We start from the raw sequence: 72,089 nt of genomic DNA on the forward strand, positions 1-72,089 counted from the left end.
GGCATTAACTAAGTTAAATTTACGTGTAGCTAAATTAATACAAAATGTACATATTTAATATCTTTAGATATATATATATACAATATAAAACAGCTTTATTTGTATTGTGATTGTGAGGCACAAATGTCAGCAAATTGGCCAGCTGTGTAAGTTCATAGTCCATTTAAGTCACTCTCGTTCCGGATTACTTTGTTTATTGTTCTTCCATTTGTTGCCGTGACTTTCGCGATTATACGACCATCACTGGACCACGCGGATTGGACCTTGCTTTTTTTCTTAGCACTATTGAGAAGATGGAGATTTGCTTTTGTCAACTGTTCCTGAATTACGATGTTGGAGCCTTTCAGAAGGCGACGATGAGAGATTACGGCATGGCGAGTTCTATACGAGGTAAACTTCACCACAATGGGGCGTGGTCGCTTCATGGCGCGCGCACTATTCTTCCCCGGAGATCCTCTGTTGGGATTACCCAAGCGATGAGAGCGGTCAATGTCCTGCCTGGAGATGTTCAGCCCGATTTGATCGTTTGCGATGCTACAAATGAGGTCATCCGTGCTTTCTTTGTCTTCTTCTTTGACACCGAAGAACTGCAAACAGTTTCTACGTGAATACTGTTCCAGGTCCGCGGTTGATAGACGTAGATTGTTAATTGTTGAGCGTTGATCCTCTACAATGGCAGAAAGGCGAGCTATCTCTTTGGATTGAGATTTGTTTTGTACCTCGACGTCCATCAGTCGCTTCTCCTGTTCATCCAAGCGATTTTGCAATCTCTCGAACAGTTACTCCCTCCGAACGGCTTCCTGAATAGTGACGTGAATCGACGTATGCAGCTCTTTGTTTTCTTTTTGAAGGCGCGAAAACAAGTCATTAATGAGCTTTTCAGTGGCGTCATCAACCCCAGCCGCCGACGTCGCCATATTGGAACTGATGATAATTTACTTTGATGTCAAATATAATGGGTAATTGTTGATAACTTGACATCCAGTTTGTTTCAGATCACAGAAAGTCAAATTTGAGTTAGCGACATATAAGCGGAAGATAATTGAGGTTCATGAACGGGGGGGGGGGGGGGGGGGTCCGTTGATTCCAATATACTGCAATCACGGTTGTGTTTCGTAAGATTCATATAATTGAAGGGGTCGGTGCAATATAGTGCTAACCCACACTTTTGTCAAAATCGAGTTACACGCATTTTCATAATCCTTATCCTTCACTCTAACCTCCGTGAAAATATCATAGTTTAAATCAACCAATAAGATGGTAAAAATGCATGCATTCATGTTTTATTAATGTACAATGTATGGACTGTTCGAACATTCAACAGCGATTATCTCAAAATGACTATTTTGTGGGTTAACACTATATTGCACCGACCCCTTCAATTATAAAGTCATTAACCTCATATCAGTGCTTCATAAACGTATAACGATTTGCCACACTCACAGATGTCACTAACTTGATAAATGTCACATAATGGCAGCAGAAATCTCGGATACAATTATGCTTACTATGAAGGCCAATCCTCGTCCGGTCACTGGTGGCTGACACGCGCTAAGCATACATGGGACTGGGATCGATGATATAGGGTCCACTCAGGTTAGCAAAGTTCACGTTATACCAGGATTTTCACCAAACTGTCACATTTCCAAGTTCATTTTCCACACATTTCTCGTCACAGAAGAGATTTGAACATATTCAATTATAATCCATGTAACGAATCGCCGAACCAAAAGCTGATTTTTGTCGGTAGGCTAGAGCGACTTCATCTTGACTCCTCAGCCTCCTACCGTTTTTCGTTTATCCACGACGCAGTGTGGAGAAGTCACCAGTCGGAGGTTCATTCATTCATTCATTCATTCATTCATTCATTCATTCATGTTTTGTTTTGTTTTCATTTCCAATCAATACACATAGGTAATACACTCCAAATGATTTCATATCTTGGAACATAATAATACATATTGGTTCTTAAAGGACTTGATGGAAATGAAAATTGAGGGGCTGCTTAAAAGCGAACTTGTATTGTGCAGTCCCCTCACTTACGTTACATTACGGTACTACAATACATTTATACATGGCTTACAATATTACGATACATGTACCGTATACAAGCCTATCATTGAAAGTATACAGTTTTCATTTAATCGAATAGGATGGTAACTTGAAAATGTTATCTAATTTCAAAGGTTCAAATGTTACGTAAAATACAACCAAAACTGTCTCTAATTTTCTCTTAAATACAGCAAGGCGAGGTGCATCTTTTAAATCATCACTATTGGTTCCGAAAGCTCGGTTCTGTACAAAAAGTATTCTGGGCGAAGATGATGTAGAGCAAAAGTCAATGAAATTCATCGGATTTTATGGTCCGATACATTATGGAAATTTACATGTCTGCAAAACACATCACTTAATACTTCGCAACTTTTCATGCCATTTTTTTCTAAAATTAAACATCAGTGTCCTAATTGATATGGATTTAACTCTTTAACATATAGATTTTTACTAGTCAAAAGCAATTCGTCTCTGTGGTCACATGAACCTTGTAAGTCATTTTTTTTTGGTTTGCATTTCCATTAAGTAATCAAGGAAAATTATGTACATTGCATTGGCGTAACATATTTGTAATAATGATAAAAAAGAAATGAACAAAATACATGCGATTACGAGTAACATCAAGGCATTTTTTTAAAGGTATATATGCACAATACAAGGATTGGTATACGTGATACAATATACAGTAGAGGGTCCTACTAGAGAGCAAAACATGTACGGTTCGGGACCCTTAGAAAATTCATAAGAGAACGAACAATGACTAAATGAACTACAAACATATAGAAAACAAAATCAAGGAAACAAATGTCAACTGACATAAAATCAAATTAGGAAGAAAAGAAAAAGAAGAAAAAAGGGGAAAACAGAAAGAAGAACACGCGCCATCGTTGACATAAACAGACTGGATTTCATGATGTAAGATTAATGATAAGATAATTGATATTGAGAAGAATAGGGTACATGATATTATATATGTATTCTATATATTCAGAAGAGCGGACATATAAAAAGGAGAGAATAGACACAGTGAAGCAGTACCTCCATTAGGGCGCCAATCAACAACCACGTGACAGGGAGGCGCCACGCTTCAGACTGCATACCCCTAACAAAAAGTCCCGTGGTACTCCCTGTGGTACTTGTCGGTGCCACACACAAACAATGTTACCACAGGAACTGTGTGGTACTGTACCACAGGCTTGTAGGGTACTCCCTGTATAGTCTAGCAGCCAGAAAGGGTCCCCGTGCACCCCCCTTAAAACAAAATTCTACGATATGTTCGGAGATCGTCAGAACCTGTATTTTCCGAATCCGGTTGTCGCCAGCGGAAAAAAAGGTTGCGCGCGCGTCTTATTTGCATATTTCTAAGATGGGCGCCGCCCGTTGCTAGGAGACGGATTATTTTTGAATAACTTTAGTTAGGAATAACAAATTACCATAAAAATGGTATCATTTTGAAGAGAATTAAATTTCCTACAAGCTGATACCCCATTTGATGGGATAGATAGATGTTGTCATGAAATATTAAGGAAGGAATTATGTTTTTTAGCATTTTTCTAAAAAGATAGGGAATTTGGTTATAATGTTCTTTTCCATACATTTAATATGCATTTACAAATAACATTTGAATTTTCCTATAATTATCCCCAAAACATAGCTATTATCATGTGAAAACGGCTTTCCAATACATCAATTCCTTTAAAAGTTACACGACATTAAAGGGGATATGGTTCAATAGGTTTTACAGCAATATTGAAGGGTTACAATGTCTCCGCGCGCAATTGCGTAGGTTCTGTATGTGGGGTTTGTTGTAGATCACTGCTATCTATTGATCAAATCTCATCGAAATCGGCGAAGAAAGAAAGAAAAATTACACTTTCTATTCCTTATATGAAATAAAAATGTTTTTTTTTCTATTCTGTGTTACCAAACTCAATCCATTCAGCTTCCCATATGAACAGTTTCTTGTCTTTTTGGATTCCCTCCAAGAACGTGAAATTAATCACAACTTATCTGATATTAAAAAGTTAAAGAAAAAAAATTACGTGACAGTTTCCTCTTATTGTAAGATTAAAGTGAAAAAAAGAGAAGAATCTTATGCTAAAAGCGCTAAGAAATAAAGAACTTGTTAAATGGCCTTTCAGAGTTTAAAATGAAACATGGCTATCTTATTTTTTCATAACAAAATGAAGGGAAGTATCTGTGTAGTTCATGTCGGCCCATACTGGGTTACATCATAAATTCTTCAGAAATGGTCCCCGTGCACCCCCCCCCCCCCAAAAAAAAAATCTACGATAGGTCAAAGGTCAAAGATCAAGTGAAATACATGCTCTCCTATTCATCCAATTAAACCTAGGTCAAGGAAGGTGACCATTCAACACATTTGTGACAAACATGCCATTATAATATTTTGCCAATTTTGTGAAAATGTAATCACACATTGTCCACATGTACTATAGACCTATTAGGAGAATCATGCATTATGGCGGAGGCATACCAGTCGTCATAGCGACATTTCTAGTTTAATATTACAACGAAGATTACGACTACTATTAGCAGTTGGTAATTAAGTGGTGTACGAAGACTAACTCAAACAATACATCATTATATGAGTGGCTATAATGTACAATTGATAAAAACCCAATAAATCTGTTTTTTTTCCAGGTTATACAGTGCGTATCAAAAAAAGGTAATCCAACTTTGGCGGGCTACTACTTTACAATTGTCAGCTATGGAGAGCTCAATGTTTTAATTCTAATGATATCACAAACCATCGAAAGCTATGCTGCCGGCTGAAAGCAATAACAAATTTACTTATTGTATATTATAGAAAGAATGGCCACGCGAAAGTAACAAGATTAATGCTCTGTTACTGGGAATTTGAAAACAATAATGACATTGTTTCCATTCCTGTTGTGTCGTTGGTTGTTGGCGTGTTTCCTTTCAAAGAGTGAAAGTAGTAGTAGGTTAATAGATGTCGGCGTTAAAGCTTGTACAATATAACAATATTGGTCACAGTTTATTATTCCGAAGGTTCATTTTTTCCCCCAAAGGTTCATTATTCCGGAGATTCGTCATGATATAGATAAACGGGCCCAAATTAGTTATTGCTGAAAGCAATAACAAATTTACTTCTTGTATATTATAGAAAGAAAGGCCACGCGAAAGCAACAAGATTAAATGCCCTGTTACTGGGAATTTGAAAACGATAATGACATTGTTTCCATTCCTGTTGTGTCGTTGGTTGTTGGCGTGTTTCCTTTCAAAGAGTGAAAGTAGTAATATAGTAGGTTAATAGATGTCGGCGTTAAAGCTTGTACAATATAACAATAGTAGTTATAGTTTATTATTCCGAAGGTTCATTTTTCCCCCAAAGGTTCGTTATTCCGGAGGTTCGTCATGATATAGATAAACGGGCCCCAATTTGTTATTGCTGAAAGCAATAACAAATTTACTTCTTGTATATCATAGAAAGAAAGGCCACGCGAAAGCAACAAGATTAAATGCCCTGTTACTGGGAATTTGAAAACGATAATGACATTATTTCCATTCAAAATTCAAAATGGTCACCTTCCTTGACCTAGGCCTAATTGGATGAATAGGAGAGCATGTATTTGGGAATTTTAGGACTTTAACTTGACTTTGGCCCTTTCATAAGTTTATGCATTAAGTAATTTTCAAGGTATGGAGAAAAAGTGCAATTTTTGTATTGAGTAGAAAATTGTTACCATTTTCATCTGGCCTTTGACCCTGAAATTCATAAGAGAATCACTGTCAGGCAGAACATGCATAAATATGTACTAAGTTTCAAGATACCATGAGCCACTTCCGAGACATGGAGGAAGAAGCAAGTTCAGCACTTTCTCTTGATCCTTGATCTTTGACCTTTTTGGCAAAAAAAAAAGAAATTGCCAGAGAATCTCTATTTTGGGTTATACATGCATACACCAAGTTTAAGTCCTGCTGGCATTGCATAAATATGAGGGAAATAGTAAAATTTTGAAGTGTTGCCCTTGACCTTTGACCCCATGAACCCCAAATTCCCTAGATAATCACTTCCAGTCAGTACATGCATAATATATACTATGTTCCATGAAGATCTCTCTCTCTCTAGTCACGTAGCATACAAATATGCAGGTGTGGTTCGGATGAGAGAACGCCATTGTCTGCGGTCAGCGGCAGCTCTGGTAGCCTCTGTAATGCTTGCTCCAGTCACCTGTTTGATGTCATCAAGCCAGCTTGCTGCGGGTCTTCCTCTTTTACGTTTTCCCTCAACCATTCCCTGGATGATTGTTTTCTGCAGGCAGTGATGTCTGGTAGCATGGCCAAAATATGTCAATTTTCTGGCCACAATATCAGCCCGTAGTTTCTTTTCCACTCCAAGCTCCTCTAGCACCCATGTATTTGTTCTTCTTTCTTTCCATGGTATCCTCAGTATCCTACGATAGCACCACGTCTCAAACGAATCCAGTCTCTTCTTGTCTGCTGACTTCATTGTCCAGGATTCTGAGCCATATGATGCCACGGCAAAGGCTGTAGATCTTAGTAGCCGGACCTTGAGGGAGGAAGGGAGTTTACTTTTCCAGAGCTTTGTCATACTTTGTACCACATTCCGGGCCATTGCTAGTCTTCGTTTAATCTCCTGTGAGCAGTCCCCTTTGGTGTTTATGATGGAACCCAGGAACTCGAAGCTTCCCACCTCTTCAATGGCATCACCATCTAGAGAAAAGACACCATCTGCAAAACTCCGTTCTCCATCTACAACCATGGTCTTAGTCTTTCTAGTATGCAGCATTAGCCCCCTCTCTTCACGTGCTATTTTTACTGCTCTGAGTAGATCCATCAATTCTCTTCTGTTGTTGCAAAGCAGGGTGGTGTCATCCGCATACCTGAGATTTGTTACCCGTTGGCCACCTATTGTCACTCCACCAAGGAAATCTCCCAGGGCATCTCTCATAATCCGTTCAGCATAGATGTTGAAAAGCTGGGGCGATAGTATGCATCCCTGTCTGACACCTCTACCAATCTTGAACCATTCTGTGTCACCTCTGCTTGTTCGTACTGTAGACTCTTGATCTTTATATAGCTTGCTAATGAGCTTCACTATATGGCTAGGAAAACCCATTTCTCTCATAGTGTTCCATAATTTTGCATGACAGACACAATCAAAGGCTTTGCTGTAATCTATAAAGCACAGGTAGAGTGGTACAGAGTGTCCTCGGCAATTCTCAATGATGTTTCTGATGTTGAGGATATGGTCTCTCGTGCCTCTTCCTGCTCTAAAACCAGCCTGCTCTTCAGATATCTCATTTTCCATCTGCCGTTTCATTCTGTTGTTGATGATCTTGAGTAGTATTTTGCTGGCATGGCTGATCAAACTAATGGTGCGATGGTTTGAGCACTCCTTTACATTTCCTTTTTTAGGTATCGGGATAAAGACCGCTCTTCCCCAGTCCTCGGGCCATTCTACATTCCTCCAGATTCTGTCACATAGTTTCCACGTGATGTTTATGCCTTCCTCACCAGAGGCTTTCCATAACTCGCCTGGGATATCATCCCAGCCTGGTGATTTCCCGTTCCTAATTTCTCTCATTGCTTGGCGCACTTCCTCCAATAACGGGGGTGGTTCTAACTCTTGTTCCCCTAGGTTGCTGTTGGCAGAGTCTGCCTGGGTCTTCTGCTCGTAGAGCTCCTTGCAGTACTAGGCCCATCTGTTCTTTATGTCTGTGCTCTCTGTTAAGGTGGTACCATTTCTGTCATTGATGACATCTGACCTTGCTGATGGTTTTTGAGTGATTTCTTTGACCAGAGCATACACCCTCTTAGAATCACTCCCTGCTCTTTCTATCTCCTCACATTTTCTCTCAACGAAGGCACGTTGATCAGCTCTAACTGCTTTTGACACTTCTTTGTGTTGTCTTCGCCACTCAGCCATATCCCCTCTCTTCCTCGCATCCTGTCTCTTGTCAGCAAGTCAGTTCTAATGTTGTTCTGGATAACCATGGTTGCTTCTTCTTCTTCTTCTTTGGGATGATCTCCTTAACTGTGCTTAACACTGCTTCTTTCATTCCTTCCCACAGTTCATTGGGAGACAGCTCTTCATCATCAATCTGAAGAAGTGCCTGAAATCTATTGCTCACACTGACAGTGTACTGTTCCGGTATGTTGTCTACATCAAACCTTAATGGTGGTGTCTCTTTCTTCTTTACTTTGAGCTTTAGTTTCAGCTGTGCAACCAGAAGCTGATGGTCACTCCCACAGTCTGCACCTGGTCTTGTCCGAACACTGAGCAGTGAAGAGCGCCATCTTCTTTTAACGAGAATATAGTCAATCCGGTTTCTTACATTGTCCCCGGGGCTCTTCCATGTCCATAGTCTTCGGGGGTGCTGCTGGAAGAAAGTGTTTCCAACAATCAGGTCATTAGCTTGGCAGAAATCTTCCAAACTATCTCCACGTTCATTTCTTTCTCCCAATCCATATTTTCCGACGATCTTAGACTTGGTCACTGATTTGCCAATTTTTGCATTCCAGTCTCCCATTATCACAAGAACATCTTGTTCGGAATCTTGTCAAGAGTATCTTGGAGCTGATCATAAGTCTTCCATGGCTTCATCAGATGCAGTAGATGTTGGCGCATAGACCTGGATGACGGAGATGTTAAATGGGTGACCTTCCAGTCTGAGAGTAATAATTCTTTTGCTTATTGGGCTGAAACCCAAGAAAGACTTAGCCGAGTTTTTGTCCAGGATGAAGCCTACTCCGTGTTCCCTCTTTCCGCCGTCTTTGCCTGAATACACAACTGCGTAGCCATCTTCGGTAGTGAAACGACCTTGGTTGAGCCACCAAGTCTCTGAAATACCAAGCACACTGATATTTTGTTCTCCCATTCGGGTTATGATGATCTCCATCTTGTCAGCATTCATTCCTTGAACATTCCATGTCCCTATAATTCTAGGTTTTCTCAGGTTTGTGCTGCTCCTTTCATGCACAGGATTATCGGCAGTATATTCTGCGTCCTTACAGCTGAGCCTAGTCGGTGCAACACGCTCCTCTTCCCCAGTAGCCATTGACGCATCATCTGGCCTGCGGGTCCCACCATCAGATGCCGGTTTTCCACAATGTTTACGAACTCTCATAAGAACTATCGTGGCCAAGAAAATGCAGTGGGTGGCCGGGTCCTTCTGCATTGCTGGATGGCCATCGTTGACTCTCCAGAGTCGATGCCCTTAAGATAGATCTTGTTTTAGTTCCACCAGGGTGTCCACCCACCCTCCTCACCATTCTCCAGTTGGAGACTGGTGGGTTTGCCGGTTTAGTCGCCGACAATCCGACCCTGAAACAGGTTGTACTGGGCTACAGGGTACCAGTAGCAGATCATCCTGACCTGACATGAAGATACCTTGAACAATATCCAAGATACAGAGAAAAAAAGTAAAATTTTAACATTTTCACTTGACCTTTTCACATTTGACCTTAACCTTATGACCCCAAACTTTTACCAGTGAATTTTAATTGGGTAATACCTGTATACACTAAGTTTCAAGAAAATATCTTTAGGCATTGCAGAGATATGAGGGAAATAGTGAAATTTTAAGCATTTGACCTCGACCTTTTGACTTTTGACCTTGAGCATGTGCACCCAAAAGTTGATAGGCAGAATTTCACCCCCAATACACATACATGCCAAATTTCAAGGTTTTTTTTTTTTTTTTTTTTTTTTTTTTTTGTTACGCTGTCCACAAAATTCATTACGGACGGAGAGAAGGACGGACGGAAGGACGGACAACCCGAAAACATAATGCCTCCGGCACCACTTCTTGGCGGAGGCATACAAAAGAATCTAGATTACATAGGTGAAGTAATCTTGGAAGATATGTAAATATTGATATGTACGGTATTGAAACTGTCGTGTTGATTATCCTTATGGTACGTTACCACTCTCGTGGAATTCACTAAGCTGGGTCCACTTTCTCGATTCGCCCGAAATCGTGGTCTTACTCGCGGACTAATCGTGCTGATCATCAGATAATCAAATCTTGATGTCAGTCAAAGACATTGTGTTGATCGTAGTAATTTTTCGAACAGTCCAATAATTCTTCTACGATCAACACGATTACCACCATAGACCTCAAGATGTGATAAGCCATGATAAGATCACCACGGTCACTCGTAGACTAAGAATCGATTTGTGGTAGATAGTATACATGTATTAGCATATCGAGACTCGCGACAATGGCAACCTAGTGAAAGTGTTTAACGTGCAATGTCAATAATCTTTTGGGTATCGATCATGCACATTTATAGTTACTCTATCTAAAAAGGACCGGCGGACGAGTAGGGCATGGATATCTGAAAACATTGGATGGTGTATTTAACTCATGCATGAGTTGTTATTCCAGCGGAACTTACATGCGCTCTATAAAGTGGATTGCACGTCAGATGCGCCTATAGCAGATACACTTCAAATCATTTTAGCAAATTTATCTAATTATAATAGATGTCTAATTTCTGTGGAAAACATGAAAATATTGTATTCGTTGTGGTTAAACATTACACTCTGAATATGTCTAATGTTTAACACATTAGTCATACACAAACATCCTTGAACACAAACACACACAACACAAAAGTATACAAACCTGCATAAATATAAACGTGATTGATATATATATATATCTATTTGTATATATATATATATATATATATATATATATATTTATTTATATATAGATATAGATATATTAAATATACATGCACACATACATACATACACGCATGCATGGTTAATGTTCCCTCAGACATTTCCCTCATGTTTTATAGATCCATGGTCTACTTAACCATAAAATTTTTTTTTCTCTCTCTCTCATTTTTGTATAATATTGATTATTAGTCACTCCTAACGGATTTAACAACCAAGTTTACGTTGTATTGCATTTAAATCAACCCATGTGATAAAGTTAAGTGCATGAAATCATTTTTTATAAAAAAAAACCAGAATTTGAAAGCGACTGGATTTGACTTGCAACTATTCGTTTTTATCAATGCCATTCCTTGGTATTTGTAATCTATCTATTAGTTTCTTGGCAATGATAAACGTGTGAGCAATATGTTTAAAAACCATCAGGCGAACCACCAAAGAATGAGAACACGTATGTGCGATCTTATCTTAAAAAAATAAATTGATTTCCTGCTAGAGCATGGTGAGAAATATTTCGCTTGTGCGGTATACATGTAACTCTTATTTCGACATCTAAATAAAGCATTCGAGTTTGATGTTCCATGAATGAATTAATGGCGTATTGAATAAATTCACGAAATTCACGACTGAGCTCATTTCCCCTGCATGAATGCCTGTGTGTGATATTGGAGGTGTGAGTATGTGTGTGAAGATGATCAGAAGAATGAGAGTTGATGAAGAGAAGTTTGATTAATATCGATATGTTGGAAACCCCTATCCAGGTAAGCCCGTTTCGGCCGTCATGAAATTACCTCTCGTAAGGCCTTCATTCTATTTGATGAAAAAAGACGTAAACTAAAAGTGAAGCTGAGTAGATCAAAGGTGATAGCGAATAAAAAATTTAATTTGCTTTCATATTCCACAAGATTTAATGATATTTAATCAATAATTTGGATGTAAGAAGTGATAGGGTCTCATACTTGCAATGATTATTATAGTATTACACGCGTTACGCAAGTGCGGCCGTCGACATTACCCTTAAATTTCTGTATAACCGTATTGAACCTTTTCCCTTTAATGTCGTGTAACTTTTAAAGGAATTGGTGTATTGAATAGCCGCTTTCACATAATAATACTTATTTATGGGGTTTAACTTAAGGAAAATTCCGATGTTATTTGTAAACAGAAATTAAATGTATGGAAAAAACATTACTGAAATCTGTATTTCTTGGGAAAAATGTAAAAAAAAAATCCTTCCTTAGTATTTCATAACAACAACTATTTATTACATAAAACGGGGTATCAACTTGTAGGAAATCTAATTCTCTTTAATATGATACCATTTTTATGGTAATTTAATATTCTTAACTAAAGTTATTCAAAAATAATCCGTATCCTAGCAACGGGCGGCGGCCATCTTAGAAGTATGCAAATTAGACTCACGCGCAACCCTTTTTCCGCTGGCGACAAGCAGATTCGCAAAATACAGGTTCTGACGATCTTCGAACACATCGTAGATTTTTTTTTTTTTTTTGGGGGGGGGGGGGGGGTGCACGGGGACCATTTCTGAAGAATAGTAACCCAGTATGGGCCGACATGAACTACACAGATACTTCCCTTCATTTTGTTATGAAAAAATAAGATAGCCATGTTTCATTTTAAACTCTGAAAGGCCATTTAACAAGTTCTTTATTTCTTAGGACTTTTAGCATAAGATTCTTCTTTTTTTTCACTTTAATCTTCCAATAAGAGGAAACTGTCACGTCAAATTTTTTTCTTTAACTTTTTAATATCAGATAAGTTGTGATTTTGGAGGGAATCCAAAAAGACAAGAAACTGTTCATATGGGAAGCTGAATGGATTGAGTTTGGTAACACAGAATAGAAAAAAAATTATTTCATATAAGGAATAGAAAGTGTAATTTTTCTTTCTTTCTTCGCCGATTTCGATGAGATTTGATCAATAGATAGCAGTGATCTACAACAAACCCCAGATACAGAACCTACGCAATTGCGCGCGGAGACATTGTAACCCTTAAAATAATATTGCTGTAAAACCTATTGAACCTTATCCCCTTTAATGTCGTGTAACTTTTAAAGGAATTGATGTATTGGAAAGCCGTTTTCACGTGATAATAGCTATGACTGGGGGATAATTTTAGGAAATTTCAAATGTTATTTGTAAATGCATATTAGATGTATGGAAAAGAACATTATAACCAAATTCCCTATCTTTTTAGAAAAATGCTAAAAAACATAATTCCTTCCTTAATATTTCATGACAACAACTATTTATCCCATCAAATGGGGTATCAGCTTGTAGGAAATTTAATTCTCTTCAAAATGATACCATTTTTATGGTAATTTGTTATTCCTAACTAAAGTTATTCAAAAATAATCCGTCTCCTAGCAACGGGCGGCGACCATCTTAGAAATATGCAAATAAGACGCGCGCGCAACCTTTTTTTCCGCTGGCGACAACCGGATTCGGAAAATACAGGTTCTGACGATCTCCGAACATATCGTAGAATTTTGTTTTAGGGGGGGTGCACGGGGACCCTTTCTGGCTGCTAGACTAGTAGTACTTGTCGGTACCACACAATGTACCACACAAATATATGTTACCACAGGAACTGTGTGGTAGGCCTACTGTATTACAGGCTCGTGTGGTACTTCCTGTGGTACTTGTCGGCATCACACAATGTACCACACAAATATAATTCTGTTACCACAGGAACTGAGTGGTACTGTGTCACAGGCTCATGTGGTACTCCCTGTGGTACTTGTCAGTACCACACATGTACAACACAAACATATGTCAGCACAGACACTGATGTGTGATACAGGACAGTAGGCCTTTAACAGGACAGTACCACAGGACCTGTCCTGTGGTATTTTGGGACATTACCGCAGAAAAAGTACCACAGGACATTGCCGCAGGACAGTACCACATGACATTACCATAGGAAAGTACCACAGGACATAACCACAGGACCAGTACAACATGTCCAGTACCACATGACAGTACCTATACACAGGAACTGTCCTGTGGTATTTTGGGACATTACCACAGGACAGTTCCACAGGACAGTACGATTCCGTGACACACAATCATCACCTGTATATTACACTTGGGTGTAACATATACCATACATATAGCTTTGTTTACACCGCACAACACAGTCATGGGCAATTCAATCCATGGTACAATCACAAAACTGTACATCACACGGAACTCACATTATTCCTACATAGGGTGAAGAGATAGTCACATGTGTACAACAATGAACTTTTAGAATATTGAATAAACGCTTTTAAAATCTTACCTCATCTAGAACTTTTTAAGATTATTTTTCTTCAAATCTGTATCCTACCATCAAACGTTTCACATGCAGGTGAAGGAATGAAAGACAAAATGAACAAAAACAAAAATAAAAAAAACCCCTGAATTAAGCACGGAGAAATGTAGTCCTAATATTTGGCAGACAAACATAATATCATTAAGTCAGCTCACCACACCATTTCAGTACAAAATTAGTCTCAATGTGGTATAAAAAAAGAAGATATCATGACATGCGATATTAGGGGTGACTCATTCAGTGTGAATGAACAACAGCACAGGTATAATAATTAAATGAAATTCATCTTAGCAAGCGATATAATGATTCACAAAGATCTTGGCTTGATCCGATTTCACTTGCAAAAATTGTCATTTTGTCACCTTATTCACTTCTCCATTGATAGCGCTGTAATTCACTTTACAGAGCAATACGAACATCAACTCCACTGCCATTAGGGTTCTGTACTAACCCACATTGCAGCTATCAGGTTTTCGATTGTGTTCACATTGCATTTACAGACCACATCTTCACAGCATTACAGGTGCGTTCATATCATGGTACTTAATTATGTACGTGCGTTATGTTACGCTCTCAGTTGCGTCATCCACAAAGTCATAAATCATGTGTCAAAATCTCTCACTCCCAGTATGATAACCGCCGTGTGTATGTGTGGAACGTTCGTGGATACGGGATTTCAAAGCTGAGCCCTTTTCCAACTCCAAAGTGTCGCGATAAACACGCGTTCAGGGGTTACTAGCGTCCATAGGCTCTTCCAGTAGCGAGGGGCGGGTCAACACAGTCGCTCTGCTGTGAATTCGATTGCCTGGGAGTAAACTCGACCTCGGCGCCAACTACAAATATCATTCAAATACAACATGTACCAGGAGACAACCTATACTAGTTAAAAAAAAGAGAAAAATGTTGCTACAACTTGACCAACTTGAAATCATTACATCAGAGTGAAAATATGGGACTTGCGTCCCTGTCCCAGTTTACGTAAATTTATGTGTTCACACGATGAAATAATGTTGCAGTAAACGTAAATACAACAACACATACATCTATTATGTTATCAAAATTTACCGTCCATTATCAAAAGCTGTACACAACCACAATATGCATTATCACTTGTCTACTGAGACTCTCCATTGAGAGCCGCAACGACCTCATTTGCAGTCCACATAGATTTGTATCTTCAAACGGAACGACAAATTGTGAGAACCAGAACTAAACTTACCGGTGACCAGTGTAAAATAGGCTTAAATGTCACTTCGTCCTGTCTACTGCACAACAAATCCCAGAGGCTATGCAGAGGTGTGGCTCCTGGCCGTCAACGAAAATGTGCTTTAAAACATCATCTATATAAATGGCGTCTGGGTGTGGCGGGTGTCTTTCCTGCCACCGAGCTAGCATATGTGTGCTATCGACGAGGTCTAAATGATATCTGCCGCGAGAGAACTAAAACTCTACAGTATATTACACATTCTGCTAAGACACTCCTTTCTAAGGCATCTTAGGCATTAAAAACAAAGAAGACTTGAAACAACATCTACAGGACACTCCCGGACTGGAACTTTTTTTCTGTGTGTCCCTACTCATACCTAATTATTGACATACAACGTAGTTAAAGTCTCAGTCATCGATGGTACAGTACACATAACATTGTCATCTGGTTTACACCTTGTCTCTCTTTCACTTTCTCTCTCGATGTCTCACTCTCTCTCCCTCTCTCTGCACATAAACATGATGATTGTCTAAAATAATGACCGATCTAACAACATTAACGTAAGATACATGAATTGGATATGAAATGCATTTTTCAATGTGCAGTAACAAATACAATTTTGTAATCAAATATTGATGAGTATTTCCCAAAGCAATTATATACCATAGTTCAGATATAATGGAAATATAAGACTGGAGAAATACCTATCAACTTAATTTCTAACATGATAACCATAGTAGTAAAACTGTAGTGATGATAACAATATGAATGAGTAGAAAGTAACGAAATGCGTCCGACAAACAAGTGTGAGTAAATCTTGTGACAAGGGATCAGAGGAGACTCTGTGACGTTGTTCAGGATCTGCTACCAGTAACGATGTCTCTTCAGTAACTTTCATTCGTTTTGTTAACCCTTTTAGTGACAATGAGTCAACTGTGCATAAATTTTGCACACAAACATATGAACAGGTAAGTTTAAGTGAGGGAATAGAAAGATCGGTTTGTTGAAAAGAGATCGTGGTGCTTTTCTCATTTTCATGAGGAGCCAGCATTTTGACCATATTCTTAATATCAAAGGGCAATTCCAGACCAGATTGTTTGGAAGTTTGAATTGAAAAGAAAGAGTAACGTTTATTAAGTACAATAGTGAAAATCTGATCCAAATCGGACTTAAATGAGAAAAGTCATGACATTTCGAAGTTTTGCAAATTTTCACCGACCAGTAATTGAAGAGGTGTTATGAATACGCAAGTATTATGTGCGTTGATGACGTCATCGCCTGACATCTTGCAATCATCATTTTTCTTTTTTTTAACGCAGTTACGTCCCAGTCTCAAATCCTAATATATCTGTATGATCATTATTTTGAAGTTTTCCGCCAGGAGTAAGAATAAGTTTTACACTTTAAGAGCAGAAAAAAAGAATTGATTCTCGTTAATAGGGTTTTAAACATCATCAAATTGTGAGGTGCTGACATCAGCTCATTCATTTTCGTATTCATATCAACTGTTCCAAAACCGTTTGGAAATTTGGCAAAAATAGCTTCATTTCACAATTTCGTGGCTTCCCCAATTTTCATCCGATTTTGATCAAATTTTCACTGCTGTGCGTATGAAATATCCCTCTTTCTTTTCAGGTAACCTTTAATTGGTTCGAAATTGGTTCAGGCTGGTAGGACTTATTTCGCCCTTTGTCAGGTTTGATCTCAACACAATGCTGTTCATCCTTCTCGAGGTGAGAACAATAATGTCATGTTTAGTTCTGGTGGGAAACTACATCCGCGCGGCAGGTGAATCAATCGGACCTTGAATTATCACGACATGAGAACGGAAATTAATTCTACGATGGAATGCAGTATTCACGTGATAGTTTGATAAACACCAGATCCCCAGATGTGACCTGAATGCATGTAGGCCCACAAATACCTAAAGCAGAAAAGCCATCTGGTGACAGAAGGACTATACTCAGATAAAGCCCAGAAGCTTCATTTGTGAAATTAGAAACCTCCACTTAAACCTCAGTCCCGAGAAAAAGTTTTATTACATATTGAGAGTCAAAAGTTTCGCAGGTGGTGAACATGACATAATTCGTATACGGCTACGTAACCGTGAAATTGGTTATACACTGTCTAGCAAAACAAACGGTAACGGATGTATACTACTGTTAAAATTTCGAATGCCGTTGTAGAAATAAAACAGAAAGAATGGTTAAGATTCTTTATCCATGTGTCTGAATATAAAAAGATTAACCAGATATAAGATGTTTTTTTTTATTGCCTTTGTCTATACATGCAGGTCAGACTGTCTGCTAACACCAGTCCTGTCTAACTACATGTACTCTCTCTACCCCATGTCAATGTCTGGATATGGAGTGTTGTGTTACATTACAGCTAATACAGGACACACGACAAGGCAATTGAGACGCATTCACATCAAAAGCTCAATAAAATCTATACAAATCATTTGAAGAATTCACAGATGTTTTAACCAGAGGACATTTCCGAACTTTTAGGATTAGGATTTAACGGTATTACATATCCTACGTGATATATAAAAGTCTTCAATTATTGTTTCAAGAAAGCAAAAACAAATTACTAAAAACTCTAATTGAAATATCCTTAGAAATCGTTAACTTTGAGGATATCAGGCTAATGCTTATAATGTAAACTTTTTCTTATAGATCATGATGTTTCTTCCATCACACAAAATGAGTTTACCATCAGAGGTGAGGATGAGTCCTGATAACACAACATGCCAGAGTCTATTTCTTGTATCCAATCCCTCACAGAGTGGCAGGGACAATTCTCTTATTCCCGCCTCGCCGTTGTAAGACATACGATCAATGGAACATACATTGCTCTCTGCATAACATACAACATACGGGTCATCGGTCAAAGGATCGATAGCCACATTCCAGATTGTATCACTATGTTTTATCTCCATCTGGTCTCCCTGACGATCGATTACGAACAATGTGGTGTCATCTAAGGAATATGTGAATACGATCTTCCCGCATGTCATAACTCCACGCATCGTGATCATATTCTCATACTTGCATGTGATGACACTTTCGATCTTTCCACTTTTCGAATCGATGACGAAGATAGACGGACCAGCCACACAAGCAAGGAGCTTACCATTCACATCGACGGCAACTTCTACCCTGGCGTAGTCTGTCTGCCTGTCTCTTGGTATGTCCAGGTGTTTGAGGAGTTGCCACTGTCTGTCGTACAGTGAGATGCACTTGCTCAAGACTGGTCCCGAACAGCCTTCCCGCCACTTGCCACAGACTATCGTGTTGTCATCCAGTAGTGTACATGAAGCAATACATGTTCCACTGTCGTTCTGTGCCACTTTCTCCGTCTTTTTGGATCGGATATTTGTCACATATGTTTGGCCGTTGTCCAAAGACCTGTCTGACACAACCACCACCTCCTCGTTGATACATCCAGCTATCACTGGGAATTTTACATCCTCTGGAATTTCAATTGAGTCGCTGAGTTCCCACTTCCCGCCACACCAATCGACTCTTCCCTTGTAACCCTTGCTTTCCTCACTTTTCACAAATCGGACAGTTTTCACTTTGCTTGAGATGCCTTCAGGGTCCTCTTCCTCCTTCCTTTCACTAGCTGACCCAACGGCCTGGTTCAGTGACCTTACGAGATCTTTCCCTCCCTCGATCAGTCGTTTGTTACTGAGGAGCAGTGCGTCAATATCATCCAAAGCTTTTCTCATGGCGAGTTGACTCTCCCTAATTTGATGATGACAATGTTTGTGTTTTCTAGTATACTCATCACGTACATCTGTCAGTGAGATCAATATTTCTGCTTGTCTTTTGACTATTTTCTCTCTATTTGCCCTTGCTTTATTACGGCTCTGTAGCAATCGCTGTTCTTTTTTCTCATTAACTTTAGAAATTTCTTCTTCTGCTTCCTGTTTTATCACGTTTTCTTCTCGCCGCAAGTTGGCATTCTCGCTACGAATTATCTTTTCGAAGAACAATCCTATTTCTCTTTCCACTGACATCAAGTGATTGGTCGCATCAACTTCTTGTTGCTTGGCATGCTGCTCACGGTTTTCTAGTTCAGTCATCTTTTTTGTTGCCATGACAACCATGTCTCTCAGAATAGTCTTTCTCTCAGTGACAATGTCATCCAAGTCGTGTAGGACACATGGCGGTTGGTGACGGACGGTTTGACAGGACTGGCAGATTCCTAGATCATGCGAATCGCAATAGAATTTGATGGCTTCTTCGTGTTTTTGGCAAAACCAGTTTGTGTTGTCCTTTTCAGTCTTGATTGCAAAGTCTTTCTTTTCTACGCATTCATCACATAGCATTTGTTTTTCTTTTACATTGTACATCGCTCCAGATTTTTTTCCACAATCGATACTCTGACATTTCTTGTCCTCCTTGAAGTTTGCTGCCATGGTAACGTCGAAGTGATCCCAGTCGTCCGTAGATTCTAAAGGAAAACCGCAAAAAAAAAAGAAAAAAAAGGGAGAATCTTTTTAGAAACGATATGATTCGTATTTGTAGAGTATGATTATACACTCCAGGTTCACAAAGCAATCATGTGGTCAATTTGGGGCTTTGATTATGTATGATTTCATAGATTATTGTACATGTATGAAATACGAATCAATCAATCAATGATAGACGGTATATAGTATAAGAGTCATGGTCATGAAACACAGAATAACAACAAGAAACAGAAACAGAAACAGAAAGAAAGTCACCAGATGGTGTCAAAAGAAAAAGAGTTGAAAAGACTCACAGAATGAAGATGTTCAATTTTCAAACACCAGTTTTATCATTTGAAATTAACATATGTATGATTTTATCTCCTCTCAATGAGCTTACTCAAATCTGCATTAGGTATCTTTATTCGACAAGAAATTAGATTAAATTGAATACTACATCCTTCGCATCAAATTACTTACAATTTAAATAGATAATATTTGCGAATAATATCAAATCACATTTCATAGTACATGTTTTACTAGTCTGGTTTCCAGAGCCTTTGCCAACTAGTCTCTGCGGCGAGAAAAACACCTTAAACTTTACTAGTTTTCGACGTTGAGGGCGTCAATATCCTGAATCGAGAAATACTAGTAGTACCGGGCGGCGTTTTTTTTTTTTTAAGACGGCACAGATTGGGGCATGGCGCGTGTTAAACCTATGGGAAAAACGTTGGGTTAGGGTTTTTGGTTAGGGTTAGGGTTAGGGTTAGGGTTAGGGTTAGGGTTAGGGTTTGATGGATAGGGTTAGGATTAGGATTAGGGTTAGGTTTAGGGATAGGGTCCCCGATAGATTTTTAGGGTCCCCAATCTGCGCCGTCTAAAAAAAAAAAAAACACGCGTACGGGCAGAGGGCCTGGAAGCCAGATTAATGTTTTACTAGCTTTTGTGTGGAAAGTGTTGACTTTGAAACATGTGACACTTCAAATTCCAATCCTCAATTTTCTTGCCCGATTTTGATGAATGTGACAACCATTGGTTTGTTTCTATCTTTAGAGACTCTGTTTAAAGGAAACCAAAGCCCAAATATTTAATGTAGATTGAGTGAAAACAGCAACACTGCAGTAGAACATAGTGAAAATTTGAGGAAAAACGGTTCAAATTTATGAATTTTTTCAAATTTAGGTGACGTCATTGATGGGTAAAAAGACTCTTGAAATAAATTCATAACGTTATTTTGGATATCAATGTCGAAGAAAATATGAAGAGAATTCTACAAAACTTTAATTGTTCATAAAAACATACATGTACGTATCGTATAACGGTTAGGATAATATACTTTTCCTCGTGGGTTCCTATGCGGTCTGTCTAACAGCTGAAGAAGTAACACACTGTACATTGTAGTACACTCAAACTCAACTCGACAATGTTTGGTGACACGTTCAAGCACATTAAGTACATCATACACTTGCAAATACCACGTTTTCTAATTTTTACTTCTTGAGTACAATCTTTTAAACTCAGACGTATATGCTTCTACCATGTGGGTACTGTAACTACTGCTGTTGAATTATCATTTTGTACTGTTAGTCTCAGTGCTGTAGATAATATTTTGAATTTCCACAGCAACAGAAATAAAACCTGACACTCGAAACAGTATGAGACTCAGAGCGGAACACGCAGACCGACGGTCAGGATCTTTGCGTCAAGCAAGGAAAAGAGGAAAAAATAACAGCCAATGGTAGGACGTCCACGTGATGGGAAGTCACGAGGAATTTAAAGGGACCAATCGATCGATATCAAACTTAAGAGTAAGCTTCACCAAACAAAACAACGAGTATTCGGGAATTCGAACATTACATTTCTACCGCTGTCATTTCTCATTAATTGCAAATACACCTGCTTGCATCTACCCCCCCCCCCACCTTAGTGCAGCACTCTCTATTCAACCCTCTCTGATATTCCCCACCCTATGGGACAGCAACAATGCGCGCATGGCTACATCACTATTGGTTAGTCAAATACCTGAAAAAACAACCAAACTGGACAAATGCTTTAGATCAACGTACATTGCTCTATTATCATGTTAATAAAATGTGTTTCCTGTTTGTTTTAGCCCGGTCTTTATTTGCAGAAAGTCAGAAACTAGTGTATAATAATATAGCTTGACAGAGCTTGGTGTATTTGACATTGTAAGAAGCTGTAACCACAGACATCGTACACAGTTTACTCCGCATGTATTAGGGTGAGCTTGAAATCACTGCCTGAAGACACAGTATCACACAGGTGACGTGCAACAAGACTAATGGATTGATAGAGCCAGTTACACGGATCTTAAAGGACGTATCAAGGGTAATGCTTTGAAATGTGAAGTAAGGTAAATAAATTAAGGCTACATGTGGTATTACCAAGTCTTAAGAATCTCTCCAATTAACGACCTCTGTTCATCCGGTGTACATCATTAGTGTCAATGGAGGCAAGCTCAAAGTCGATGAATGCAGGGCACGTCAAACACCTTACGATGAGTGAGAGCAGCAAACATCGGCAAACCATGTTGATGCATGTCTCCACATCACCGTGATTAGTCGAAAAGAGATCATCTTTCTGATAATAATGCTCAGCAGTTTGATGTTAGGAGAACGATGTTTGACTGTCGCACACATTCAGACCAAATGCCAACAGGAAGGAGAGGTCAGTTTAATGCGGATGTGATTAGGTACAAAGTCCAGGCAACACGCCTTTATTGTGTGTAAGACTTATGAGTAGAGCAATGCCAAGTTTGTCATGGACGTTTTCAACACTTGATAGCTCATCTTGAAGTGAACCACATAAAACAGACACAGTAGGCACATACTGACACATACTCAACGTATTTTTTTCACCATTGTTTTTTACATTATTTTTCACCATATCAACAAAGTCTAACATACAACTCCCAAGCTTTCCATTTATTCAAACAGGAGAGACAAGCACAACCAACATCCATTCAAGCACAAAGCGCAGTTTCCATAGAGATAAAGAAAATAAAGAAATGTTGATAATAGCACAATTATTATTTATACAATAACCAGTATTTACACTTACATTAAAACAGCGTTACAAGAAAGACTCAAATGTCTTACAAAATAGAAAGTGAAATAAACATATCTATTGGACTCGGGTCATGCGTTTCTCTCACCTATAAAATCCTATAAGCTGTTTATACTCTTCCATTTCAGGGGCGCGGATCCACAGGAATTCCGGTAATGGGAGGCGCCTTCACAAATTAAGGGGGGGGGGGCTTTCTTTTTATTTCTGTCGTTTTAACAAAAACACAAAGGAGGCGTGCGCCCGGTAGGCCCCCTCTGGATCCGCCACTGCATTTTCTTCTTTTTTCTTCCTCTCTCATTCTCTCCCCCCCCCCCCCCTCTGTCTATCGCCCTCTTCTTCTCTCCCGCTTTGATCTTGATCTCTCTCCTTCCTCTTTTTTTCTCCCACTCTTTCTTAAAATTCTTTTCGTTTTTCCTGTTTTCTTCTTGTTGGTTCTTTGTTTCTGATTATGAATATATAGCCTATGTATGTGAGAGTGTGTGATGTAAGATGATATCCTGTTTTACCTCCTTCATTAAGTTTGGTGCAGAACGTAGCAAACGTCAAACCGTCACGTGCATCAACAAATGAAAGGATGATTCACGTCTGTTCTCCAGGAAATAGCATACATTATATATATCATTATTGTATTATTCATTTCCTTTTTTCCTTTTTATATCTTTTCTCCAAAAAAAAAACACCCCAGCAAATAAAGAAGGCGCACGCCCGGTGCACCTTCTCTGGATCAGCCACTGATCAAGACAAATAATCGCTTTATCCCTTGTTATCATATATATATATATATATATATATATATATACATATAAATATATATATGTTTGTTTGTGTGTGTGTGTGTGTGTGTGTGTGTATTTACATATACGACACACGTATATCTTACGTGCAAGGGGAAATATTTTACATACATATGAACTGACTAGTATTCACACTTCTGAAGGCCTATAAACAAAAGCATATCGATTTCTTCTTGAAACTCATGCGAAAATGGCCGCATACAGCTTTTCGAGGTTTTGTTGTTGTTGTTGTTGTTTTGTTTTTAACCTTGGGCAAAGGCAAGCATAATTATTATTATGATTCAACACGCAGTGAGTAGGATTTGAAGAGTGATGGGAGGGTTATTATTTTATCCGCCCATCCACATGAAGGAACTTCTTTCCAAGAAATGATCATAGTATACAAAGTTGGTGTAGGGCAACTAAGTCTTGTCAGTCAGTTACAATAAAACAATTCGAAGGAAGAATTTCATCAATTTGATTGATTACACAGTACCTGTTACATGGTATGAAAATTAGAAGTAGAATTGATTGTCGGGTAAAAGCTCCGTGGTATAGTGGACAGGGTGGATAAGATGTCTGTCCGCGGTGGTCATGAAGACATGTGGGTTCGAATCCTGCTCCAGTACATAAATGCCCATGATTTCTATTGTCATGGCTAATACTAAAATACTGATCAATACAGTGCTTATTTACGTCAATGCAGGGCAACGTGTCGATCAGTTGCAATCACATATCTCAACGGAAGTATCTCATCAATTTAAATTCATTGGATTTTCATATCGGATACATATGAAATCTATCATGTCTACAAAATACATCATTAAACATCTTATGCAACTATTTTTCTTCTGAAAATTAAACATAAATTGTCCTATTTAATGTAAATCTAACTCTTTAACCTTTAGAATTTTACTATTTAAAAGCAATTCGTCACTGTGGCCACATGAACCTTGTAGGTGATATAATAATTCGCAAAAATCTTGGCTTGATCCGGTTTCACTTGCAACAATTCAGTTTGTTACCTTACTTACTTCTCTATCGCTAGCGCTGTAATTCACTTTACAGAGCAATACGAACATCGACTCCACTGCCATTAGGGCTCTGTACTAACCGAACTGCTATCAGGTTTCCGATTGCGTTCACATTTCATTTACAGACCACATCTTCACACCATTACAGGCGCTTTCATAATTATATCATCATACATCATTGTGTTCGTGCGTTATGCGTCATTCGGTTAACCTTCTCTCAGTCGCGTCATCCACAAAGTCACAGATCAAGTGTCAAAATTCCTCACTTCCAGTACGCTAACCGTGTCTGTGTGTGGAGGTACGCTCGTGGATGCTGGATTTCAAAGCTGAGATGGAACGCACTCTCCCTGTTCCAACTCAAAAGTGTCGCGAGGAACACGCTTTCAGTGGTCACTGGCGTCCATAGGCTCTCCTAGCGAGGGGCGGGTTGTCGCTCTGCTGTGAATTCGTCTGCCTCGGAGTAAACTCGACCTCGGCGCCATCTACAAATATCATTTGAATACAGCATATACCAATAGACTACCTTCTAGTTAAAAAGAAAAAAAAAATGTTGCTTAGGCGTGACCAACTTAAAATCATGACATCAGATTGAAAAGTTGGGACCTGCGTTATTGTCCCGGTTTACGTAAATTTATATGTTTACACAATGAAATGCTGCAGTAAACGTAAATACAACAACGCATACATCTATTCATCGAAATTTACCGCTTCTTTATCAAAAGCTGTACGCAACCACAATATGCGTTATCACTTGTTTACTGAAACTCTCCATAGAGAGCCGGAATGACCTCATTACAGTTCACATTAATTCGTATCTTCAAACGGAACGACAAATTTGGAGAACCACAACTTAACCTACCGATGACCGGTGTAAAATTATCTCAAATGTCACTTCGTCCTGTCTGCTGCACAAAATTTCCCGAGGTGCGGCTCCTGGCCGTCAACGAATGTGCCTTAAGTTAACCCCACAAAGCCCAAGGGTGGGGGCACATTGTGCCCCCCTACCAGATTTTCATTTGCCACTCCTTCGCCCTTTATCCAATTTCAACCAAATTTGGTGACTTTTCCTAAAATTTTATTGCTAAAATCTTATTGCGAACATCTTGATATATAATTTAGCTATATTTGATATTACTGGTTGCCATGGCAACCATAAACTGACAACCATGTCAGTCAGATTTTGCCCATTTTTCTGTTCCAATTTAAATTCACAATATTATAGTGTATAAAATGGGTGTTTCTTGCCTGAAATTTGCTGAAGAAGCAAATGTGAATTAATTATGGCCATAAATGTTTTTCCTATTATTTCCTTTGTAATTATGTGACAAAGACATAAAACAATAGATATAAAAGAGATAATTGAAAACAACAGTATTTCCCAAAGATTGCCCTTCTATTTTGTGTTATTTTGATTCCTTCACCCAAATTATGCCTTTGATATCATTTGTTTATCATATTATCAATCGGCAAACTTAAGATTCCAATATTATGGAAATATGAAATGTGATAACTATACACATACCTATCCCAAACAATGCATCACAAGTCTCATGATGTATTTCGTTATGTTGTTATGAATAGCGCCCCTTGTGGTGACCTTGAGAAATTTCAACCATATGAAAAGATGAGATTCAACTTGTACATCATTTGTGGCAAATATAAAAATGAGTAATATTTGATAAGACATATTTCATTTCATTTCATTTCAATCTATTTTCATATTTCTCACATATATCACAATATAAAGTAAATTGATACGAAATCTATACAGAACATAATTCAAAATAGAACTTCACCGGAATGTTCAAAAGTTTGTCTTGGTATACACAAGGTCTGTATACATGCGAGTTAAACTGAGATCATAATGCGAAAAATATGATGGGGCCTGCGTAAAAGCAAGCTTGTATAGCCGCAGGTCCCGTGGTAAAATCAGATTAGGGGAAGCATAAGTACATATATTTTTAGACCATACTATAATTGGGGGATCCGATTAAAACGAACAAGATCAAATCAAATGTTGCTATATAAATACAGAATAAAACACTGAAAGGTAACATGTTGCAACTATAACCTACTACAAGTAAGGACATTGAGAGAACAACGACTGAGATTGTAAGGATTTAAGTGGGTGTGGAGGTATAGATGATGACGTAACAGTTTGGCATAAATACATAAATGGAAGGTGGGCTAAAAGAATTTTGTCGTGAATATAAAATATACACACAAGGACAATGGAGCTCAGGTGTCAAATTCCAGCGGGGTCCCAAACCATGCAGGCCGTGTGACCATGGTAACAGACAGCTGCCACGCGCAAGAATTCCAACAATCGAGTGTAACAATAAAAACTTAGAGAGCGCAACAGGCAGACTGATCGAAGAATAATAATGTACATGGTTAGGATCCCGTCGGACTACTACTAGAAGATAAATAAGATAGACAAGGGAGGAAATACTGAGCAACAAGTACTATACAATATGCATGCCGTAGCTGCTCAAAAGATATTGTTTTAATTTTCGTTTGAATGAGGTTAAAGTGGTGCAACTTGTAAGTTCCGTAGGGAGTTCATTCCTGTACTTAGGTCCAGTGAACACGATAGTTTTTTTCGCAAAAATTATATATACTGTAAATATATATACTGCAAACATATATACTGTAAATAAAGAAATTTTACTGAGAAATCAATTTTAGCATATTTCAAATGTATTTCGTTATATTTTGGTAATACAGCGCCCTCTATGGGTGACCTTAAAACATCAAACGTGCGGTCATGTCGAGTATGAGTTGTTCTACCCTTGTGCCCAATATGACGATGATACATTAAACAATAACAAAGTTATATGGGGGCGGGGGCACAATGTGCCTCCGCCCCTTAGACCTGGGAAGGGTCAAAATTGCTTGGGCTTTATAGGGTTAAAACATCATCTCAAATGGCGTCTGGGTTTGGTGGTTGTCTTTCCTGCCACCGAGCTAGCACATGTGTGCTCTCGACGAGGTCTCGATGATATCTGTCACGAGAGAACTGAAACTCTACAATATATCACACACTCTGCGAAGACACTCCTTTCTGAGGCATTTGAGGCATTAAAAACAAAGAACACTTGGAACAACATCTACAGGGTAATCCCGGACTGGAATTTTTTTTTTCTGTGTCTCCCTACTCATAGCTAATTATAAACATACAAAATAGTTAAAGTCTCAGTCATCGATGGCACAGTACACATAGCATTGTCATCTGGTTTACACCTTGTCTTTCTTTCACTTTCTCTCTCGCTGTCTCACTCTTTTTGTTTCTTTCTAACTATCTGTCTCCTTCTTTGTGCACATAAACATGATGCATTGTCTAAATGAATGACCGATATAACAGCATTAACGTAGCATACATGAATGGGATATGAAATGCATTTCCAATGTGACAGTAACAAATACAATTTTGCAATCAAATATCGGTGAGTATTTCATGCCAATCAAGTATTGTATACCTTAGTACAGATATATGGGAAATATAGGCTGTAACAATGGGTGGGGAGAAATACTTCAACTTCATTTTTACCATGAACCACTGGCGTAGCCAGGGGGGGGGGGGGGGCGATGGGGGCGGTCGCCCCCCCCCCTAAGATTTGGACCGGGGATTTGGGAGGCGGAAAAAAAAATGCGTGTATACTGTATGCATGCACATACATTTCACTCAAAGTGTGCACCAGATCGTTGAATTTCAATTCAAAATATGCAAAATCCCACACCCTCCCCTACCCCCTAGCTCGGGTTCAGTCGTGTTCATGATATTCAATGAAAAGAATTGATACAAGAAGTGTATTTGAATTATACCAATTTATAGGCAAATTGTTCAATAATAATCTACACTAAAATATACTGCTACCTTAAACAAGTGGGACTGTTTCACGTCGATAAAACGCGCAAAAACATGCATCAAATTGCACCATTTGCAACATCAAAATGCAAAAAGTTCTCACCGTGGGAGGGGGGACACCCCCCTCCCACACCCTCCCCTACCCCCTCGCTCGCTCCGCTCGCTCGGGTTTAGTCGCGTTCATGATATTCAGTGAAAAGAATTGATACAAGAAGTGTATCTAAATTATACCATTTTATAGGCAAATTGTTCAATAATAATCTACACTAAAATATACTGCAACCTTAAACAAGTGGGACTGTTTCAACTCGTTAAAACACGCAAAAACATGCATCAAATTGCACCACTTGCAACATCAAAATGCAAAAAGTTCTCACCGTGGGAGGGGGGACACCCCCCTCCCACACCCTCCCCTACCCCCTCGCTCGGGTTCAGTCGTGTTCATGATATTCAATGAAAAGAATTGATACAAGAAGTGTATTTGAATTATACCATTTTATAGGCAAATTGTTCAATAATAATCTACACTAAAATATACTGCAACCTTAAACAAGTGGGACTGTTTCACGTCGATAAAACGCGCAAAAACATGCATCAAATTGCACCATTTGCAACATCAAAATGCAAAAAGTTCCTACCGTGGGAGGGGGGACACCCCCCTCCCACACCCTCCCCTCCCCCCTCGCTCGCTCCGCTCGCTCGGGTTCAGTCGTGTTCATGATATTCAATGAAAAGAATTGATACAAGAAGTGTATTTGAATTATACCATTTTATAGGCAAATTGTTCAATAATAATCTACATCAAAATAAACTGCTACCATAAACAAGTGGGACTGTTTCACGTCGATAAAACGCGCAAAATCATGCATCAAACTGCACCATTTGCAACATCAAAATGCAAAAAGTTCTTACTGTGGGAGGGGGGGGGGACACCCCCCTCCCACACCCTCCCCTACCCCCTCGCTCGCTCCGCTCGCTCGGGTTCAGTCGCGTTCATGATATTCAGTAAAAAGAATTAATATAAGAAGTGAATCTAAAATATATACCATTTTATAGGCAAATTGTTCAATAATAATCTACATCAAAATGAACTGCCACCATAAACAAGTGGGACTGTTTCACGTCGATAAAACGCGCAAAAACATACATCAAATTGCAACATTTACAACATCCAAATGAAAAAAGTTCTTACCGTGGGAGGGGGGACACCCCCCTCCCACACCCTCCCCCCCCCTCGCTCGCTCCGCTCGCTCGGGCTCGGTCGCTTCGCTCCCTCGCAGACTAACCGCCCCCCCTAAGATGAAATCCTGGCTACGCCGTTGCCATGAACAAGAATTTCTAATGATGATGATTATCCGCAAAGTAATAAAACTTTAGTGATGATAACATAATGAAAAAGTAACAGATTAAGATGCACAAAATACCGCGTCCGACAAACAAGTGTGAGTAAATCTTGTGAGACGGGATAAGAGGAGACTCTGTGACGTCATCCTAAAAAGTGCAGGACTTCCTATGATGTCTCTTCAGTAACTTTCATTCGTTTTGTTAACCCTTTCACTGCCAATGAGTCAACTGTGCACAAATTTTGCACACCAACCTATGAACAGGTAAGTAATGTGGGATGCAGCGAGTTAAAGGGATCGTATAGTTTTGGTTGAGACCTAATTTCAGGTTTCTAACATTTTTTTTTTTTTTTTTGGGGGGGGGGGGAGAGATAATGAACTATGAAAGAGCATGTAATTCCATAAGGAATTCAACGTTTATTTGATGAAAATTGGTTTCGAAATGTCTGAGATATCTTAAACAGAGCGATTCGAGTGTGGGACCCACCTTTTATTACGATTTCTTTGTTTTACTTTGTTTTTGGATGTTTCAGTCATTGCAAACCTGATTTCCATCAAATAAACTTTGAATTCCTCTTAAAATTGTATGCTCTGTGCTATTTCATAAGTGGTTTCTTGGTATCTCGCAAAAAGTTAAAAAGCCCAATTCTCATCTTCACCAATACTGTACCATCCCGTTAAAATGAGCGAATAGAAAGATTGGTTTGTAGAAGACGGATCATGGTGCTTTTCTCAATTTCATTCGGAGCCAGCATTGTGACCATACTTTGAATATCAGAGAGAAATTCCAGACCCGTTTGTTTGAAAGTTTGCCTTGAAAAGAAAGAGTAACATTTATTAAGCACAATAGTTAAATTTTGATTCAAATCGGAGTAAGATGAGAAAAGTCATTACATTTCGAAGTTCTGCAAATTTTCACTAACCAGTAATTGAACAGCTCATATGAATACGCAAATAATGTGCTTTGATGATGTCATCGCCTCATGGTTTTTTTTTTTTTGTTCAAACGCAATTACGTCCCAGTCTGAAATCCTAATATATCTGTGTGATCATTATTTGAAGTTTTCAGCCAGGAGTGAAAATAATTTTTTATACTTTCAGAGCAGAAAAAAAATTGATTCTCGTTAGGGTTTTAAACACCATCAAATTGTGAGAAGCTGACACCACCATTTCATTTATTTGCGTATTAAAGTCAACTGATCTACAACCGTTCGCAATAATATTTGGCAAATTGTCAAGACCCGAGTCTTGACTGAGCAATGTTGTGTGTAAGCATACCATCCCCTCTAGAAAGAGGCAAAACACTCTGTCCCTCGGATAGGACATAAAATGGAGGTCCCGTGTATGAGAGAGTAACAACTCATGCACGTAAAAGATCCCGCTTCATTCATTCATCGCAAAGAGCAGGGTGTTCAACCCGGTGAAGTGGTCCCACCTCACATCCAAAGGGCTTTTTACACTTGTAAAATTTTGCTTAGCCCCGGACCAACGGTGGGGCTAAGGGGGGGCCTTAGCCCCACCGTTGGTACGGGACTATCCTTAGCCCACTTTCTGTTTACACTCGTTTTTGCCAAAGTGGGCTAGCCCCACCGATAGTACGGTACTATCTGGCCCTGCAAAATAGCAGGGGTTAGCACCGCAATTGCGGTGCTAGCACCGCAATTGCGGTGCCAAGCAAGTGAGTGTAAACAGAACGAAAAAATAATCCTGGGCTAAGCGACGGAGACGAAGTCCGACCCTCACTGACCAATCAGAAACGAGGTAATCGAGTGCTGCCGGTGCGTGCGTGTACGTGTACAGTACACAGCGTAATTATGAATATTCATGTGGTTTGGAAAGTCCGGGGCTAAGAAATACGAGTGTAAAAAGGTCAGTTTTCTCCTTAGCCCCGGACAAGAGATAGTACGGGACTAATTGGCGAGTGTAAAAAGCTGAAAAAATTGGTACGGGACTAACGATAGTCCTGGGTCAGAGAAAGTCCGGGGTTAAGAAACACAAGTGTAAAAAGCCCTCAACTGGACCCCATGGAAGACCAGCTTAACGTACAAATGTAGCTGAATATGGGCTATCCAGCCATCTTCTCAGATGGAAATGAACAAACAAACAAACAAATTAGGGAAAAAAATAGCTAACCTTCACAATTTCGTGACTTCTCCAATTTTCATCCGATTTTGATCAAATTTTCACTGCTGTGCTTATGAAATATCACTCTTTTTTTCAGGTGACTTTTAATTGTTTCAAAATTGGTTCAAGCTGGTAGGACTGGTTTTGCCCTTTGACAGGTTTGATCTCAACACAATACCGTCCAATCTCCTCGAGGTGAGAACAATAATGTCATGGTTAGTTCTGGTGGGAAACCCCATCCGCACGAGCAGGTGAGTCGATCGGACCTTGAAGTATCACGACGTGAAACGGAAAATAATAGACTTAGATGGAATGGAGTATTCACGTGATAATTTGATCAACACAAGATGACTGTTTTGTGACCTGAATACACAAACGCCTAAACAAAAAAAGACATCTGGTGACAAAAGGGATATGCTTAGATAAAGCCTAGATAAGCTTAATTTACTTTAAACCACAGTCCCGGAAAAAAATTTCTTTAAAAATAGAGAGTCAAAAGTTTCGGAGGTGGGGAATATGACGTATTTCATAATACGGTTACTAGCATGTCTAGTAATCGTGAAACTGGTTGTACACTGTCTAGCAATACAAACGGTAACAGTAATTGTATACTATCGTGAGAATTTCGAATGCCATTGGAGAAATGCATCAGAAAGAACGGGTTAATATTCTTTTATTCTTGCTGTCCCGAAATCTGAAAAGATAGAATGACCCAAATCTGAGATATTTTTTGTCTTGCCCTTGTCTTTACATGCAGGTCAGACTGTTCACTGACACCTGTCTTATAGGGACTTGATCTCTACCTCCGTGTCAGTATATGGGGATATGAAGTGTTGGGACACATAACAGGATTACAACGTATTTGGGCCCATGATTCATAAAAGAAGCTAAATGAATCTATATAAATCAACTGAAGAATTTACTTATATGCTTAAAGGCATTATTTACCATTTGCAGATGAAAATGAAACCCATCAGCTTTAGTGCTTCGAGATAGCTCTAAAATGTGAGTTAGGGATAGAACAACCAATGTAAAAATGTTCATCAGCATAATCAATGTTAAATATTCTTAAAATACAAAATGTGAACAAAGGGTATAATTAAATTCTTTCTGGAATGAATCATCTACGGTTAGGTTTATAGAGAAAAATAGTAATATCTCTTTATAATTAATTAGGCTTGATTGCGGTTTATACATATATATATATATATATATATGTGTGTGTGTGTGTGTGTGTGTTATACATATATATATGTTATATATATACACATAATAGTTATATATATATATATGTGTGTGTGTGTGTGTGTGTTTTATATATATATATATATATATATATATATATATATATATAATTATGTTATATATATAGCGACAACTTTTGAGCAAAGAAAATGGGTTTTCATCGGGATTCGAACCCGAGACCTCCGGATTACTAGACCGGTGCTCTACCGACTGAGCTATTGAAAGCCCTAGATCGGTGTTCGTCCCAAACCCTTAATTCTCTTTGCTCGTGTGGTCAGAAAAGCAAAGAGAATTAAGGGTTTGGGACGAACACCGATCTAGGGCTTTCAATAGCTCAGTCGGTAGAGCACCGGTCTAGTAATCCGGAGGTCTCGGGTTCGAATCCGATGAAAACCAATTTTCTTTGCTCAAAAGTTGTCGCTATTTATTATTACAATTGTTTCTGGTCAGTTTTTCCTTCCTTGTTTCAAAGTATGTTATATATATATATATATATGTATATATATGTGTGTGTGTGTGTGTGTGTGTGTGTGTATGGTAGGATGTTTCGTGACGCAAGTGACCAACGCATACATTTATCATGTGATAATTCGAACATTTTTTAAATCACTTCTCCAAATAATAAACAGGACTTTTAATCGAAGGATCTACTACTGAACTTCTAGGAGAGTATTCACATATACTTCAGAATATTCACATATTTTGTGTGACCAATTACTTATTGGCCGAAAGAGCAAAAGCAAATAATACTCCCATTCCTCTTCTTGATTAAGTTTTTTTTCTCCATCCATTCAAAGATCTTCTGAATTTATAAACTTTGAAGATATCAGGCAAATGTTTATAAAGAAAACCTTTTCTTATTGATCATGATGTTTTTTCCATCACACCAAATGAGTTTGCCATCAGAGGTGATAATGAGCCTTGATAATGCAACATGGTCGACTCTTTCATCTGTTTCCAACCCCTCCCATAGTGGCAGGGACAATTCTCTTATTCCCGCCTTACCGTCGTAAGGCATACGATCAATGGAACATAAATTGCTCTCTGCATCGTAGCATACAACATACGAGTCATCGGTCAAAGGATCGATAGCCGCAGTTAAAATTGTATTACTATGTTTTATCTTCGTCTGATCACCATGACGATCCACTACCAAAAATGTGTCATCTAATGGCCCACGACAAGCTATGATCTTCCCGCACGTCATAATTCCACGCATCCTGATCCTATTCTCAGACTTACATGAGATCTCACTTTCAATCTTTCCACTTTTCGAATGGATAGCGTAGATATTAGACTGATCAGCCTCACAAGCAAGGATCATACCATTCACATCGACATCAACGTCTACAATGACATCGTCTGTTGACGTGTCTGTTGGTATGTCCAGGTGCCTAAGGAGTTGCCACTGCCTGTCGTACAGTGAGATGCACTCACTCAAGACTGGTCCCGAACAGCCTCGCCGCCACTTGCCACAGACTATCGTGTTGTCATCCAGTAGTGTACATGAAACGATACGTGTTCCACTGTCGTTCTGTATCACTTTTTCCGTCTTTTTGGTTCGGACATCTGTCACATATGTTTGCAAGTTGTCAACAGACCTGTCTAAAAAAACCACCTCTTCCTCGTTGATACATCCAGCTATCATTGGGAGTTTTACATCCTCTGGAATTTCAATTGAGTCGCTGAGTTCCCACTTTCCGCCACACCAATCGACTCTCCCCTTGCAACCCTTGCCTTCCTTACTTTTCACAAATCGGACAGTTTTCACTTTGCTTGAGATGCCTTCAGGATCCTCCTCCTCCTTCCTATCATCAGCTGACCCAACGGCCTGGTTCAGTGACCTTACGAGGTCTTTCCCTCCCTCGATCAGTCGTTTGTTACTGAGGAGAAGGGTTTCAATGTCACTCAAAACTTTTCTCATTGCGAGTTGACTCTCCCTAATTTGATGGTTGCAATGTTTGAATTTTCTAGTATACTCATTACGTATGTCTGTAAGTGAGATCGATAGTTCCTCTTGTACTTTGGCTACTTTCTCTCTTTGCTTTTGCCTTACTACGGCTCTGTAGCAATCTCTCTTCTTTTTTCTCATTAATTTTAGAAATTTCTTTTTCTGCTTCCCGTTTTATCATGTCTTCCTCGTTTATCATTTCGTCCACTCTCAGTGAACCTTCACTAGATATCCTTCTTTGACAAGAAATTAAATAATACAATACTTTTAAAGTGCATATTTTTCATATGTTTTCATAAAAATCATGGTGTCATATACCGGTGTTTGGCTATCAAGTTTTTAGATTTAACGCATGAGTGAACATTTTCTTGTTTGTCTTTTAAGGCACAAAAGTAAAAATATGCAGAAATTGACATATCGAAATGAATTTGCAAATGACCTTCAAGATAACAATGAGAACAAAATAGACATTCTTTTTAATTAAGGGATTTAAGAATTCATGAGACAAATTCAAGGACGAAATATTATTTCAAAACATCTTAACTTGGAAGGACATTTTACATTTCTACAATTTTTGTTACTTTTGCTTCCTCTCATTAGTCCTTTGAATATGGATTTTACAGAAGATTCTTCATTTTCCTTCATAATTTTTTTCCTTTCTTTATCTTTTGAGGGTTGCAGAGGCATTATAGAGATCATAGGTTGATTTTTGCAAATTAATTTGTATTTCTTATTTGGCTGAATGTGTCATTTGTTACATTGTTGTATGGAAGAGCATATTACGCCTGAATAACAACTTGTCCATGTTTCCAATTTTAATGTTGTGCCTTGAAAGAAAAAAAAAATGATGTGTTCCCTCATGCGTAAAGTTTTCCCTTTTATTGACCTAGTACTAGGCTGATAGCCAATTAAATTACATTTAACATGGTATATAAAAGATTAATATTAGCCGAATAATTTATGAGAAAATAAATTAACTTGAAAAAGTGTTTTCTTTCTTCTCGTTTGCAGAATTTATTAAATATATGCATATAATTATGTATATATATATATATATATATACATATGATTATATATATATATATATATACATATAATTATATATTTAATATATAATTACATATATATATATCCTTCGCATTACATTGTTTACAGGGGAAATAGGTTGTATAAACACTTGCCTATCAAATGAAATCATAATTCGCAATATTATCCGCTTCGAGTAGAAAGTGCCGACATTAATGAGAAGTTCACTTTTATAATAGATTGTGAATTGAGTGAATACTTATAGCAAATCAGTAGAACACATCAATGAAAGTTTAGGGAAAATTGGACAATCCGTTCAAAAGTTATGAAATTTGAAGTTTCTGCACAGTCACTGATGGATGACAAAACTACCCTTATTTATAGATCTGTAAGGAAAATGAAAGACAATTTCACAAAATTGCATTTTCTTTTTGAAAAAGTGAACATTTGCTCTACTTGTCACTGACGTATGTTAAGGGTAATATTATTCCCCTGTCTTTTGAAAGAAGTAATTTAAGTACTTTCGTATTATACGAGAAAAGTGAAAATGAGTTTAATTTCGTTTATATTTATTATAACGTTCTACACATGTGATATCACAAGCTGTAGGTCTGACATTGTCATAAGTGCGAGGTACCATGGCTGTACGTTACATGTTTTGTATACCGGTGTGTACATAATGCGGGCTACGTGGAGTCATGTATGAACGGTTCGGTGTAAAAATGGCAGGGGTAAAAATGGCAGGGGTAAAAATGGCAGGGGTAAAAATGGCAGAGGTAAAAATGGCAGAGGTAAAAATGGCAGGAGTAAAAATGGCAGGGGTAAAAATGGCAGGGGTAAAAATGGCAGAGGTAAAAATGGCAGAGGTAAAAATGGCAGAGGTAAAAATGGCAGAGGTAAAAATGGCAGGGGTAAAAATGGCAGGGGTAAAAATGGCAGGGGTAAAAATGGCAGGGGTAAAATGGCAGGGGTAAAAATGGCAGAGGTAAAAATGGCAGAGGTAAAAATGGCAGAGGTAAAAATGGCAGAGGTAAAAATGGCAGAGGTAAAAATGGCAGGGGTAAAAATGGCAGGGGTAAAAATGGCAGAGGTAAAAATGGCAGGGGCAAAAATGTCAGAGGTAAAAATGTCAGTGGTAAAAACCATGGGATCCATGGGTTAAATTACACCCGGGGGGGGGGGGGGGGAGGTTGAGCAGTCTGGCAATAACCCCTTCCCTGTGTCCAAATATTTTATCAGTTTTATATGTACAATCTTCTTCTGATCAAGTTTGGTCCATATTGGTTCCATGGTCATTGCACCCGTCCGGGGGGGGGGGGGGGGGGGGGGGCTTGGTGACGAACCCGCCCTTGCAGGCTGATGCGCATTTTTGCAATGAGGGTGGCCCCAGTAACTCTGAGGGGTCAAACCTTGTGAGCTATTTAATAAGTGGGGTTTATGACCAACACCTAGCTCCTATCCTAGTACACTGTGATCGGAAACATACTGTTCAGCACAGGTCCTCTGTGTAACCTTTCTGGGATTCCCCGCCTTGTCTGACAACAATCCGCGCATGGCTACTTCACTACAGTACTCTCCGCGTAATTGGGTTTCGCTTAAACGGGTACTCCGTTTAATTGCGTATAGTAATGTCAAAATCAGTTCCAATGCACATTAAAATTACCTGATAATCGGGTTGCCTCTCCGCATAAATGGGTATCGCATTCTCTAATTAGTTTGCAAAGACCAATCATTTGGGGAGTGATTAAACTTGAAAACACATGTACTAGTACCAACTTGCCACACGTAGAGGAACATTACACAATGTAGCTGGCACTCATAGTTGCATAGACAGACAGGAGTTGAACACACTTGCGCTCCTCCCTTGCTCCGCAACAACATTCACAATATGAGAAGTTTGCTACGAAATCAGGCCACACACACCATGCAGCTTGATTATTTTACTCTTCCCCAGTCACTTCTCGAAAAGTAATCCGACGTTCTACGTAACTAATGCACGCAAAGAGACGTGTTCATTTCGGAAAACGCCAAAGTTTCTGAAGATATATTTGTTCATAAGAGTGCAAATCATTGCTCGTGACTGAGCAAGTGTAAGGTACAATGTTCCATGCAAGCACGCGTGTTAAGCATACAGTGTAGGTGCTTGGTACAGTGTACAATGCATGTGCCATACACATTATGTATGTCAATTGTGAATAAGACGTGTTCTTCTGTTAATCGGGTAGTCGGGGAAGAAACGCTCTGCTCGAGCCTACCCATGGCCGATTAGGCGGAGAGTACTGTATTGGGTAGCTAAATATCTGAAAAGATAGCCAAACTATATTGTTCTATTATTATGTTAGTCAATCAATGATATATGTTTCCTATTTGTTTCAGCCTGGCCTTTGCAGAATTTCAGACACTAATATAGTGTAGAGCTTGCATGGCATTGCCAGAATTACATGTACATGCACGTGTGCGTGTTAAAAAACAACAGAAAAGAACCACGCATGGTGGCCAGCTTCAGTGCACCTTGTACAGTATACACATGGAATGGATGTACATGTACATGTATGTACCAAGGAATACGTGCGCTCCATAGACATAGTACACGGGTTGCTCTGTCGTACATACGATTATTGTATACAATTAGTACTGCTGGTGAGCATGTTGAATATTTATAACACATGTGACGTGAAACAAGGCTAAGGGTTTGATCGAGTCAGTGACATGGATATAAAATAATAATAATTGATATGATTTATACAGCGCCAAATCCACTCTGCAGAGTGCTCTAGGCGCGGAAGGAAGAGAAAGTGAAGGAGATAAAGGACATACAAATATCAAGTACATGTAATGAGTAGTGCTTTTAGACTGCTTTTAAAGGAGTCTGATGAAGAACAATTTTTTTACGGCTGAAGGTAAGTTATTCCAAAGGTGGGAGCAGCATGGCCAAAGGCACGTGTGCCCCATATTGTAGTAAATCTTGGAATTATCAGAGAACCGGAGTTGGATGAACGCTACAACCGACGATTAAAAAGGAACTAGATTCTGTTGTATTGAAATATTAAATAAGCTGAATGAAGTTAGACTATTGTGGGTAGAGTGTATTACCTAGTCTCAAAGACCACGCCTATTTACGTCCTTCGTCCGTCTGGTGTATATACCCTTATCAATGCTGGCAGACTCAGAGGCGATGAACGCTGCGCACAACCGATGATTAAACACCAAAACGAGTGAAAACAGCAAACAGCAGCAAACTATGTAGATGCATGTCCACACATCACTGGAATTAATCGAAAAGAGGCAATCCTTCTGAGAGTAAAGTTCAACTTCAACAGTTTGATGTTAGGAGAACGATGTCCGTACACATTCAGACGTAACGACTTACAGGTTGCGGTTGCTGGACCGGGCAATTCAATGCGGATGTGTGCAAATAAATTCAAGTCTATATAGCCAGCTTTCGAAAGTGTTCGTTACCGAGAAATTCCCCACTTCAACGCTCAGACGACTCAAAGCAGACACAATACACATAGACTGACAATTACCCAAGCTATTATTATGTGTGTGGAGTAAAGAACATAATACATCGAGTACAATTTCAGCGTGAGTTAACAGCTTCAGAGCATACTTGGCAACTGTACACAGGTTCACAACAATAATAATTAGGAAAATTCCGTGGAAGACGTTGTTTTAGCAGATTTTCGCCCATATTGCTTTGTCGAGTCAATGGCAGATTTTATTTTGAAGATGTATAAATAAAAATAAAGAAACCTCTTTTATTTTGATTGGTTTAACCTTACTTTAGGAGTCAAGCATGCGCATGGGCTTCTGACTGGATCCTAAGAGACTTAGCAGCCTAGAACATTTTTTTTTCTTTCCATTGTTCTTCCATTTTATCACAATTTCACGACACTTTGAAGAGTTTACTGTATGGGACTACTAAAAGTGAATACATTTCTGTCGAAATGTCCAATTTGACGAAAAATGAATTTTTCAGAAGTATGTATGTGTGTGTACATACATAACCATGTATATCGTACGCGTATGGGTAAAATGAACTGACTGACATTTACACTTCCATAACAAAAGCATATCGATTTCATACTGATTCTCATGCGGCAATGGCCCAATAGCGTCGTGATCCAGCGATGACGGCACCGAATCTCTAAAAATTAGAAGGCTTTCTTTCGATTGGCCGATTTTCCTTAAACTTTAAACTTCTACTAATATCATTTGCTGCTTTCCCTCAATCTACATTTATGTTTGGGCTTTGGTTTCCTTTAACACGGATTGCTAAATATCAGAATGATCACCCTTTGTTGACTGACACGTAGAGTGATTTCCAAATCTACGGGAAACACATTCTAGCACACGTAACTTTTGAGAACTATATTGTAACTACCTATATGAGGAAACTACCATGCCTAAATAAACAGTACGGTCCATGAAAAGTGTTGGGTGTACGGCAAATGCGGTGACTCTTAAAACTTTTCAGAAGCATGAAGTCACGCACACTGTATTGATACGAGCGCTATGTTATGACGTTGCTGCACTGCTGAGCTTACTGTTGTTACAAAATCATCTTCCATAAAGTACCAGTAACTTCTTTTACCAATCACTGGCAACATTCTTATGCACACTGCTATACAAACGGTGACAGCTATACATTAGAATTTCGAATGCCATTTTAGAAATGAAAACGGGACACAGAAAAAAAAATGGTTGATTCCCTTATCCTTGTGTTTCCCGAAGTCTTAAAATTAAAATTATAAAAAAAAATAACACGATGTAAGATGTTTTTATCTTTCCCTTGTCTTTACATGCAGGTCAGACTGTCTGCTCACACTAGTCTAGGTACCCCGTGTCAATGTCGGGATATGGAGTGCTGTGATGCATTACAGCTAATAAAGGACACATGACAAGGGAATTGAGACGCATTCATACCAGAAGCTTATTGAATCTATACAAATCATCTAAAAAATTCACAGATATACTTAAGCGAAGGACATAGATTATTCTGAATTTCTAGGATTAGGCCTAGTACTTTGCGATATTCACATATTTTATGTGTCCAAATGTCATCTATAAATGAAAATCATCAGTTATTGGCCGAGAGCGCAAGAACAAATTATTCTCAAATTCCTCTTTTTCGTGATGAAATTGTCTTTTTTATCCCTTCAATTGAAATATCCTCTGAATTCGTCAACTTTGAGTATATCAGGCTAATGTTTATAATGTAAACTTTTTCTCATAAATCATGATGTTTCTTCCATCACACAAAATGAGTTTGCCATCAGAGGTGAGGATGAGTCCTGATGACACAACATGCCAGAGTCTTTCATTTCTTGTATTCAATCCCTCCCATAGTGGGATGGACAATTCTCTTACTCCCGCCTCGCCGTTGTAAGACATACGATCAATGGAACATATATCGCTCTCTGCATTGTAGCACACGACGTAAGGGTTATCGGTCAAAGGATCGATAGCCGCATACCAGATTGTATCATCATGTTCTATCTCCGTCTGATCTCCATGACGATCGATTACCAACAATGTGTCATCAAATGGCGCACGACGAGCTATGATCTTCCCACACGCCATAACTCCACGCATCCTGATCATATTCCCAGATTTGCACGTGATCACGCTTTCAATCTTTCCACTTTTCGAATCGATAACGTAGATATTAGACTGACCAGCCTCACAAGCAAGGAGCATACCATTAACATCGACTGCAACTTCTACCCTGGCGTAGTCTGTCTGCATGTGTCTTGGTATGTCCAGGTGTCTGAGGAGTTGCCACTGCCTGTTGTACAGTGAGATGCCCTTGCTCAATACTGGTCCCGAACAGCCTCGCCACCGCTTGCCACAGACTATCGTGTTGTCATCCAGTAGTGTACATGAAGCAATAAATGTTTCACTGTCGTTCTGTGCCACTTTTTCCGTCTTTTTGGTTCGGACATTTGTCACATATGTTTGGCCGTTGTCAAAGGACCTGTCTGAAATGACCACCTCCTCCTCGTTGATACATCCAGCTATCATTGGGAATTTAAAATCGTCTGGAATTTCAATTGAGTCGCTGAGTTCCCACTTCCCGCCACACCAATCGACTCTTCCCTTGTAACCCTTGCTTTCCTCACTTTTCACAAATCGGACAGTTTTCACTTTGCTTGAGATGCCTTCAGGGTTCTCCTCCTCCTTCCTCTCATCACCTGACCCAACGACCTGGTTCAGTGCCCTTATGAGATCTTTCCCTCCCTCGATCAGTCGTTTGTTACTGAGGAGCAGTGCGTCAATATCATCCAAAGCTTTTCTCATGGCGAGTTGACTCTCCCTAATTTGATGATGACAATGTTTGTGTTTTCTAGTATACTCATCACGTACATCTGTCAGTGAGATCAATATTTCTTCTTGTCTTTTGACTATTTTCTCTCTATTTGCCCTTGCTTTATTACGGCTCTGTAGCAATCGCTGTTCTTTTTTCTCATTAACTTTAGAAATTTCTTCTTCTGCTTCCTGTTTTATCACGTTTTCTTCTCGCCGCAAGTTGGCATCCTCGCTACGAATTATCTTTTCGAAGAACAATCCTATTTCTCTTTCCACTGACATCAAGTGATTGGTCGCATCAACTTCTTGTTGCTTGGCATGCTGCTCACGGTTTTCTAATTCAGTCATCTTTTTTGTTGCCATGACAACCATGTCTCTCAGAATAGTCTTTCTCTCAGTGACAATGTCATCCAAGTCGTGTAGGACACATGGCTGTCCGTGTCGGACGGTTGCACAGGCGTGGCAGATTCCAAGATCATGCGAATCGCAATAGAATTTGATGGCTTTTGCGTGTTTTTGGCAAAACCAGTTTGTGTTGTCCTTTTCAGTCTTGATTGCAAAGTCTTTCTTTTCTACGCATTCATCACATAGCATTTGTTTTTCTTTTACATTGTACATCGCTCCAGATTTTTTTCCACAATCGATACTCTGACATTTCTTGTCCTCCTTGAAGTTTGCTGCCATGGTAACGTCGAAGTGATCCCAGTCGTCCGTAGATTCTAAAGGAAAACCGCAAAAAAAAAGAAAAGAAAAAAAGGGGAGAATCTTTTTAGAAACGATATGATTCGTATTTGTAGAGTATGATTATACACTCCAGGTTCACAAAACAATCATGTGGTCAATTTGGGGCTTTGATTATATATGATTTCATAGATTATTGTACATGTATGAAATACGAATCAATCAATCAATGATAGACGGTATATAGTATAAGAGTCATGGTCATGAAACACAGAATACCCCAGCAAAAAAAAAAGGCCAAACAAACAACAAGAAACAGAAACAGAAAGAAAGTCACCAGATGGCGTCAAAAGAAAAAGAGTTGAAAAGACTCACAGAATGAAGATGTTCAATTTTCAAACACCAGTTTTATCATTTGAAATTAACATATGTATGATTTTATCTCCTCTCAATGAGCTTACTCAAATCTGCATTAGATATCTTTATTCGACAAGAAATTAGATTAAATTGAATACTACATCCTCCGCATCAAATTACTTACAATTTAAATAGATAATATTTGCGAATAATATCAAATCACATTTCATAGTACATGTTTTACTAGTCTGGTTTCCAGAGCCTTTGCCAACTAGTCTCTGCGGCGACAAAACCACCTTAAACTTTACTAGTTTTCGACGTTGAGGGCGTCAATATCCTGAATAGAGAAATACTAGTAGTACGGGCAGAGGGCCTGGAAGCCAGATTAATGTTTTACTAGCTTTTGTGTAGAAAGTGTTGACTTTGAAACATGTGACACTTCAAATTCCAATCCTCAATTTTCTTGCCCGATTTTGATGAATGTGACAACCATTGGTTTGTTTCTATCTTTAGAGACTCTGTTTAAAGGAAACCAAAGCCCAAATATTTAATGTAGATTGAGTGAAAACAGCAATACTGCAGTAGAACATAGTGAAAATTTGAGGAAAAACGGTTCAAAGTTATGAATTTTTCAAATTTAGGTGACGCCATTGATGGATAAAAAGACTCTTGAAATAAATTCATAACATCATTTGGGATATCCATGTCGAAGAAAATATGAAGAGAATTCTACAAAACTTTAATTGTTCATAAAAACATACATGTTCGATATCGTATAACGGTTAGGATAATATACTTTTCCTCATGGGTTCTTATTCGGTCTATGTATCAGCTGAAGAAGTAATACACTGTACATTGTAGTACACTCAAACTCAACTCGACAATGCTTGGTGACACGTTCCAGCACCTTTTTTTTTTTTTTTTTTTTCCCTTCCACAGGGTGTTTTATTCATACACATATTCAGAAAGTCACATTTACAAATAATTTTTTAAATACAAAACATCGACAAAGAGTGGCCTACTGCGCTTGTACATATAACATATAACTTATATCATTTTTTTTATTTTATTGGCAGAAATAACCCTGAAAACACTATGAATATCATGCAATTTTAATATTCAAAAGCACTTAATAAATAAAGCCCATTTCTTCACAAAAGTTTTTTCTCTACTATTCATTTGACTTATACATTTTTCCATCTCAAAATAACATTTTATCTCAGATATTATATGTTCGAATGACGGAACGGTCTTTTTTAATTTCGCTGAAAAAATTTCTCTTCTTATAACAATCATCATACAGTTTAATGCACTGTTGTTGAGACCATATAATCCGAATAACTTGTGTTGGTTTGTAAATACAATTTGTTTATCTATCTTCAAAAGTAACCATCGCTCAAACTTATTCCATATATTATTTGAATAAGGACATGAACAGAATATATGCATTATGGTTTCCTCACTGTCATTACAAAACGTACACTTTTTATCTGTTACAAAACCAAATTTTAAAAGAGCATCTTTCATATATAATATTCTATTGAGAATCTTAAATTGAAACCACCTCATATTAATATCAATAGTTGATTCAAAAGGAATTAAACAGTATAAAGACCATGTTTCATCATCAAGATCCAACATGCTACTCCACTTAACAAAACTGTTACAATGTTTTGACGTGTGTCTTAACAACGTTTGATAAATATCAGAACAACCTTTCTTATGTTTCAGTATTACATTTAAACCATGAGGAATAAAAGGGTCTGCTATTTTCGACATGCGGTTTTTTGCAAATGATTGGATAGAATTACACAGTCCACCGTGCTGAAGAAAGTTAGTTTGTATATCAAACTTCCTCTGAAATTCAAAATATGAAAGAAATTTTCCATCATTATCTAACAAGTCATTTATAAAACGTACACCTTTTTCACACCAAGACTTAAAATATACAGTGTTATTATTCATTTTAATCAAAGGATTATTCCAAAGAGGCTGGCTTGCCCAATTATCATTTGTATTGATTTGTAGAAATTCTGAAAAGGCCAGAAGTACCTCTTTCCAAAAATCATTAGACATTACATTGGCAAGTTTTTTGTAGTACAGTGACCCCATAAATAAATGAAACGATACTGGTTGGGGCAAGAAAGAACGGAACATGTGGAACGTATAATTTTCAGTCTGCGGATCACAAATAAACCTTCTGATCCAGGATATTTTAAGAGATTTAGCATGCATGAAAATATCAATCATTTTAGTACCACCATGACAATATAGCTGGCACATTTGATTTCTATTTATTTTATCAGGTTTATTTTCCCATATAAACGAATAAAAACAACGATTTATATCTGTCAATGTTTTAAAATTTGGTTCAGGAAGTGATAACAACAAATAATTTAATTTTGACATCAATAATGATTTAACTACAGTAATTCTTCCTAAAACAGTAAGTGATCGTTTAGACCAGGAGGTCATTGTGTTTGTAATATCTTTCATTTTTTCACAATAATTTTGTTCAACCATTTCATATAATTTAACTGAAAATTCTATTCCCAGGTACCTAAAGTACCTACCCTGAAAAATCCAGTCAAAATTACAATCTTCCAATAATTTAATTCTACAATTCCGATTCTTTCCTATCCATATTATTTTAGTCTTTCTGGGGTTAATTCTTAAATTCGATATGTTAGCAAAAGTATCAAAAATCTCAAGAGCATCTTTTAGATCTTGATCTGATCCGTTAAGTGTTAAAAGTGTATCATCTGCGTATTGTAATACTTTAAAATTTTTTTCATTAATTTGCAACCCAACCACAGAATTTGTGTGCCTAATCATAATTCCAAGAATTTCACTGACCAACAGAAAAAGGTAGGGTGACAAGGGATCTCCTTGGTTCCAGCACCTTAAGTACATCATACACTTGCAAATATCACGTTTTCTAATTTTTACTTCTTGAGTACAATCTTTTAAACTCAGACGTATATGCTTCTACCATGTGGGTACTGTAACTACTGCTGTTGAATTATCATTTTGTACTGTTAGTCTCAGTGCTGTAGATAATATTTTGAATTTCCACAGCAACAGAAATAAAACCTGACACTTGAAACAGTATGAGACTCAGAGCGGAACACGCAGACCGACGGTCAGGATCTTTGCGTAAAGCAAGGAAAAGAGAGGAAAAAATAACAGCCAATGGTAGGACGTCCACGTGATGGGAAGTCACAAGGAATTTAAAGGGACTAATCGATCGATATCAAACTTAAGAGTAAGCTTTACCAAACAAAACAACGAGTATTCGGGAATTCGAACATTACATTTCTACTGCTGTCATTTCTCATTAATTGCAAATACTCCTGCTTGCATCTACCCCCCCCCCACCTTAGTGCAGCACTCTCTATTCAACCCTCTCTGATATTCCCCACCCTATGGGACAGCAACAATGCGCGCATGGCTACATCACTATTGGTTAGTCAAATACCTGAAAAAACAACCAAACTGGACATATGCTTTAGATCAACGTACATTGCTGTATTATTATGTTAACAAAATGTGTTTCCTGTTTGTTTTAGCCCGGTCTTTATTTGCAGAAAGTCAGAAACTAGTGTATAATAATATAGCTTGACAGAGCTTGGTGTATTTGACATTCTAAGAAGCTTAACCATAGACATCGTACACGGTTTACTCTGCATGTGATTATATAGGTGAGCTTGAAATCACTGCCTGAAGACACCCATTCAATATCACACATGTGACGTGCAACAAGACTAATGGATTGATAGAGCCAGTGATACGGATCTAAAAGGACCTATTAAGGGTAATGCTTTGAAATGTGAAGTAAGGTAAATAAATTAAGGCTACATATGGTATTACCAAGTCTTAAGAATCACTCCAATTAATGACCTCTGTTCGTCCGGTGTACATCAATGGAGGCAAACTCAAAGTCGATGAACACTGACGGGCAAGTCAAACGATAATCGAACAAGCATCGGCAAACTATGTTGATGCATGTCCCCACATCACCGTGATTAGTCGAAAAGAGATAATCTTTCTGATAATAATGCTCACCAGTTTGATGTTAGGAGAACGATGCTTGACCGTCGCACACATTCAGACCAAATGCCAACAGGAAGGAGAGTTCAGTTTAATGCGGATGTGATTAGGTACAAAGTCCAGGCAACAAGCCTTTGTTGTGTGTAAGACTTATGAGTAGAGCAATGCCAAGTTTGTCATGGACGTCTTCAACACTTGAGAGCTCATCTTGAAGTGAACCACATAAAACAGACACAGTAGGCACAGACTGACACATACTAAACCTATTTTTTCACCATTGTTTTTTTACATTATTTTTCACCATATCAACAAAGTCTAATACACAACTCCCAAGCTTTCCATTTATTCAAACAGGAGAGAGCACAACCAACATCCATTCAAACACAAAGCGCAGTTTCCATAGAGATAAAGAAAATAAAGAAATGTTGATAATAGCAAAATTATTATTTATACAATAACCAGTATTTACACTTACATTAAAACAGCGTTACAAGAAAGACTCAAATGTCTTACAAAATAGAAAGTGAAATAAACATATCTATTGGACTCGGGTCATGCGTTTCTCTCACCTATATCAAGATCCTATAAGCTGTTTATACTCTTCCATTTCAGGGGCGCGGATCCACAGGAATTCCGGTAATGGGAGGCGCCTTCACAAGTTAAGGGGGGGGGGGGGCTTTCTTTTTATTTCTTTTGTTTTAACAAAAATACAAAGGAGGCGTGCGCCCGGTAGGCCCCCTCTGGATCCGCCACTGCATTTTCTTCTTTTTTCTTCCTCTCTCATTCTCCCCCCCCCCTCTGTCTATCGCCCTCTTCTTCTCTCCCGCTTTGATCTTGATCTCTCTCCTTCCTCTTTTTTTCTCCCACTCTTTCTTACAATTCTTTTCGTTTTTCCTGTTTTCTTCTTGTTGGTTCTTTGTTTCTGATTATGAATATATAGCCTATGTATATGTGAGAGTGTGTGATGTAAGATGATATCCTGTTTTACCTCCTTCATTAAGTTTGGTGCAGAACGTAGCAAACGTCAAACCGTCACGTGCATCAACAAATGAAAGGATGATTCACGTCTGTTCTCCAGAAAATAGCATACATTATATATATTATCATTGTATTATTCATTTCCTTTTTTCCTTTTTTTATCTTTTCTAAAAAAAACCCCCAGCAAATAAAGAAGGCGCACGCCCGGTGCACCTTCTCTGGATCAGCCACTGATCAAGACAATTAATCGCTTTATCCCTTGTTATCATATATATATACACACATATATATATATATATATATATATATATATATACATGTATATGTTTGTGTGTGTGTGCGTGTGTGTGTGTGTCTGCGTGTGTGTGTGTGTGTGTGTATTTACATATACGACACACGTATATCTTACGTGCAAGGGGAAATATTTTACATACATACGAACTGACTAGTATTCATACTTCTGAAGGCCTATAAACAAAAGCATATCGATTTCTTCTTGAAACTCATGCGAAAATGGCCGCATACAGCTTTTCGAGGTTTTGTTGTTGTTGTTGTTGTTTTGTTTTTAACCTTGGGCAAAGGCAAGCATAATTGTTATTATGATTCAACACGCAGTGAGTAGGATTTGAAGAGTGATGGGAGGGTTATTATTTTATCCGCCCATCCACATGAAGGAACTTCTTTCCAAGAAATGATCATAGTATACAAAGTTGGTGTAGGGCAACTTGTCAGTCAGTTACAATTAAACAATTCGCAGGAAGAATTTCATCAATTTGATTGATTACACAGTACCTGCTACGTGGTATGAAAATTAGAACTAGAATTGATTGTCGGGTAAAAGCTCCGTGGTATAGTGGACAGGGTGGATAAGATGTCTGTCCGTGGTGGTCATGAAGACATGTGGGTTCGAATCCTGCTCCAGTACATAAATGCCCATGATTTCTATTCTCATGGCTAATACTAAAACACTGATCAATACAGTCACCCGTGCTTATTTACGTCAATGCAGGGCAACGTGTCAATCGGTTGCAATCACATATCTCGACGGAAGTATCTCATCAATTTGAAAAACGTTCCTATTGTCTTGGTCATCTAGAGAAACAGAAATTTACAATCACAAAACATTGAGTATATTACTACATTCGGCCTTATTCAATGCTAGTAAAATTCACTGTAAGTCACTGCATTGCCAGGCTGAGTTTGGAGGGGAATTTCACACGGTTTTCATATACTTACACATTGATATTGATAGTGCCAAGCATAGATTTTTGGAATTTATTGTTGTCCTTAATTGAATACTCAAAATCAATCGCACTGTTCAAGGACGATGTTGCAGTGGAGGCTCGCATATTGCAGTAATGTAGCGATGTAATTCTGTTACCATACCAATTGTTTGACAACTTCACCTGTACATAATTCATGCATACTTTCTTCTTTCGTTCTGTTTCTATTCTTTGAGAATCCTATCAAGGATTCTTTGATGATATGAAGCTGCTATGTCATCATCCTGGTTCATGATGATTCTCGTGACCAATTCTTAAAATCATTCTTACTCCTCATCGCAATCACACACACAAAAAAAATTCTCTACCTACTCTAACATATTTAAGATGTTTGAATGCTTCAGCCTAAAAATCATCAGGAAATAATCTTAAAGAAGGGGTGACACGAAGAGAGCTGTCTGTTTTTTGTAAACTATCTCGCCCGTTATATATCATTCAAGGATATCAGTAGATCACAGAAAATTGCCTGGGAAGAAGTGGTTTTTTATGTCTACCTTTGTAAGACCTGCTGAGAGTACTTTTCGCTTTAGATATTAGCACTGCTGTCACTACTGTCATTTTATTTAATCTTCCAATGTAAGTTCACTCCAATCAAAACTTGAGATGCACAGAATCCCATAAGCACGCAGCTCAAAGTGATAATTTCGTAGGATTGCAACATATCCTGTTGTTATCATTGTTGTTGTTTTAACTCTAAACGTTAACGTTAAGACCAGCACATCTCATCATCACACACGTCACGGGAATCGTTCACTGGTCGGCACTGGGTGTCATCTGGACCATGAGCATAAATAGGCGTGTGCGTTTCTCACACCAGTCACCTCCCAGCTCACACAGAGCGCGCTTCCGCTCCTATTCTTTGCTTTCATATTATCGATTGAAAATTAAAAAAGAACAAACACGTTTCAAACAATGAAAATGTGTCATATAAAGCAGAAGGTCTGGCTAAAATGACCTTGTTGTTGCGAGTTAACCTGAAAAAAATACACGTAGCTCAGATTACTTATGCGAAGCATTCACATCATACTTCTATCTGATCCATTGTTTGCCGCTTGTCATCTGTGGACAGGCATATAATTCATTTTGTCTTGCGGACCATTGTTGAGAAACATTCACACTGTTATTGTTATCAACGGAAATCGGTAATCTAATTTGTTCATACATTGGTAAGTATACTGTTATAAGTTTCAATCTATAGTATTAATTACCTATTTATTGAAAACTCATTAAAGGCTTTTGTTTCGTGTGTAATAATCTTGATAAAATTCTGGTTTTGAGATATTCACGGATTTGTGAACTCGATGAGAAGCAAGTAGAAGGATTTGCAACCTACAAAAAATACCAGTCATGCCAGTTTAAACAATAGACATGAACAAGAAAGAATAGTATTCATTTTCTCAAAAGCTAGAGAAGCGGTGGGATATAAAATAGTGTTGACATAAATATCTCTGCTGGAAAGAACATTATCTCACAACGTTTTCACACTGTTCGATTATGTAAAAATTGTCAAATTTAACACTGTGGAGATTATTCCACAATGTAGCTTGATTTTCACAAAGTGTTCACATGGTCATGTTCTGTGTCACACTCTGAATTGAGTTCACTGTTAAAACGCTCGAATTCCACAGTGTGACTAGATTTCACACTGTGTTCACAATGCGTCCACACTGAGTTTCTCACACTTGGAACACTGTGTTCTTTCCATAACGTTATACTGTGAAAGATTTCTCAATTTGTCAACATGTATCTTCAGGAGTAAAGACAAAAGTAGATTCCGTTGGTCTTCCATGAATTAAGAATAATGTCAAACTCCAGCTGTGATATGGCACTCTGCTGTGGATTTCTGATATGTATACCCCTGCTGGAAAGAATACAGTGTCCCGCAGTGTGTTCACTATAAGTTCACATAGTATGTAGGCTATGTGAAAACACTCGAATTTTTAGCTTTACTATATAGTAGATCTTTGGTCAATAGTTCTTTGGTCAGTCAATCAAAGTTAAGACAAAGCGAACACTACCAGCCGCATCACTTAATAATGGATTACCTTAAAGATGATGGGTCGTGGTCGGGGGACGGGGGTGGAATGTCGGGTGAATTCTGGTTTATAGTGGATTTGATATTCATTAAGATCAAAATTTAGGAGTAAGAGTTAGAATGCGTTGTTTTATTACTTAACCAAAATTACTGACTGTTTTTAGTCAAACCATTTATCAGTAGTCACATTCCATTCAAAATTCTGGACAAAAACAACAACGACAAAGTGGCTTTGTTCCTTCCTGTCCGGAAGAACCCAGCAAGTGCGTTACCAGGGCCAGCTTTCATCTGCTCTTGGTACCAAGGCTGGTGTCCCACAAGGTACGCGGTTGGGACCTCTTGTATTCTTGAGTGTTGTCAATGATGCGCTCACATCTGCAAACGTCAAGCGATGGAAGTATGTCGATGATCTTACAATTGCTCACAGCCGACAAGTAAACATGCCCTGCAATCTCCAAGAAAATCTCTCCCAATTTGAAAAATGGTGTGCAGATTCCGGTTTGAAATTGAATCCCTCCAAATGCAAGGTCTTTCAGGTTGTCTTTACTCGCAGACAGCTCACAGAGCCCCAGCTATCCCTAGGAAGTCAGGTTATACCGGAAACCAAACAAGTGAAACTCCTTGGTGTCATTATCAGAAATGATCTCCAGTGGACTGACCACGTCACCTATATCACATCCAATGCATCGAGGAAGATGTACATCATTCGTTCCCTAAAGCGTTTCGGAATGCCAACTAGCGATCTTGTGACTGTTTTTGTGTCATATATACGTCCAATATTGGAGTACTGCTGCATCATTTGGCACTCGTCCTTAACACAACATCAAAATGCCTCGATCGAACGAGTACAGAAACGAGTCCTACGCATAATACTGGACAATCAATATGAAACATATAATCAGGCACTGGACATTTGTGATTTAACCACATTGTATGTTCGTCGTGAAGAACTGTGTCGCAAATTTGCAAAGCAGTTGTTTGATAATTTTCGGGACTGGTTACCAGCGAATCGAGGCTCCAGACGCCAGCTTAGAAATAGCCAAAAACTGACCAAAGTTAAATGTCGAACCGAACGTTATAAGAAAAGTGCAATCCCATATATTGTAAGATTACTCAATGAATATGTGTAATGATGGTGTGTAGAACAGCGTATGAAGTGGCTAATTACATTGTAGCTTTTGAATTAAGAATAGTATTATGATTAAGATTTGGCATAAGGAAATGATATCTATTGTTTGAAGTTCATGTACATGTGTACGTGTATACAGTCTGTATATATATATATATATATATATACTTTTAATATTTTAAGTAATATATGTGTATATACTGATAATGTTTTAAGCAATATTCTTTTAAAGTTATGTTTGTACAGTATATGCAGTTTTTTATCAACATTGATTTTTGAGTAAGTACTGGTATGGAAATTATGTGGCAATTGTTAATTATGTTATATGTATCATTGATAGTTCTGCATATTTTGGATTTTTATAATGAGTTTATCAATTCATTTGATTTTGAAATGAGTAGAAGAATATGCAGTGTAGCAATAGCAGCATCATGTTTCTTATCCCATTTGCAATTAAGATTTTTATGTGTTATATATAACATTGTTTCCTTTTTTTTAATGATTGGTGTATTCTTGATATATTTTAGATGAGTTGGGTTTGTTTTATATCTCATAATGAAATTTCTTATTTATTACATTCTTGCGCTAATGTCTGCTCCGTAGAATTGGAATGATATTGTAAAGCAAAATTTATGGCGGTTAGTCTTAAGATTTTTTGGTCTTTCTGTACGTTCGTTTGTTTGTTTGTTTGTTTGTTTGTTTGTTTTTCGTTTCGTTTTGTTTACAATGCAAAAATCATTTCAGCAATTCCCTGCAGATTATATTTTGAACATTTTAGATAGGTGATTGGATACACTGTATGAGGAATATTTTATAATGCTTAATGTTGCATTATCAAATAGCATTTTTTTAAAAAATTTGGTTCATTATTATGTTTTCATATCACGATTACCGAGTTTATTCAGTTTTAATTTCGTGACGCACTCATATCATTTAAAATTACAGGCATAATGACATTTTGCAATAATTTTGTGGATTCATCAGATTTTGTATTTAAAACAAAGTGTTTGAAAATTATAATGCATGTTTTATATGATGTGTTTTAATTGATGAAATTATGTTATTTTTATGTCATTTTACTATGTATACACAATTATCGCAATTCAGCTACTCAGCTGCGAAGATGATTGAAAAAACCATGAATTGAATTGAATTGAATTGAAAGAACAGGAAGAAAAAAGAGAAAGGGGAAGATAAAAAAAAATGACATTTCAAGATAGAACTAGTTTTATAGATTTTTATTATTTTCATTCAACACAAATTTTTCATCGATTGAAGTTTTCATGGACAGTGTAAAGAAATCAAAGATTATGTTCCCCTGGGTCTCTTACAAATAATGACGTGTTAATATATGTACCATAATTGACTCTTTAGGCGAGTGAAGTATGAACGCTTCACGAGGTGCAGGCACCGTGGCAGCCTTCTTGGGCCTGCTGGTCGTGGCGGTGCACCTCCACGGGTCGTCAGCGACTCTAGTACGCTCCATTGAGACTGTCCTCCTGGAGCTGGAGTGGCTGTTTGAGTACGAGTGTCCAGGTCGGTCTGATGCTATTCAGAAACTCAGAGAGCAGATCCACGTGTGTAGGGAGGAAATCTTATCACACAAAGGTAGGAATCATATTTTTAGTAGAGTAGCGTTTATGTCTTGATGAACTCCCCCTCCAGTCAAAAGAGATCTATTTTCTTTTGTAAATTATACCATCTGATTATCATTACACCTAAAGATGTGTATTAAGGTGAGCTCTTGGAAGCTGAATAAGACTATTCTTTAATATATTAAATATTTATTTAATATATTTATTATTAACAAATAAACAAACAAGCACAGTTATTTCAATTTTTAACAATAGTTGTTATGTAATTTTGTCTCTGAAATTATCTACAGATTACTGGCCTGACATAAGACATGATGTCGAACATGCTGAGGGAAATTTGCTTAAACCGGTATTAGGTATCCTATTAGTGACTAGTGATTATGACAAAATATGCTTTTAGGAGTACATTGTAGACCGTATCACCATGATTACAATTTCTCCAAAGTTTGGACCTTTTTCAATCAAATTTTTGATATTATAATGCATAATTCTTTGTCTTTCTATATACATGTACCAATCGAAACAACAGGGAAAATATCATATCTTGGGGATTGTAATATTCTTCCGTATGTAGGTGCGCGACCCCCTGGGGTCGGAATAGGACTAGAAGGCAATCATTACCCGCTGGTTCGAGTCAACGCTTCGTCAATTAGCCACCAGTACAACCTGCAATCCCTAGGTCTGAACTCACACCATGGCGCCTGGTGCCCTACGATTTCTGACGAGAATCAGTGGGTAAGAACACCACCTGGTAGTCCAGCTTTTCGAAGTAGATGGAACAATTCTGATGAGGCAAAGTTTTTTATTAGAAGTGGTGATTTTAAGCCAAGTTTATAATATACTTTTATGTTTTGGAGATAGATGGGAAGTGATATACTGCACTGTACGTACTTATACATAGTAGAGTTGTTGTATACGTCAATGTCTCTACATGAGTTGTTTAAAAAATTGGTCAATATTCTCGTCAGTTTTTAGAAATAATAAAGATACGTGGTATGACGACGGTCTACGTCATAAGATGGTTATCATGTATACAGTTAATATGAACATAAATTTGTCAAATTGTTCCTTGAATGTGGTAGCAAGCTAGACATTCTGACTTTCTCTTGGGAGTAAACGTTTGTTTCTAGTGTGTTTGTCTATTTACCTGATGGTAATACATCTTATGATTGGTCTCTATAGATCGACATTGATTTAGGAGCGGAGATGTTCGTGACAGGTATAGCTCTGCAGGGTAATCCAGACCTTTCCTGCTGGGTGACCAAGTACCGGGTAGAGGTCAGTCCTGATGGTGTACTCTGGGGCTGTGTCCTGGATTCCTACGGTCAGATCGAGGTGAGTTGTGCAGTGGATTAATGATCACTCGTTACATACTATCTTTATTCCTAGAAATTCTTAAGTAAGCATTGATCCTATGCAGTGATGTCTCACAGCACTTACGACGTATTAGATTTTATATGTTCTACTTTCGTAATGGAAAATGACATAGACACTTCTTGTTACAGGGCCTAGATGGTATAATAGCCTTTTGCCTACTAATAGTGACGACAATGTAGATGCCACGTCCATTACATTTGAAAACTTACAGTATGCCGTTAATGTGTTTGTTCTCTTGGGTAAATATTTCAATGTCGTGTCTGGATTATTCCAAGAAGAGTGGTGACGTCAAGAATTCTTTGCCATTTGTGAAACTTGAATGCATGGGCTACAGAGACGCGACTTTACTAGCCTTTTGCAAAGGCAGTTCGCAATGGACTCGCACACAGCGAGCGAGCAGTCACTGTGGACACACAGCGATCGGATCGGAGCTCGCTATGCGAGTCCACTGCTCTCTGTATGCGTGTCCTCAAATTATATCGAACTGCCTTTGCAAAATGCTACAACTTTAAATAATATAGTTAAGTGAATTAAGTTATACAATTTGATGTCATAATTTTGATAGAGATGAAATGAGATGGAAGAGGAGGAATAAAAAGATAGAAGGTCGAGAAAAAAAAGCGAAAGAGATGAAAATGTTTGAAATGTTCACACTTACCATCCCATTAAACTGGCTAATGACTATTATGGTCTTCGTCTGTTTTCAAAGTACTTCAAAGGAAGCCAAGACCAGAACACCGTGTCTATCGCAGTATTTTCTCCCACACTCAACGCTCGCTATATAAGAATCGTGCCCAAGTCATGGCAATACTGCATTTGTCTTCGGACCGAGATTTACGTGGAAGAGATCTGTAAGTCGTAGCATATTTTTCTCAAATTGTATCATGTCAATCACCATCACAAATTACTACGAGTACTTCTTCATGTTGACATGTTTTAATCTCTTCACTCATAAAATGTGGCAACATCATGTTCGCGATGACTTTCCTTCAAATGCATGAACTGTCCAACATTGTTAAAAGAAAGATCAACCATTTCTGAAAAAGAAAAAAAAAAACACGCTCGAACGGCCCACGTGACAAACAAAGAAAGAGCTTGTTGATTTTTGTTCATAATGATGTTACGTCTTTGTCTTTGCCGTGCTGATGTACGGAATTTTTCACTGTATTCCCGAAAGAGTGGCACTTTGAATCAACGTGAAATTCCCTCACCTAATGTAATGTAATCATTTGACATACGGACTTCACGTGCTTCACACGAGAAAAATGTTAGACACTCAGAAAAGCTACAAAGTTTTAAGAAACGTTATTACATCCTTCGTGCGTGTATATAGACTCTCCCATATATCCACTCTAGGTCAGAGTGGCTAAGACCTACTGTACTTCTAGCATTCCATGATTTTTTTTTCATGCCTTGTGATAGTTCTGGCCCTTGCAATGTTTAAGCCGTCTGTAATTTGAGCACTCTAGACAGGCTTCCGATGGAAGCATCACGAGCATTCACATTCATGTCCACAATTAATCACATATTAGGCATTATTAATCTTCCAATATTACAATTTTTTTTTTTGTTTATAGTTACTTCCCCTCCAGGAGTGCCAATTGGCATTGCAAATGGAGACTTTAGTACAGAATTCATCAGTGTGTCAACCTCGGCATTTGACACCCTACTTAGCAGCATTCGTTTGAACCAGACTCTACTCGGTGGGTCATGGTGTGCTTCTCCACAAGATTTCTACCCATTCGTGCAGGTGTGTTCCTATGCAGTGAAGTCTATGAACGTTTGTATAATGATAGTTGATGGCTTGTTGGATGACAAGACAGTATATCGTTTCTGTAATTTATCATAATCTATGGATCTTTCCTTTCCTACAGCCTAGTAACAACGTAAATCATTCACATGCTGCCTCCCATTAAGTTCAATCGGCAGGAATTCAAATATGTATAATAAAAGAGTTTGTTTGCAAAAAACCGATAAGTCCATATTTGCCAAATGGAGATATTTGCGATTAAAGGTCAAGAAAAATAAAGAGAATACTAAGAAAATGTTTGCTTCTTTTGACCATAACTTCAAAAATGTACCTTTATATGTAGTGACCAATATATCATTTGAAAGGTATTATTTTGCACTTTATGACAGAGAGCGTACTTCAAAATCTTCAAAAATGGACTTATCGGTTTTTGCAAACAAACTCTTCATATGGATATAATATGACTTCAAATACTGTAATGCTTTGCCTTTACAAGCCTTTTGCCCTTTATAGTATTCCGTAAACTTTCAAAACTCAAATATTTAAATCGATAGTTTTTTAATAGGTAGGACCTAATCAACCCTTTTTGAAAGCACCTGTTATTATTTCTAAACCTTCAGTTCACTTTGAATACCATTCTAAAGTTTCGATTTCATGAATGATGTTGAAAAATTCACATATCGGTGGGATAACCAATCACAATATGTGTTTCTTGTGACATACCTGTGATCTGTCACCTGATCGAATTCTGCTGGAGCATGGTAGATATTTAGATAGTTTCGAGGTAAGAAATAGATCGAACAATTCAGGGATGAAAAAGCTTAGTTCTCCTTGGACGTTACAGGATAATATTTAGTCAACAAGTAAAATTGTTTGTACGATAGGATTTTGTTTATTTATACTTAACCCAGCCTAATCAATGTTGTAAATGCGCTTATTATATGCAAATGCTATGATCTTTCAGCCACTATTCTAGCCAGTACAATCCAAATGCATTAAATGATTACCCTCATACGATTCTATTTCACCAAGGGCTATTTAAGGTCATGGTGAAATAAAACTGTTATGGGGGTCATGCGTAAATGAAGTATAGTGCATTGAAGATAATGACATATTTATATTCATAATTTTATGACATGTGTTATTTATTCATTACATGTTCTCCTTACAGGTGGACCTCCGTTTGATCCACACCATAACAGGTGTTGTAATCCAGGGAAACGAGAGAGGGAAGGGTTACGTCACAAAGTTTGGAGTGGAAACCAGCCGAGATGCCGAGAACTGGTCATACTTTCTGAACTCATACAGCCGCCACAAGGTTTGTATCTTTTACACCTATCTCAGCTCATTTACATTCACGTACAGTCAGTAAATAAAGCGGGAAATTGCACAAATTACTTTTATATCATTACAAATTAAAATAAAAATGACTTCACTTTGCAATCTCATAAACTTTTCGTTGTCACGCTGACTATAGCTGTAGAAGAGAAACTTTGTCTGTATGGATTTTGATGAGACACCGTACTGCAACTTTCCCGAAATGGAAATGTTCAAATGTTGTCTAAAACCTATAGTACCCGCATGACACTGTAAGAAAAGATCAAATAATCTTTATCACACTCTTCAATGATTTAAGAAAACAGATTACTTGTTTAACAGCTTCTAAACGAGAAGAAAAAGAATACCAATAAAATGACAACCAGTTCCGCGCTTTTGCTATAAAAATCGCTACGCTTGAAAACCTACAGAAAGCTGTTAAAGCAAATAAATGCTCTTGGCACTCTATCTGATCTTCTATTGTGCCACAGGTTTTCGAAGGCAACCACGACGCCAGTGGCTTAGCGGTGAGTGTGTTTAATCCGCACCCCACGGCTCGCTATCTCAAGATTCACATCGTGGATCATGCCAAGCGAACATGTCTGCGACTAGAGGTGTACGTTCTTGAATTGTGTACGCCAGGTAAATATGCCAGTTTACTCTTTCCCTGAATCTCATTAGCAGAGAACACTATTTTAAGCTAAGCATCCGTATAGTTTTCCAAATAAAACTTTAAATATTTAGATTTATAACCGTGATATGTATTACTGAGCGGAAATCGTATTTCATAGTCTGTCTCGGAATTGGATAATGTTCACATTTAATTTCTCCCATACAATGATATGATGTCATTTGAATGACTAGCTTTTCTATCGTAGTTTCCCTATTTGTGTCAATACTTTCAGGCTCACATGTGAAACATCAGTTAGAAGCATTTTCATGACAGGGTGCTAACTCATTTCCTTTTGAGAACAAAAACATAAAATCAGCACTCAAAGCACATCTTCGCGCCAGACTACTCAGATTGTAGATTTTAGGAATACAATTGAAGGAATCCACAAGTCATCGAGGTCATATGGATTTGTTTTTCTACGTGTCAGGCAACCTTCCAGATGGAATCCCAGCGTTAGGAAGTAAGACAGTGTCTGTCGCTGCTATAACGGCATCGTCGTCCATTTCGCAAAACCCCACGAGTCGTGTGCCCCTCAACACTCTACCCGAGCCCCCCAAGGTCGGGGGAAGTTGGTGTGCTGCTCAGGAGAGGGAAGGAGAATGGATTCGGATGGATCTTGGTCGGGACCGAAGTATCACCGGAGTTGTCATCCAGGGAGATCCGGCCAGGGATTTCTGGGTTTCCTATTACACTGTAGAATTCAGCCATGACCAATATATCAGCTGGTTCTACGGCTGGGATCCTGAAGAACCACACGTGAGTCTACTTCTCTTTCCCAGCTTTAAAGTGTCCCATTGTGAAGGCGGTTCCAGCTACTGATTGTAACTAATGCGTGGTCATGTGTAAGACTGAAATAAAACTCAATACCGTTTTTAATTTGCTCGCAGTTTTAATTAACTAAAAACATATGTCAAAATATATTGTACATTTTTTGTCAACATTTTGGGAATTATAAGCCCTCATAATTGAAAAGGCATTGTTGCAATGCAGCGTCATCTGTGCAAAAAGGTCATAAGAGACAATACTTAGGAGAGACTTATAAAGTTATGGCATCATTGCCTCTCATGATTCTTATCATATGTGTGACGTCATGTTCAAAATTGCACCATGATTAATTTGATTTTACAATGGAGGCTGTAGTAGTCTGACTTTGTTTTGTGTTTGGATTTCCTCTGTTTGCAATGACCCAGTAGTAAAGTTGCAAATTAGTTATTCATGCAAATATACATGGAGAGTTATAAAACAAACAACACCTATTGGATTTTTTTCTCCCAATTAATCTACCAACGCTAGCATGTCCATGCATCAATATTTAGCATCTTTGAAATTTTGTCACGTGACATTTTTTCATACTATAATGGACTCCTATAAGATTTGCGTGGAGCACAATTGCGAAAGGAATATCTGTGTAATAACATATCATTATGGCATGATGGTGATATTGCGCATGTGATAGGCTATACGCCAAGCGAGAAGGTAAAAAGATTCTTCATTTTATCTTAGCACTTTCAATTTCGCTTTCCTCCTCTCTCGCTCCGTCCGTCACAAAACCACATGTTTTTCCCAGTTTGAAGCACGATATCAGTCTTAATGATTCTGTCACTAGCTTTCTCCTATCTTTGCGTAGGTTTTCAAAGGGAGCGGCAGTAGAAATGGCTACGCCGTTTCAATCTTTGATCATAGCGTCTATGCCAGATACATCACCCTACATCCGAAGAATTGGAGGCTTTGTATATGTCTACGTTTCGAAGTGTATATTCTTCCTGAAGGTAAGCCAGTAATAGTTGGTATCAAAGTAAAATGCACTGATTTCCAGCGCTCTTTATACATCGGATTGTTAGGATTGGCAAAAAAACAAACAAACAAAAAAACAACAACATGACTTCATCTCATGGCCTAGTGTAGAACGTGGAATCTCTTCTTATTCTTGACACACATTAAACAAATAGAGAGAACACATGCAGATTCACTTTTGAAACAGATCTGTAAAAGCACTAATATTCTGATTTTCAGCACTGACACTGATATCTACAGCATTGTCTCTGGTTCATAGGGAATACTTTTGAAATTATTCGTTGTATATGATCTGAGTCAAGGCACATGAAACACATCAGTGAAAGTTTGTGGAAAATCGGACGAAAAGTTCGAAAGTTATCAAATTAAAAAAAAATCTTAGTACCGTCGCTGAATGAGAAGAAAACAATAGTTTGTGACGTCATTGCAGGACAATGCTATAAAGAAAATGTAAAAAAAAAATCAACATTTCTGGTAAAATGAAAGAGCACTAGTCTTCTCTATCAGAAAGGAGGGGGATAGTATATTATCCGTAAGATGTGTCAGTAACAGGTAAAGGGAATGTCACAGTGTGGTCTGCATAAAAATGAGTTTGTTGAATTTTCTGCGTATCACGTATTCATTGTTGATGGTGTCGAAATCTTCAAAGAAGACCAGTTATACTCACCTTTGTGAGAGAAATGGTGATATGTACTATGTTTTTGTAAGTAACAGACATAACAACGAGAAGGGATATTGTCGCGAAGTTCTTCGGAGAATATAGTAAGATTGATGTACGTACAGAATTGAAAAGAAAACAGTGTTCACTAGCATAACAATATTTGAGGCAAAAAGCTAAAGAAATGTTTTGAACAGAAAATAAGTAGAATGGTCTGATAATCAAATTTCTGTCCTTATTTTTTTTTCTTTCACATCATTGGAATTGTTTCCAGTTGAACCAACTCCTCCACCTACACCTGAACCAGGTATGTCATACTTTGTGGTAACAGAAAATAAAATGATACAATGATTCAAATGAAGTACAGATAAAAGGCAAGATATATATATTTTTTTTCCTCAATTGCTAAGATTAAAAATAATCACAATTCACAATTCAGTTTTTTTTTCTAGATTATGTATCTCTCCTGGTATAACGAGAGTATCAAAATGTGAGTAAATCGAAAGTATATAACTGAAAGACATTATGCAGAGATTCTACATGGATTCTTTTACGCATTTCCTTTAAAGAACAATAATACCGATTATCTCAGCTCTAAAGGTAGGCTGAAAAAAAAATATTACAACTGCTTAGAAATTCTAAAATTGATTTGTCAGAATGCTTAACGTTTTGAATATATATTCATATATATTAAACAAAATGATTATCAAAAGGATAAAAATTATTCGTTTAAGACTGACAAAGTTAAAAAAATTAAATTCATCAAAATAATGATGTATAATTATATGCAACCCATGAATTACTTGATTTACTTGATCTACTGAACAATCTACAGAAAGAACACAATGTATATTAGCAGAAAAGTATAACGAAAATTGTTGTCTACATTTTTTTACTGCATTGGAATCGTTTCAGTCCAACCAACTCTACCACCCACACCCGAACCAGGTACGTCATAAATTATGGTAATAGACATAAAACAGTAATTAAAATAAAGTACATATGGAAGACAATTTAAGTAATATGGCGACTTTCCGATTTGTTCTGTACTCAGTTGTTCAAACTGAAAAAAAATCATAATCATTTTTTTTTTTGAGAAGGTCGCACTAACCCTAGCATGCCCTCTCTTTCTGCTCTTCATTTTGTTGTCACTCTTGCAACATTTCATCGCGCCTGTCTTCATTTGACCCTGGCACATATCATAGATCCCGCTGGACAATTTTTGGAATAAGAATTCACTTCCAACCTTCAGATTTTGTGGAAAGATGTTTTACCCTTGCTACACTGCAAGGCATTGGCACTGTACTCCATGTTTTTCTCAGCATTAGAGCCTGCTCACTCAACCTTCCCTGGGATACAAAAGGCCTTGGACTATAACAATCCTCCCAGATGTTTAAGGTCATCCGATTATAGATTGCTTGTTGTTCCAAAAACAAAGAAATAATTGGGAGATCGGTCATTTGCACATGATGGACCTTACCTGTAGAATCATTCGCCTCAAGTTATCCGTTACATTTTGAATGTTGACTCCTTTAAAGTTGCCCTCAAGACTCATTTGTTCGTAACCGTTTTCCAGTAGAATTGTATATTATGATTTTTTATTATCATTATTGTCCCCGCCGAGCGAGTTCGAGCAGGGGAATATGAAACGGGCTCCGTACGTGTGTGTGTCCGTCTGTCCGTGTGTGCGTCCGTGTGTGATCAAAATGTTCAATTTGCTACTTCTCTGTCATTAACGAGCCAATTTTGATTCTGTTTGCTTTATATGAAAGCACTACATGAGAGCTTTGAAACTTCTACACAGAATTTCCGTTGTGACCTTTGACCTTGACCTTTGACTTATATTGTACATTTTGCTACAAAATGCTACTCCTTCGCCATTTCTAACCCGATTTCGATTCCGTTTGCTTTATGTGATGGCACTAGGTGAGGGCTTCAAAACTCCTACACAGAATTTTGACCTTTGACTTCTTTGACCTTTGACCTTGATTTTTTACCCATATTGTACATTTTGCTACAAAATGCTACTCCTTCGCCATTTCTAACCCGATTTCGATTCCGTTTGCTTTATGTGATGGCACTAGGTGAGGGCTTCAAAACTTCTACACAGAATTTTGACCTTTGACTTCTTTGACCTTTGACCTTGATTTTTGACCTATATTGTACATTGGCTACAAAATGCTACTCCTTCGCCATTTCTAACCCGATTTCGATTCCGTTTGCTTTGATATGTGATGGCACTAGGTGAGGGCTTCAAAACTTCTACACAGAATTTTGACCTTGACTTCTTTGACCTTTGACCTTGATTTTTGACCTATATTGTACATTTTGCTACAAAATGCTACTCCTTCGCCATTTCTAACCCGATTTCGATTCCGTTTGCTTTATGTGATGGCACTAGGTGAGGGCTTCAAAACTTCTACACAGAATTTTGACCTTTGACTTCTTTGACCTTTGACCTTGATTTTTGACCTATATTGTACATTGGCTACAAAATGCTACTCCTTCGCCATTTCTAACCCGACTTCGATTCCGTTTGCTATATGTGATGGCACTAGGTGAGGGCTTCAAAACTTCTACACAGAATTTTGACCTTTGACTTCTTTGACCGTTGACCTTGATTTTTGACCTGTATTGTACATTTTACTACAAAATGCTACTTCCGGCGGGGACATATATTACGCACCGCGTAATTTCTACTTTTTTTTTATTTTATCATTCATTTTCCTGTGCATGTTTGTGTAATCATTTTAGTACTTCATAACTCACCTTTTCTACTGCGCCTTGAGCATGTTAGTTGCGTGGAATTTGCGCATTATAAGTACCCTGTATTATTATCATTTATTATTATCTAGTTTATTTCACATATCGTATCTTTCCACTTATCTCTCCTATAGTGTAACAACATAAGAAGAATGCGAACAATTCTCAATTACATATCCGAAAGTCATCATAATGTTATTCTACTTGAATTCTTTTATTTATTTCCATTAACAAGTATTAACAATAACGATTATCGCAGCTTTAAACGTAGGCTAATAAGTGTTAGTATTACAGCTGAAATAAATTCTAAGATAAATTTGTCAGAGGGCTTAACAGTTGTGTTTTTTTTTCTATAAAAACTAAATGATTATTAAAAGTGTGAAAAGTATTTTTTTTGCAAAAATTGACAAGATGAAAATTAAATTCATCAAAATTAGATATTTTCAGCTCATTATTAATGAAAAGAAATGTAATGTTAATAACACCGAGGAAGGGACATTTAGTCAAGGACAGTCACACGAAACACGGACAGATAACATCTACCTCTGCATGTAAACACACATTACGTCAGTCTTGCTGCAAACCTGGGTAACATAAGTGAGCAAGAAAGTAATCTATGGCAATCTTTGAAGCATACAAATGTTGAATAACTTCAATACTGAACAAAAACAAAAGGTCGATACAAGAAATGAAAATGCAAAGGCCGCCAAATATGGCACGTTGAAACACCATCCATTTTTTGGTTATGCGCGGAAGTCAATAGCTATACTTTTGTTCCAAGAATGACGCCAGTTTGTTGCCAAAAAAAAAAATCATGAAAAAGAACGATGAAATAGATTAAAGTGATTAAGTGATAAAGTGATTCCTTAGCTGTGATAAGCACTGAAAATATTCAAGTACAAACACAGAATCTAGAAAAAGAACACCATGTAGATAAGCAGGAAAAATTTAGTAGCAAAAAGCGACAAGAATGATGAAATAAAAAAGAGTGATATGGAATGATAATCAAAATTGATATCTCGATTTTCTTTTTTACGGATTTGGAATCGTTTCCCGTTGAATCAACTCTACCACCTACGCACGGAGCAGGGACGTCATTTTTTTTTGTGATAATAGAAATGATACAGTGATTCGAATAAAGTACAGATAAAGGCCAGGTTGTATGACATGGGCTGCGTTTATCAACTTTCCCCTGTTTAAAGGGCTTTCGATAGCCCTTTTCAAAGCCCTTTAGAAACGGCTTTCAAAATAGTTGCGTTTATCAACTCTCTTCGCGAACACGATTTTTTAACTGGCCTGTCACTGCACAGCTGCATTGCGCTATTCGACCCGAGGAGAAGTACAAGTAATGAAGTACAAGACTACAAAGCCGTTTCAAAACAGCTTTGCGTTTATCAACTTCCAAAATGCTTTTACAAACAGGTTTCTGAAAACCTGTTTAGGAAACCTGTTTGGGTAGCCACAAATTTGGGGCTTTCGAAAAGGCTTTCCTAAAGGGCTTTCAAAACAGCTTTGCGTTTATCAAGTCGTGAAAATTCCTTGAAAGCTGTTTGGATAACCTGTTTCTGCCGAGAAAGGAGAGTTGATAAACGCACCCTTTCGTAAAGGTTTTCCTAAAGGGCTTTCAAAACAGCTTTGCGTTTATCAACTCTTAAAAATTCCGTGAAGGCTGTTTAGATAACCTGTTTCTGCCGAGAAAAGGAGTTGATAAACGCACCCTAAGACGTCTAAATGACGTCCTTAATCTGTTAATGTACGTCGCTAAGATGACATATTATGACGCCTTTATTACGTGTAATCATGACGTCTTTTTTACGTCTTCCATTTAAGCAAAATGACGTATTATTAACGACAGTTTACGATGTCTTTCTGACGACAGCGCTGACGTGAAATAGACGTCATTCTGACGTGTCTCTGCTGTCAGGGCTGTTGTAACTTGGTTTCAACACGGTGATAACAGTCATTTCTTGGACATGAAAAATTCGCTGGGATTGCTCTAAGATTAGGCCTATACCGTTACTTCTAAAGTTTGCAATATTATAACCAATCGAAACCATTCAACATTACCCATATTACCCCTGATCACCCTGTTGTAACTCAGTAAAATGTCGGTTTCATATAGGGCCGGGTGATAACAGTAATTTTTGGACTTGAAAATTTCGCTGGGATTGCGGTAAGATTAGGCTACTGTTATTACTCAAGTTTGCAAGGTTAGGCCTCTAACCAAACGAAGCCTATACTTGATCAACATTTCCCATATTACCCGGCCCTCATCACCCTGTTGTAACTCTGTACAATACGGTTTCATCAGGGTAGTAACAGTAACAGGTCATAATGGGTAATTCATCAACATGGTAAAGACGGCAATATGTGGTCGTAGTCAATTTCGGGACGTTTAAAGGACAAGTCCACCTTCATAATATACATGAGGATTGAGTGAAGGCAACAATATTAGTACAACACATAAGTGAAAGTTTGGAGAAAATCGGACAATCCGTTCAAAAGTTATGAATTTTCAAAGCATCTGCGCAGTCACTGCTGGATGAGAAGACTACTACAGTGTGTGATGTCACATGCGTACAACAATATAACGAAAATAAAAAGAGAAATTCAAAAAAATTTACTTTTTGAATAAAGTGCACATTTCTTCAACTTGTTACTGACATATGTTGAGGGTAATATTATTCCCCCTGCCTTTTGAAAGAGAGAAGTCGAGTGTTCTGTTGTTATGCGAGAAAAATGAAAATATGTTGAATTTTCTTTATCATTTCTTTATATTGTTGTACACATGTGACGTCACAAGCTACAGTAGTCTTCTCATCCAGCCGTGACTTAGCAGATACCTAAAAAATTAATAACTTTTGAACGGATTGTATGATTTTCCTCAAACTCTCACTGATGTGTTCTGCTAATATTGCTGCGTTCACTCAACCCACATGTCTATGGCTGCGTTTATCAACTTTCCCCAGTTTAAACGACTTTCGAAAGCCCTTTCGATAGCCCTTTCCATAGCCCTTTCGAAAGCCCTTTCCATAGCCCTTTCGAAAGCCCTGTCTACTCCCTGTACTATTAATGTGCTGCTTGTTTTCGTCGGCTGCGTTTATCAACTTTCGATAGCCCTTTCGATAGCCCTTTCCATAGCCCTTTCGAGAGCCCTTTCCAAAGCCCTGACTGCCTGTACTATTAATGTGCCGCTTGTTTTCTAAGACGGGACGGCGAAAAGCAATTACCATCATAAAGACATATCTTCCTTTGAGAGTGACGAGTCATGATACAATGCCACATGAATCAATTGTCTTCCTATCTGTGAGGCAGCTCCAGTTTAGCACATACTTCAAATATTTCTGAGTGGCGGCATGAGACATGGGATCAAAGGGAATGAGACTGTTGTTACTCCATTTCTCAAACCTTGTTGGTGAGAGAAACACCTTGTTCCAGGCATATGCGTGCATTACACACAGCTGTATGTATACACCTGTGTACACGTACTTTTAGTGTGCACTTTACGTGGCGCGCGTCTTTTCAGAAACCGGAAACGCATGGTTTCGTAACCGCAGTACTTAGGGCGACCTAAAGGGCTTTCAAAACAGCTTTGCGTTTATCAACTTCGAAAGGCTTTTACAAACAGGTTTCTGATAACCTGTTTAGGAAACCTGTTTGGATCGTCACAAATTTCGGGCTTTCGAAAAGGCTTTCCTAAAGGGCTTTCAAAACAGCTTTGCGTTTATCAACTCGTGAAAATTCCTTGAAAGCTGTTTGGATAACCTGTTTCTGCCGAGAAAGGAGAGTTGATAAACGCACCCTTTCGTAAAAGGCTTTCCTAAAGGGCTTTCAAAACAGCTTTGCGTTTATCAACTCGTAAGAATTCCTTGAAAGCTGTTTGGATAACCTGTTTCTGCCGAGAAAAGGAGTTGATAAACACAGCCATGGTGAATTTCCGATTTGTTCTTTTCTCAATTGTTAAGATTTAATTTCATTTTTTTTAACTTTAGATAACGTACATCTCCACGTATCTCTCCTGGGCTGCGTTTATCAACATTCCCCTGTTTAAACGGCTTTCGATAGCCCTTTCGATAGCCCTTTCGAAAGCCCTTTCCATAGCCCTTTCGAGAGCCCTTTCCAAAACCCTGACTGCCTGTACTATAAATGTGCCGCTTGTTTTCTAAGAAGGGACGGCGAAAAGCAATTACCATCATAAAGACATGTCTTCCTTTGAGAGTGACGAGTCATGATGTAATGCCACATGAATCAATTGTCTTCCTATCCGTGAGGCAGCTCCAGGTTAGCACATACTTTAAATATTTCTGAGTGGCGGCATGAGCTTTTGGCTGCGTTTATCAACTTTCCCCTGTTTAAACGGCTTTCGATAGCCCTTTCCAAAGCCCTTTAGAAACGGCTTTCAAAATAGTTGCGTTTATCAACTCTCTTCGCGAACACGATTTTTTAACTGGCCTGTCACTGCACAGCTGCATTGCGCAATTCGACCCGAGGAGAAGAGGCCATAAGGGGTGCATTGTTTGTAACTGAAGTACAAGACTACAAAGCCGTTTCAAAACAGCTTTGCGTTTATCAACTTCCAAAAGGCTATTACAAACAGGTTTCTGAAAACCTGTTTAGGAAACCTGTTTGGATAGCCACAAATTTGGGGCTTTCGAAAAGGCTTTCCTAAAGGGCTTTCAAAACAGCTTTGCGTTTATCAACTCGTAAAAAATCCTTGAAAGCTGTTTGGATAACCTGTTTCTGCCGAGAAAAGGAGTTGATAAACGCACCCCTGGTGTAACGAGAGTAGACGAATGTGAGCAAATCTAAGTTACATAGCGAATGATGATCCAATAAATGATATCCAGCTAGGAATCCAGCCCGTCACAGCTTTGACGTATAATAGCAATGTCCATTGACATATATACGTACATAAAACTTGATCGTTCGGATTCTAAATTTGCATGCCCAAACATTTTCGCGTGATAGCGCTTTGTGAATTTGAAGGCACATTAAAGGACAAGTTCACCTTCATAGACATAAGGATTGAGAGAATGCAACAATATTAGTAGAACACATCAGTGAAAGTTTGAGGAAAATTGGACAATCGATGCAAAAGTTATGAATTTTTAAAATTTTTGTGTTGGAACCGCTGGATGAGGAGACTACTACAGCTTGTGAGTCATATGCGTACAACAGTATAAAGAAAATGTAAAAGAAAATTCAACATGTTTTCGCTTTTTTCGCATAATAAAAGAGCTCTTGACTTGCCTCTTTCTAAAGGCAGGGGGAATAATATTGCCCATAACATTTGTCGGTAACGAGTCAGGGGAATGTGTACTTTTTTCAACAGATGAAATTTTGTGAAATTCTCTTTATATTTTCCTTATATTGTTGTACGCAAGTTATTCATACACTGCAGTAGTCTTCCTCATCCAGCGGTTGCTGCACAAGAATTTTAAAAATTCATAACTTTTGAACGGATTGTCTGATTTTCCTCAAACTTTCAATGATGTGTTCTACTAATATTGCTACATTCTCTCAATCCTTATGTTAATAAAGGTGAACTTGTCCTTTAATGAATTTGAGTGACAAAATTATGAAATTGACCGGGAAACCTTATACTATATCCATGATATCTGTTACGGGCAGTGTAAGCCGAACAAGCTATTGAATTGCGATTTTTGAACACTGAAGTTTTCATATCAGTCTAACTCGCGACAGCAAGTTACAGCAAACATTGATAGGTCTATATTGGCTCTTGAAATTCATATACGGTAATTATTCCCCACGCTCATATCGAATCACATGAGGGGATATTGTAGAAGTAAGAGCCCAGAGGAACAAATGGCTGAAATGTCCAGGATCGTTGTTGGTATATATTGTTTAGATACCCCCGAGTCCATATCAGAGATGTATGGTGTTTCTCTCCTTTTTAAGATCGCTGCCCAGCCGGGATGGTGTTTAAGAGTTGTGGGTCAGGGTGCGGACCCGCCCGCTGTGGCGACCAGCCCAACAGATTCTGCCCCAGAGTGTGTCGGCCTGGTTGCTACTGTCCTGAAGGCCTGGTGATCGACCGGAGCGGGGACCGGTGTGTTACTCCTGCGCAGTGTGGTAACGATCTTCTTTCAAACCTATTATACAAATATACTTGGCCTTGAGAGTTTCTTGTTAAAACTATGGGCAGAGGTGACTCCAAACTAATACTATTCACTGAGGGGCGCAGCCCCGAAGTGAATAGTGCTAGTTTGGAGTCACCGAGGCCCATAGTTTTAACAAGAAACTCGAAACTAGGCAAAGTATATTTGTTTTATATTTTGGATCAAAAATTTGAATAAAGAGTGAAAATCATTATAGGCTTAGCCTAACCCCGGGACGCTCCGTGTACACAGTTACACTGCAACACTGCGTGTTGGGGCTGGTCGCAGTTAGGCTTAGCCGCACTGCGGCGGTAGCGCAGCGCCTGCAATACGCAACAGTGCGAGAGACCGGAAATTGAAAAACGTAGCAGCCGGGGCACCGCCAGAGTTGCCCGTCGCATGTATCCAAGCGCTCGTATGGCCGCTGCAAACACTAGAATTCGGGACCGGACGTGGACGGACCACGTACACTTGATTGTAAAGAAGGGTGATTGTGACATCATTTTGCAAATAGTATATACTATTTGCAAAATGTCGTCATAAAAGTGACGTCATTTTGCAAATAGTACTTCATGGAGTGTCAAACACACCAACACTCTAAAATAGTTCAAAATACCTATAATCACGTGAAGCTCTTTTAACCAATCAATGGAAGACAAATTTTTGATCCAAAATATAATACCGACTGATGCGCCTTTCCTCAAAAATCCTAGTCCTCCTTTTTCTTTTCCATTCTTTTTTTTTTCAGTCCCCCCTCTCCAAAACAGAAACTGGCCCGAACCCTTGCACAACCTACACAACCGAGAATCAGTAGCTACACTTTTTTTAGTGGTCAAGGGAAATGCAGTTACTCGGTTACTTCTCAAAACGTTCAAGTCTGATGCAAAGATGAAAACAAATGAAAACAAAGTGAATAACTATCAACTCAAGATAATGCTGTTGCTGTGTGATCTTACGAGACGAAGTATTACTTCCCAAAAGTAAATTGCAGCTTAGATGATTGTTGCGATAATCTTTGTT

The 72,089-nt window shown here is 38.2% G+C and overlaps 2 protein-coding genes across 3 annotated transcripts; both read right to left on the reverse strand.

The window, feature by feature from the left end:
* Positions 1–8,639: 8,639 nt before the first annotated feature.
* On the reverse strand, positions 8,640–9,236 carry LOC139735846 (craniofacial development protein 2-like). The gene has a single exon (XM_071646592.1). It carries the CDS (start codon positions 9,234–9,236, stop codon positions 8,640–8,642), a length of 597 nt encoding a protein of 198 aa, XP_071502693.1.
* A 6,769-nt stretch (positions 9,237–16,005) lies between these two features.
* On the reverse strand, positions 16,006–39,576 carry LOC139735844 (uncharacterized). 2 transcript variants are annotated; one of them, XM_071646588.1, is made up of 2 exons: positions 39,295–39,576; positions 16,006–19,752 (listed from the first exon to the last, which is right to left on the reverse strand). In XM_071646588.1, exon 2 carries the CDS (start codon positions 19,715–19,717, stop codon positions 17,945–17,947), a length of 1,773 nt encoding a protein of 590 aa, XP_071502689.1. In that variant the 5' UTR covers positions 19,718–19,752; positions 39,295–39,576; the 3' UTR covers positions 16,006–17,944. The 2 variants fall into 2 exon arrangements, with proteins under 2 accessions (XP_071502689.1, XP_071502690.1); XM_071646589.1 differs by lacking the exon at positions 39,295–39,576 and adding an exon at positions 22,156–22,820.
* Positions 39,577–72,089: the final 32,513 nt, after the last annotated feature.

The sequence above is a fragment of the Diadema antillarum genome, unplaced genomic scaffold (genome assembly GCF_040938485.1).
Source record: "Diadema antillarum isolate AM-2024a unplaced genomic scaffold, OU_Dant_1.0 seq00000603_RagTag, whole genome shotgun sequence".
Classification (NCBI taxonomy): domain Eukaryota; kingdom Metazoa; phylum Echinodermata; class Echinoidea; order Diadematoida; family Diadematidae; genus Diadema; species Diadema antillarum.

Excerpts from the sequence above, each read along its gene's own strand:
- LOC139735844 (XM_071646588.1), bottom strand. The coding sequence starts at position 19,717 with ATGGCAGCAAACTTCAAGGAGGACAAGAAATGTCAGAGTATCGATTGT.
- LOC139735846 (XM_071646592.1), bottom strand. The coding sequence starts at position 9,236 with ATGCAGAAGGACCCGGCCACCCACTGCATTTTCTTGGCCACGATAGTT.